At 34.8% G+C, this 72,089-nt stretch overlaps 1 protein-coding gene across 1 annotated transcript; it reads left to right on the top strand.

Moving 5' to 3' along the window:
* The first annotated feature begins 11,480 nt into the window (after positions 1-11,480).
* Positions 11,481-31,733, top strand: LOC138694626 (protein yellow-like). Its single transcript, XM_069818543.1, has 3 exons — positions 11,481-11,562; positions 17,584-17,766; positions 29,604-31,733. Exons 1-3 carry the CDS (start codon positions 11,514-11,516, stop codon positions 30,653-30,655), a joined length of 1,284 nt encoding a protein of 427 aa, XP_069674644.1. The 5' UTR covers positions 11,481-11,513; the 3' UTR covers positions 30,656-31,733.
* Positions 31,734-72,089: the final 40,356 nt, after the last annotated feature.

Genomic DNA, 72,089 nt, shown 5'->3' on the forward strand with positions numbered 1-72,089 from the left:
GGTTCAGTTTATCCATGTCTAATCTGAAATATGACGTAATAGAAATTAACTACTGAACATGTTCTTGCAATAATTAAATGCAGTTGATAATTTTATATCCACTAGTGAAGGGGGACAATGTACATAAAGGGCTTTCATTTAAAAAATTCCCAGTCTATATAACAAATTATTGAAATTGAATTCAATTTAAACAAAAAACACGGCAATTTACAAATTGAGGGAGAAGTCTGAAACCAAGCTTAATTGCATTTTAGACTTCATCCCCCACCCTCAGCCAACCCCACTTTGAAATTTCAAATGGCACCCCTATATTTTTATACTTAAATATGAAAGAGCATTCAATTGTTTGCACACTTCATTCATTTGTTTTCGCAACTTTTGTTTTCTATTGTGGCCTGGCAATCTGTATTTTTGTTATTATCAATTGATTGCAGGAAAATGTCCTAAGTTTATCAATAAGGATGATTACGTTCTCTCTTGAAGGGTATACACCATTTTAAAATAATGTAATACACAAACACAACTATTACATGAAATGCTCAATAAGTTTTTGTAGCTTTATTCTCTTCAACTCTAATCAACAATAACAACAATCCAGGTTGCCAGGCGACAATATAAATAAAAAAATGCGAAAACGAATGTGGTGTATAAACAGTTGAATACTCTTTCATATTAACGTATAAAAATATAGGGGTGCCATTTGAAATTTCTAAGTGGGGGAGGCTGGGTGTAGGAGTGAAATCTAAAATGGAATTAAGTTTGGTTTCAGGCTTCTCTCTCAATATCTAAACTGAAGTGTGTTTTGTTTAAATTGAATCAATTTAAATAATTAATTACTTAGACTGGGAAGTTTTGAAATGAAAGCCCTGTATAAGACAGAAATAGGGCAGCTTACTGCATTCTGCAACCAGTGATGTCGTTGAATTTCCCAACACTAGTTAGCTCAATATTTATTTACACTTAAAAACAAACATATTTTCTCGTTCTTTGAATTCTAGTTCTAGGTCATTCAATTGTGCTAGCTAGCTGTAGTGGCCTCAACTTTTCAAGTTCATTTCCTTCACCTTTGCTAATCCATCTTTTCCCCATTTATATTAGCTTTCTCTATTTTCTCTCTTTCTGTTTTGTTTTCTTCATTTGTTTCGCTGTTTTTTATCTCTTCCTTCTTTCTTTGTTTCACTTTCACGCAGTCCTCTCTGTAAGAAAATACCGAGTACAATCCCTGATCACGTAAATATCAGTAGAAGTACTGCTGCAAGCTATCATTTTACATGTTGGGCCGTCTAGGTTAAAGGCAAAGCTTGTTTTCAGAATACTACCTACTCGCAGTTCCCTTTCCTCACTCCACCCTCTCACAAGCATTGTAACGGTCGCCAAGCGCATAGATTGGTTCCAGTATCTGTACTTCTGATGCTTACTTCTTCTAGAGGCTGAGTAAATCCCAAATCCATAGTGCGACCAGAATATTATATCAATGGAGAAAATTCATGATCACATCGGCAATAGAACCCGCGACCTTTCGGTTTGCAGCGTTTCGCCTTAATGTCGACGCTCTCACACACTTCCCTCCTCCCTTCCAACGATGAATACATTTTGTATTTATGTTAAGGCTTGGAACCTTATTTTTACCAACGTCATACCTCTAGTCTTCTCATGAGAAGAGAAGTAATAGACTATTTTTGTTGGCTACTGTGCAAGATATCCTGGAATTAATGCTACATATTTTACGCTTATACAATATTTAATTAGCTGTTAGTGAAACTGGATGAATGAGTGTTGTGACAGTTTCGCTTAACTAATGAAACTGAAACCCGTTATTACGACGAGCAGCAAGATTTGAAAGTCAAGATTAACCAGTTTGGGTGCACGAGGAGAGACGATCGAGTTCGGAAATGCCGCCCACTTCCTACCGGTCGGTCCTTGATTTTACATACTTCCTACTTCAGAATTTATCTTTTAGCTTTATGAAGCCACACATCTTTGTAATAGTCAATATTAACTTTACCCTACTTTTCTTACGAAGACATACAGGTACAGGAAAAATAAATTGTACGTGTGTGTGTGTGCGTGTGTGAGTGCGTGTGTGTGTTTTTTTTATTTTTTGATGCATTCATGATGTTTTAGAATATTTTAACTGTGATGGCAGTGATATTCGTTATGCTAACACTGGTGTTGTTGGTTTTCATAACAATAGTAATAATAATAATAATAATAATAATAATAATAATAATAATAATAATAATAATAATGGTTTACTTAACCTGGCAGAGTTAAGGCCATACGGCCTTCTCTAACACTCAGCCAGAAGTAAAACTGCGATACAAAAACACTACAAATTTACAAAATACAGCACACACAAAGAAACTGAAATAGGTAATCATAACACAATATAAACAACAAATCAGTAGAAATGAGACATATATATATATATATATATATATATATATATATATATATAACATATAGAAAGACAGGAAAAGGCATAATCAAATGTGAGCAGTAAGTCAAAATAAATGAGACTTACAATGTATAAAAATATGAGACAATAATAATAGTAATACTAATAATAATAATAATAATAATAATAATAATAATAATAATAATAATAATAATAATAACAAAATATTAAGGTACAAAGCATATAATGAACACAATATTATTAAGTACACACAGCTAGGAAAATTATATAAGTAGCTCAAGTTATCGCATGATAGACATACCATTATCGGGTAATATGATGAAAGAAAAACAGATAAAATAAAATAAATATCACTAGAATATAAAAAATGCAGTGAATACGTCGAAACAAACAATACAACACTTGTCATAACAGTATGTTAGTTTGACAACTCGTCATAAAATAATTTTCTAACTTGGATTTAAAAGATTTCAAGGTTCTGCAGCCCTTGACTTCAGGCGGCAGAGAATTCGAGTGACGAGAAGTAGCAACAGTGAAGGATCAGGAATAAAGAGATGATGTGCGGAGTGGAATCTAAAGCGTGTTATCGCGTTGTGATCGAGTATTAATATTATGATAGCGAGAGAGGGAGAGATTATGGAAACGGGCGAATAAATAAGAGGGGGATGAGGCTTGCATAATTCGATATAGGCCTAAGAGAGGAAGCGAGTGCAGATTTTCTCCTCTAATGTAACTTAAGCCATGATAACTTCTCGAAAAGGGTGAGATATGATCATAATATAGACATTACATCGATGATGGTCGTGTTCGTATTGATTTTTGATGCCGGTACTGTTGTTGGTTATACTATAGATATTATAGTTTTGATTCTTTCGATTTTGATGTAGCTGTTGAGATTTTTATGATTGTTCTGTTATTTTTGTGTGATGGTGTTAGTTTTTTTATTGTAATTACGAAGTAGACAATGATAGACACAATAAATACTGTAATTGATGACGTTGAAGCATTTAGTATGTTGGTGTGATTTATTTTTGTTGCTAATGGCGTTAGTGTTGTTAATAATAATAATGTTGGTGACATAATCACATTCAAGTTGTATCACTACAAAATAACATCGCTATATTTTTTTATGTTTTGCATTACGACGAATGTGTAACATTTAAACCGCGAAGGAAATAATTCTCAATAAAAATCGAGACTGTGACGTAAATTCCTCCACGTATAGCCGTAAACGCTTCCCGCTGAAGCCATAATTATAGTGACGTCTGCGTGTGTAATTGGTACCTCCCAGACGAACGTCGTTGCCGAGAGCTAGAAAGTTAATAAATTACACAAAAACCAGACCCGTCAGCTGATGACAACTCTACGTAAGCGTTAGTCACGACTCTATAGCCTATCTTAGATAACGACTTATGTTTTGCAGTTTGATCGGAAGTGCTTTGTCTATTGGTTGTGTCCTCACACTACATCCTATTCTGCTATTCGTTATAATAAAATGTTCAATATCACTTCCCATATTATGAAAGTAAGAGTTTATTTCAAGTGCAGTGGAAGCTTTTAAGTTCGACAGATATCAAGTTCGACATCCTACAGTTCGACTGCTTACATAGGAGAATTAGACACGCCCCTATACGGGCACTAAGAAATGGGTTTGCCATTTGAATGGAAATTGGTTCTGTGTCTTGTAGTAATACTTTTGTTAAGGGGGCTCATACAGGAGCGCTGCTGCAGATTGTAAAACTTTCACAAAATTTTAATATCTCAGATATAATTCAGTCGATCTTTCTCATTTTTTGTACAGAAATAAGTGGTATTTTGACCTCTAATTTGGTATCAACAAATTTATAATTATCGCAATAGTTCATTATTTTTATTTACAAAATTTAAACGAAATAATTTGCTGCTATTTTTCAAACTAAAAACATGATATCTCTTGAACTAATTGTCCAAATTGTTTCAAATTTTCGGGATATCTTTAGGCATTCAAACTGTAGAGGATGAACCACTTTCATAGAAGTATAATCACAATTTCACAAATTTTAAGTAGGCGTAAATAATGTAAAATAAAAATGACCTTTCTTGTTTATGACAAAAAAAATGTAGTTCAAAAACTTTGTAACGTAGAAAGTTCACTGCGGTCCATCCTCTAACACTGCATTTCTGGAGTCAAAAATAAAAAAGAAACTTTGAATCTGACAAGTGGTTGGGAAGATACCATGTTTATCCTCTTATGTAGTAAAAAATTATTTCCTTTAAATTGTGTAAATAAAAAAACTAATTAATTTGATAATTACAAATTTGTTGATGCCAAATTAGAGGCCCAAATATCACTTACTTGTGTGCAAAAAATGAGAAAGATCCACTGAATTATCTCTGAGATATTAAAAATTTTATGAAAGATTTACAATCTGAAGCATTGCTACTGTATGAGCACTCTTATTCATTAGGACATCCATATTGATCACTGATTTTATATTAATGAACTCTTCTTTTTCTATTTGAGAATTGTGCCGTTTGTGAGACGAATTTTTCGAAACCCACTGTGGTACTAGAAGCGCATACACAAGTCTCGGGGCAGGCAGGAAATGCAAGTACAGTACTGTATTCGTTAATGGATAACCAATAAGAATTTTTATTCATTTCACCTGCCACACCCACTACCCTTATTGGACAGAACTTTCAATTCTGTTCTGTCGAACTTAGGAGAGTCCTCTGTACCTATAAGAGATTTTTATTACTGAATTTTGGAAAACATTTCATAGCTTGTTACGTATTTATTGAAAACATGAAAGATAACCAAGAATCGCCTTAGAGCAATGATCTTCTTCCTCGAGAAAGACGGCTTAAAATACAGTATATCCCATGGCGAGTTATTCCTCGGGAAATGTTATGCTCTGTAAGTAATATTGTTTTGGAATGTAGATATTTTGGTCACTGATGCACCTCTTCTATTTCTAACAGTGTTACCGATTGAAATTATTGTAGAATATTTAAAAGTAAGTTCTGCATTGCTGTAAAATTTTTCAGAATGGAGCAAATAATGTTATAGCACTAATTTTTATGTGACAAATTTATTTACGAAAATATTAGTGCAAAATTTATACAAAATAAATTACTAAAGAGTGGAAAATGGGTGCTAGTCGATAATATATTCAGTGTGCATTCCGTTTTGCCTCACCATTACCTGGATATACACCCTTGCGTTCTTGACAACTTTTCAACACAAAATTTCAGATAAGACATGACACAATGAAGGTGCATCAACACGGCTCAACTATATATGCATGTACGCATACAATTTATGGAAGATATTGAAAGTTGCAAATAGAAAACGCACGTTCAATTAAGATTTTGTGTCTATAAGGTGCGCCATGTTCAAAGTCATGTTCACACTATATACTATTACTCCACAGTGGTGGACCAATTAGGGCTTACTACATTAATCATCATCGTCAAAATCGGTACAGTATGATCTATTAATCCCTTAAATATTATGAAACTTTCTCTCTTTAATTGTATTTCTGTATCCTCGTTTGGTTTAGAATGTTATAATGCATTTTTCCGAATCTTTCTTTGTATTCTGTTATTTTTCCCTTCTGTTCCATATCTTCACCGTGAATTTTATACCACTCTATTTAATTTATTTCGTCCTATTGCATTCCAGTTTGCATTTTGTTTTATTCATTTTATTTAATTTCATTACTTACGTGTTATCCCATTCTTGCTATTTTCATTTTGTTATTTTCTGTTCTGTTATTTTCAATACACTTCCATCCAATTTTATTCAAATACAACACTGTTTCCAATTCAATTGTATGTTTCTATATTATATTCTCATACATTAATTTCTATTCATTTCTACTATATTCTCTCCTATTTATTCTACACTACCATTATAGAGGATGGTGCAAAAATAAATGTCTGTAGCGAGGATGGTAAAAACTGTAACCAAACAGTTACTGAATGAAATGAAGAATAAAGGTCTTCAGTTCTTGCGTGTATATGTTCGTTTTTTCCTAGTGGAGCTCGTGGCGTTTCCTTGATATAATGTATGCATAGAAGAGCAACAACTCATCTCCCATTCAATGCTGTAAATTAATACCGCGGATATGCTGGGACGAATCTCGACTACCACCTTGACCTATGCCGAGTCACCAATGCCGCCCACATCGAAGAGCTGTAATGTTCATGAGGAACACACTAAGTTCATGTATGTTTTCATGTTATTACCGGTATGATAAGTGAGTTCATTTGAGAATAAAATCAGGTTTAGATCTGCACCATCACGTTTTACTAAGTCCTATTTCCTCTGTTGTTATATACTTCATTCCATAATGTCTGATTGCCGACAGAGGAGGAAAGAAGTATAATTGCTATTCAACCAATGACAGAGGTCTCATTCCACGCTTATTTTGGAATTGGGCGAGAGTAGAACGCTTCAGACCGCCAAACTTCAAGTCAAGCTTAGAATGAGACCTTTGCCATTAGTTGAATAGCAATTATACTTCTATCCTCCTCTGCCGTCAGTATTTACATCTTCTGTCAGACATTATGAAGCGAAGTATAGTACACTGGCGTTCAAAGATATCTGACCTACGATTTTATTTATGATCGTGTAAGCGAACTTTCCAACCACAGAATAAGTCAGAACCAAAGATATAAAACATTAACAAACTTTGAAAGAGTTCCGCTAGTTCTCGATAGGTGGCACCATTATTGAAACTGTACATCTATTCATAGAAGTAATAACTAAGGAAGCCACACTTACACCAGCAAATTATCGATGACTATCGATTAGTGGGGTCAGATATCTTTGAATGCCATTGTAGGCCTACCATTGGACGACAGCAGAATTTAGCATCATAAGCAGCTTGGAAGTTGATACCAAATAGTTAAGTTCTGTGAGCTTGGACTATATCTCTACCGAGTGAAAGTAGCAAATCTCTCAATGTCAGTGAAACAGAACGACAAACATGTACAGCCGGGTGGTAACCAAACCTTGTGCTCCAATCGTCCACAGCCTTAGAACAGGGAAATAAACGAATATTATAAAAATACAATAATTTGTAGCTATAAACTTCATAACTCCCAATATAAAATAATTTACCCAGATATATAAAAATAACGTATAAAGTACTATTCAATGATCATCATCATCATCATCACTCCAAGGATTAGGCAATTGCCCGTTCCGACTTCATAATTCATCAGCCCAACGTTTTCTAGGTCTCCCGACGTCACGTCTTCCTCTTGCTTGATAATTTCTTGCTAACAATGGATATCTCACTATTCAATGATTCTAGCCTTATTATAAAAAATAACAATGAACATTTTCAATTTTATCGTAAGAAATGCTCCTTTTATGTTCAGAAAAAAATATTTGTACTCTGAAAATATTCGTTCTACGTCACAAGACGTTACCAGAGCAAATCTGGAATATGATACAGTATTCATTACTATCATCAGGTGAACAACTGCTTTGTTAATCTAATAGTGTCTCTCGTATTTGGTACATAATATTAAACCCATAATTGTTTTAAAGATAATTTTTCATTTCTATTGTAATGACAGCTAGGAAGTTTGTGTCGTAATTCCGATGTTGAACTTGGACTGTAGCGAAACCGAATGCATAGCAGCACGAGACGTCAACATTTAACGAAGAATAATCGGGGGAAAAAATAAACGTGTTGCACACTTCTGTTAGCATAATTATTTAATAACACATGAGTTTACTTGTTTGGAATCATTCATAATAATCATATTTCTTAAATAATACAATAATAACAGAATAGCTCACTTTATTCAGATCTTAAAACATTAATATAAATTAACATTATTCTTCAAACTATTCACGACTGTACACAGCTTCACAGAATGATACTATGCGTTGTCTGTGAATTGTAACTATATCTAACTTCAGTCATTTTCGTAATTGTGTCCTCTTTGTAATTTTCTGGCATGTAAGAAAACAAGACGCTTTGAGGGACAATTATGGAAGTGGCAGTTTTAGCGGGTCTCCTCCTAATTAAAGGTGTATTACAGGTCCACTTGTTATGCAGCCTTGTTGACTTGGCGAAGAGTAGAAAGTAGTGTCAAAATCAGGAGTTTGCCAAAGGCCATGTCCGCACGTGTCGGTTAAGAATTAAGGACCTGCTCGAGACCTCATTTAGGAAGAGAGTAGAATATTACGAACACTTGCAGGCTATCAATCAACAGCCGCGAGAGGTGAATTTTACATAATACACGCATTGCGTAATGTAAGTAAATGTTTAAATGCGATAAATGAACAGCGTTTATTACTGAAATAACGACTAAAGAACGTCTTACTCTAACGACTGAATGAATTGGAGTTGCGTCATTGAGCAGTCAAGGACGAACAAGGAATTCACGAGAAGCCTTCACCATTCACTTAGAATCTGGTTCAATCATCAAATGCAGCATTGAAAATCTTTGTGAGGAAAATATTATTAACGAATTTTAGAGCTAGTGACTTTTAAACCTGCAATATGTTATTAAAAGGTAGAAATTTATACCACAACATGAGGATATTCATATAAATAGATACGAAGATGTACATATAGAACCTCAAAGCCAGAACTAAACACATTATTACAGCAATGAGCATAAAGGGAAAGGAAAGAGGATAGGATACACCTCAGCCCATGTCCTTTCCGCTTCATCTTTTTACAAAAGAACACATAGTAAAGCACTGTGCATGAGTGGTGGATTTTAGGCGACCAGCGAGAGCCGAAAGCTGTGATGCCTGCCTTATACAATCCGTCACTCAGCAATGCTTACCTTCAGGTCTACTCGTATCGGTCCGATACATAACTGTCTCTGCCGGGGAAGGTGGAGTGGAGGGTTAAGGGGTAGACTGCAGTATCTCAATTGAGGTAATAAAGCCCAGACCTGGACCAGTGTGATACGAAATATACAGACATACAAAATAACATCCACAACATGTCCTCAACACACAATTAAATTTTAGAACGCACACTTTATTTGACACAACACTACCGACCATAAACGCACTCATCCCGAAGACACCAAAAGAAGAAGCGAGAAAAATGTAAGGACTACTAGAAGTTTGAAGATGGTCGACATTAATCCGAAACTAAACATTAAGGTAAAATACCATCATAATTTAAATTAATACAGGGAATTTGCTTATGTTACAAAATCTTTAGCATTTAAAACAATTTCATCAGCCAGGAAAGTCACAGTCTTTTGGATTTCTGAATGGTTTCATTTGAAAATAATGGCCACTGTCTCCTGAAATTGTGAACGGAAACGTTTTGCCTCGTGACCAAACAACTAAGTAATCTATGTAAAAATTTAAAGAAGAAAAAGAGTTTTCAGAAGGTTAGCCGTTATACAACTGAATATTTGTAATAAAAGTGCTTATTAATAATCACATATCTGCGTATCTGAGAGACCATTACAAAACTGTAGTGAACTGTGAATTGATTAACAAGAGAATGAGTGTTTCTATTGAAGGAGAAACGGATAAATGAGTGGTCTGATGTCAGACTTGATTATGAGAAACCAGATACTTCAGAACATAAATGATAAGAAATTGGACTTTGCGGTATACCGGTATCTAACGTATAAGTTTTAATTTTACTACAAGAAAACATACTGAAAAAATTAATCTTCTAATTTATACTGTATTCTGAGTATAAGCAAGTAATACTCTTTTTTTATGTTAAAGATAAATAACATATTTGACAGCTATGAATTGACAGGCAATAGCTGTTGCCATACATTTTTCAGCAAATAGTAAACAAAGTGAATTCACGTTTCATAACTTGATTTCAAAGGCGAAAAACCAGTCGAACCAGACAGAGAAAGCAAAACTAAAACAAAATATATTTGTTTGTATAAATTTAATTACATACTAATTTAATGAGGTGTAAACTTCGTATTCTCCTCTTAAGAATTCCATAATGAATCAATTTACAATCATATAACAGTTGGTTTCCTGTACAAAGTGCAGAATACGTTAATACTATTCATTTTCTGATACAATTTAGGTAGACCTAATTAAAAGAACTAACATCATGTTGCATATGTACACGCACACGCACACAACGGATACCCATACAAATCACAAACTTCACTTCAGTCTATTTTTAACTATTGTAGATGATGGATGAAATGAGTGAGTGGTGGTGAGTTTGGATGAATGAGAGAGGGAAACTGAAATACCCAGAGAAAAACCCTCTGAAACGTCTGCAAATTTTATAATGCCCTGACAGGGAATCAAACCGTGGCTAACGCTGAGCAACAGACTACTACTACTCCTATCAATGTCATCGCAATCATCATTTTTATTATTCAACCTTAAAAAATTGGTCCCTTTCACATATTCCGCTCTCTTATGAATATTCTGAGGAAATAATAAAAGAATGTTGCAGAACTCCTAGCAACGTATTTTTTCGAGGATCACGGTCGTCGCTAATGACAATGAAAGACAAGTACAGCTCATGCATTTTGTCAAGACACTCGCGATGTGCAGTACGGGAACAACGTTTCCGTAGAGGGGGTAGGAGTAGAAGGGAAGGACGGGCGTGTGTCTACCGAGTTCAAGGCAAAGAGTAACCCATTCCCCTATAATTCGTAAGTAGACTAATCCGATCTCTTGCGCAGCTCTGTAGGAAGAGTGGGGGAATGTCTTAACAAAATACATGAGCTGTACAATGCAAGGAGCACGCATTCAGTCTTCCATGCCGAGAAATGAATTCGGAATTCACTTGTTTTTCAACTGTTCACACTACCGCTTTTGACACAGCGAGTTAATATGTGCAGCTGTGGTAATTGTTTACGGCTCGAAGACATAGTTGACAAAATAAGATGGGAACAGGAAGAATTTGCCAGATAGATACATCCTTCATGTTTCTAAAGCAGTATGGGACCACGAAAATGAGCACAACTTTCGCCTAGCCCTTGTTAGTTCATGTCCGACACCTCACCTAGTAGCAGTGGTGGGGATTTCGTGTCTGGAGAAAGGACTCACCGTTCATGCAATACATATTAGGGTTATAAATAAAGGTTAGCGTTACATGCAGATGGTAGTGCTAGTGAGGACATCGCCATGAGGGTGTCTCTGTTGGGTCTTGTTTTGGTCTTGGGGGCAGTAGCGGGTGAGTTCTGCTACTTTCAGTTCCCGGAAAACCGCAGATTTTTGTGTTTGCGTTTTAGACATCAAAGAAATACAGTAATTCCAGTCATACGGAAATGAAGTGTTTTCATAGCGTTCGTAAATTGGAACAAGAATTCCGGATTATGTGTGTTTTCGTGGTTCTATTGGTACAGTTTGTAATAATTATACATCTTGATTACATAACTTTTAACACTATATCACTTCGGAAAACGTAGTATTTGTCTTTGTTGTGTTAAATTTTATATTACCTTGTTAACATGTTTCAGCCTGCTATTGGCCATCATCAGAATTGGTTGTTGCTGGTCTTGGCGCCTTTTGTTTTGTTTCCTGTGGGGGTGTGTTTGTGTAGTGTAACATTACAACATTACATTACATAAACACACCCCCACAGGAAACACAAACAAAAGGTGCCAAGACTAGCAACAACCAGTTCTGATGATGGCCAATAGCAGGCTGAAACATGTTAACAAGGTAATATAAAATTTAACACAAGAAAGATAATAATACGTTTTCCGAAATAATTATACATTTTTCATTTAAAGTTGATTGAATAAATAATTGAACTAATTAAATATTACAGTAATTTTTTAACAGGTGAATGTATGAATGAATGAAAGAATTAATAATGGAATGAATTAGCAAATAAATAAGAAGATTCGATATTTAATTGTAAGATGAATTGATCAATGAGCGAATGAATTATGAAATTTAATGTTTAAGTGAACAATATTGAATTGCAGAAAGAATGAGTGAATATGACTGAGATATAGAACGAAAGAGCGAGCGAATTATGAAATGAATCTCTCAGTTATTGATTAATTAAGTAAATGAAGGTTGAAATCAATTAAGGAATGAAGAGTGTATCAGTAAATAAATGATTAAATGAATGCTAGAATTATTGAATGAGTGAGCCAATGTGTTAAGAAACGAGTGAGTGAATGAAGACGAAATGAATAAGTGAATGTATGTTGAAATTAATGAGTGGGTCAATGAATGGTGAAATAAATTTGTGAATGAATTATGAAATCAATGAGTGAATGAATTATGCTGTTAATGAGTGAATTAATGTTAAAATTAATAAGTAACTAAGTGAATTATGAAAATAATGAGTGAATGAATTATGAAATCAGTGATTAATGAGTGAATTAATGCTTAAATTAATAAATAAGTGAACGAATTGCGAAGAGAATGAATGAATGAATGAATTATGAAAACAATGAGAGAACGAATGGTGAAATTAATGAGTGAATAATTTATGAAATGAATAAGAGTGAATGAGTGATGAAATGGATGACAATGAATGGTGAAAATAAATAATTAATGTTAAAATAAACTTGATGAAATGACACAGTAAATGAATAATGAAAAGTATGAGCGAAGGAATAATGAAATAATTTATTGGATTTAGGATTGAAGGCCCGAATGAGTGAATAAATGATAAAATGAATTATGGAATTAATGAGTGATTGAATAAAAAATGATTGAGTGAATGAATTGTGAAATGATTGAGTGAAAGAATGATGAAATTAATAAGTGAATTAATGATGAAATTAAAGGGAGAATGAATTATAAAATTAATGAATGAGTGCTGAAATGAATGAGAAAATTAATGAGTAAATTGAAGATTGAATGGATGTTAAAATAAAATTGTGTAATATTAATGAAATGATACAGTGAATGAATACTGAAATGAACGATGAAATGGAGTAGTCAATAAATTATGAAATTATAAAATAAAATAGCCAATACATTACGAAATAAATGTGTGACAGAATTATGAAATGAATGAGTAAAAGATTGATGAAAGAAATTATTCAGCCTATCTATGGAATGAATGAGTGGATAATAGTGCAATGAACGAGTCAATGAATAATGGAATGAAAAAGTGAATGAACGGTGAAATAAACGAGCGAATAAATGAGTGATAAATTAAATAATTGACTTATAGAACAAAAAAGTGACTGAATGATACATTGAGTCCTTAATTCATTCATCTATGCAGTAGTTACACTCATTCATTCTCATTCATTTATATCACAATTCCTTCATTCATCTACACAATTTATTTACAATGTTCATTCATCGAATCGCTGGTCAGTATTTAATCTAATTCATTACCCTTTGAATGACTGTTTGGTCAAAATTTTGAGTTTTTCAATTGTACTATTTTCTGATTTCTTGTTATTTCTACTTCACGAATATACAGTATATTGCTTATATATGATATCTTGCTTCCATTTCCCATTATTAATATTTTTCTAACCGAAAGCAGTCATTCCTTCAGCCGGAAGTTACTCTCTGCATGTGCACGCGGTCATTTTGAGTTTTTTTTCTGTGACAAATAGGGGAGAGCCGGGTAGTATCGGACATCGGGTAATATCGGACAGTGAGCTTCTTTCATCTACCACACAATGATAGTACCTGATTGACATGGTTACGTTTCTATGATGTCGCATAGAGAAACGTAACCATGTCATTCAGGTACTACCATATGGTGGTAGATGAAAGAAACGCACTGTCCGATACTACCCGATGTCCGATACTACCCGACTTTCCCCTAAGTTAAATTTGGCGCTATTTCTTTAGAAGAAATATTTTTTCCTACCATAAAATTACTATTTCTTCCACTAGATGGCAATGTTCTTTACCTATTCAAAGTGTGTTTCTCTTTCTCTTTTATTGATTTTTTGCCTTTGTTTAATTTCCAAAAATAATAACACTTATCAAACAACAGCTGAAATAACTATGTCATATATCACATTAAAGGAAATCAAATAGTCTGTGTTCTGAATCAAAGAAAATTTAGAAACCTGCATAACCAAAAATTTTGTGAAATAAATAATAAATATTGAAAAAAAAATTCATCCGCATTAAAAGAAAGAAAATTCACATTTCAAAACGTATATTACATAACTTTTTGAGATTTGAAACATTGAACACATATTTAGGAATTTTCTGAATCAAAGAAAATCAGGTTAGAATTAAAAAAAAATGTAAATTTATTATGTAAAATAATTTTTTGTGCTGCTCCCCAATTATTATTTTTTTTAATTTCCCCCACAGAATACTTAGTACCGGTATTGGTACACCAATGAATCAGTAAAAAATTGAAAATGAATGCTCAATAATTAAAGATATTTATTCAAAAGGGTCATGAATACCTTAAAACACACAGTATGACCTAATTAAATAATTTCATCTGTTGATTTATTCCTGAAATAACTACTGAAAATTTATTCAACCTATATCCGACATTAATTCAATAATCGATTCACTCTTTAGTAATGTATTGTTCATTCATTCAACGCTCCAACACTAGTTAATTCATAAAATTCTTCATTCACTCATCTATCCAACCACACATTTATAGTTCATCCACCTAACCACTTACTCATTCAGTTCCGCAGTAATTATATTTCTTCATTCATTTATGTTCATTCAACAATTCATCCCCTTCACTCAACCATTCATTTATTTATTCAACCTCTCTTTCACTCATACATTCACTCATCTGTCGCGTTATTTTTACTTCATTATTCCTTAATGACATTGTTTAAAACTAAATTAAATTGTAGGAGATAATTAAAACGTAAATAAAGCGTGAAATAAAGTAACAGCTCCAGATGAGAGTTGACTTGTGGGAGATGAAATCATGCAGTCTTTAAATGCTCAATAACTGGAGTAGTGACAGCTCATTAGTTGGCAATGAGAGGAATAAATTGGATATTCTTCGAGATGTAAGTTCAATTAAACAGTATGACTAGGCACACTAATAAGTTGCATAGTCACAAAGCAGTTCACGTCTCTCTTCATGCAGTTCAGAGCTAGGAGTTTCTAGTTCAGAATTAGATTTTTGGGTATTCCACAGTGTCCTGGAACTTGACATTTCCAACGTTTCGGAATTACAGTTTCCATCATCAGGGCAGATATTTAAGACCAGAGGGGTCAACTACTCTGTTGGACTCGTTACGCCAGGCTAATCCTGACGACTGAGCAACGGTTCGAAAATTTGAAAACAAATTTGTAAGAATACCGGAATATTTATGGGAAGGGGATGTGGGTCCTTGGCCCATTTCTTTTAGGTTCCATCCCGACATTTGTCTTAACCTTAGGAAAACTACAGAAAAACCTTACCAAGGAAATGTTTTGATACGCTATAAAATTAAAACCACGGAACATTTTTGCGATATTAGAAAAACAAAACGCTATACAAAATTTTGCGATATTGTATTTAAAAAATTGAATTAAGTTATTTAACGATATTAGGAAAAAGGAAAACGTGAAAGTGTTTTGAGATATTATACTACTTATTAAAAACTATGGAAATGTTTTGCGAGACTAAAAAAATAAAACCATGAATATATTTTGCGATAATATAAAAATAAAAACACGAATGCATTGTGAATGAGTGACATCTTGTTCAATCTGAAATCTTGTCACAAAATCTTGTGACAAAAATGTATTATGTGACTCATATAATAAAATGTAATGTGTGACGAATTAAACATATGACGAGTAACTTGTGACGATTGATTCGGATCCAATTCGCGTTATATTTAAAAAAATCTCTCACTATTTGTTCAATGAAAATCATATTTCAGAACATGATTCGCGGTTAGTTAGATTGACTAGCAGAAACTAAAACTGAACAAAATCTGACCGATGATCAAGTAGAAGTCGCTGTACACACTGTTGCCTAAAACATTTTCGATATTAGGGATATTGAAGTGTATTACTATCGTCCTGTTCTTGGATAACGTGCTGGGCTAATCCTATGAGTCTGCTTGGATGTAGGTTTAAATTTCGCTTAGGCTGATCACATGGTTGGTTTTATTCGAGGATTTACTTGGCGAATATTGGGTAATGCCATAACGAATTCTCGGACTCGTCTTGCAAAAAGTATCAACTCGCTATCATCAATTCCACCGATGATAGATAATAGCGCAGTTCATATACAGGGTGATTCACGAGGAAAGGTAAAAAATTTAGGATACGATATCTTAGGCCATTTTGAGTGAAAAAGTTCATATGAACATAGGTCCGTTTTCGAACGATGGCGGAGCTAGATGCATTTTTTTTTTTTTTGGTAAAACGTCTCGCCCCCAATGTGAATCAGACGTTATCATATGCTGCTGACGTGAGACAAGATCACCGATGAATGACGTAACATTGGAATCTGCATTGTGAGCGATGTAGATAAGAGAAGAGGCACAAACCGGACGGTGGGGCATTACAAATGTCACAACAAATACGCTATCACTTATCGGTTCATAGCAGTTCAGTCAGCTACCTGCAGTAGAGTAGTTATACAGGTACAGTTATCGGAAGAATTAAGTTGTGTTTTTCAAGATGCCTTGTAAATTTTCGACTGCAGAATACTCCGATATTGTGTATGTTTATGGTTTGTGCGATGCAAGTTCCTTGCATGCTGTCGCTGAATATGAACGACGCTTTCCGAACAGAAGGATACCATATCGAAGAGTATTTACTGTCTATGGGGTTGGATGAATGACTTAGTATAGCAAAGGAAGGGGGAAACAAAAGAGGCGCTAATCGATCGTATTTTGTATGCGGCATAAAGACAGCCACGTACAACTTTCCCGAGCGATGAGCACGATGAGCGCCCGAGCGCAACAGTGCTTTGAAGCACAAGGAGGTACCTTTGAAAATGTGCGAAAACGTCGACCCCGACTTCTAGAATATTAGATATATATGCATACGTGAATATAAACTTTAAATTTATCCGTTATCTGTCTCTGAATGCGAGTTAGTACAATGGAATCTCAGAAGTTTTATGAAATCAAAGAGCCATATCTCCGTAACCGTTCGAAAACGGACCTATATTCATATGAACTTTTTCACTCAGAATGACTTCAGAATTCACATACTAAATTTTTTACCTTTCCTCATGAATCACTCTGTATAATTTATTACGAGAAAGTAAAAAGCGAGAGAGGAAAAACAGAGATAAGATTAAGTAATGTTTTCCGTTTCCTTACAGCCAAAAGTGCTACAAAGCTCCAGGAGAAGTTCAACTGGAAGCTTCTGGACTATGCGTATCCCGACGAACAGTCCCGGCAACATGCACTCAGGACTGGAGAGTTCGTACCTGAAAATGGAATCCCTGTGGGAATAGAGATTTGGAAGGACAAGCTCTTCGTCACAGTGCCGAGATGGAGAAAAGGTAAGTTTCTATATCCTGTTGTTATTGTTTTAAGACTATAAATGATCATTCTTGTTTTTTTCTTTTATCATTACCCATGCAGGAATTACATGGTCCATTTTCATACAGTCATCGTTTCCTAGGCAGTCAGACATATTTCTTGACTTCATATGTCTGTTTCCTCATTATTCCTGCATTCATTCGTTGCAAATGGGACAAGAGCTTATTTTAGTAGATAATTATATTTTGTTTGAAGGATTTTGTAATATTTATAATTGTATAGTTTGATATCTGCTTTAGTCTTTTGTCGTGTAACCTTTACTTGCTTGAAACACCTCACTTCTACTACTTAGAAATTCCCCTTTATTCAAATTTAACGTCACAGTTTGCAAATATATCTTAGTGAAATTTTTATTTCCATTAAAACATCTACATATGACACTAATTTGATGTTATGTTTTATTTAACGACGCTCGTAACTGCCAAGGTTATATCAACGTCGCCGGTGTGCAGGAAATTTGTCCCGCAGGAATTCTTTTACATTCCAGTAAATCTACTGATATGTACCTGTCGCAGTTGAGCACACTTAAATGCCATCGACATGGCCCGGGATCGAACCCGAAACCTCGGGCATAGAAGGTCGGCCTATACCAACTGCGCCAACCAGCCTGACTTTAATTTTCAATATTTTCATTAATAGGGCTACTATATGTAATATCACAGCCCCATTAGTCGAAAACGCGAAATCACTTCTAATAATGTATCATTAACCCTTGTACTAACAGACATTTTTGCGACACTAAATACCATGGGGTCAATGCTGATTCCAGTATTTAAAAAAATCGAAAAAAAAAATACTTACATTTTCAAAACCGACATTTATGCATAAAATTAGTCTTCAGCTATTGTTTTCGCCGTAATTTATCATAAAATAATTATTTAACTACAATATTAACATTTTTATACAGTTATTGATACTGATGTGTAGAGAGATAAAACATTTTTTCAAACATATTTCATATGAGCTTCGAAGGACTTCTCCAATCAATTACTATTTCGTTTACATATCAAATTGTCTTGACGTGTAATCTTTGCACAACTTGAGCACCTGCTTCAATGTTTTCGGTCAACAGAAGTGCCCCGATAAAAGTCTTAGGGTGCTATGCATAGACATTTCGCCAGCCCGCGCTACGAGCGTGCTAAACTAGCCCCGGCTATCGACTGATTACTTGTACAGGATTCATATCATATCATATCATATCATATCATATCATATCATATCATATCATATCATATCATATCATATCATATCATATCATATCATATCATATCATATCATATCATATCATATCATATCGCTAACACTGGTTTATGAATACGAAAAACGTTAGATCGCTGATCATCCATCGGAAGCCCGCGCTAAGAATGTCTATGAATATGGCCCTTAATCTTCAGATTTTATCCATCACAACTTTCTAATCACGGGATAAGTCAGGACCAAAGATATAACAAATTGACAAACTTTGAAATAGTTCCGCTAGTTCTCAATAGGTGGCCCTATTATTAGGACGGGTAAAAATGTATTTTGGAGAATGTTGAGTAGAGTAAGTATAAATTATTTTCATAATTCGCATTATCAGCGGATTCCCGCTGAATCTAACGTTTTTTCACAATCATTAGAGGAGGACGAAATTTTGAATATTGTAATGCGGGTATATTTATGTACTATTGGCGACACTGATTGCTACCTTCGCCATCTATTCACATAAGTAATAACTAAAGAAGCGACACTTACACGAACAAGTTATCGAACACTACCGATTAGTGGGATCAGGTATCTTTGAACGTCAGTGTACATAAGCTACATCAGGGAGACGGGTTACACAGATCAGACAAATACAGAAGCCAGATCAAAAAGACAGATCACACATACAGATACATTACATTGATCAGAGACAGACCAAGTAGGCCATGTAGATCACACGGAATCATCAGATATATAATAGAAAAGAGATGCATAGAACCAGATAGATAGATCAAGAGACCAGGGAAACGATTAATGTGACATATTTATCGTATAGGAAAGATAGGCGATAATAGTACATTATGCAACGAGCCTATAATCATAGTAATTAAGAAGCGAGTATGGATGTTTATGAAACGAACGCAAGCGAGTTTCATAATTTTCATACGAGCTTCTTAATTACCATTATAGGCGAGTTTCATACGACTTTTTATGCTCGACCATATTTGTAACTTGAAATTACAGTATTCAGATGTATACATTTTATTTGTATCTGACAAGATCGGAAGTGATCTTGTTCTAGGTAGTGAATTGTGAGATGTGCGCAAACGTGAAAATATTGATTTTTTCCGAGGAACAATAATGTCATTGACCTCCTGTAATCCGTTAAACTTGGTATAACTTTGATTATTGAATTCGACATTGAAAAACGAGATGACAAATTGAATTTATTTGAATATTATTTACAATTAACGCTAATTATTATAGTAACAGAACATAACCTTCTGCGACAGTATTGGATTTCCAGCCTCCGTGACTTTTCGCTAATTCTCTTTCAATTGCATATCCGAGAATAATCGATACTTGCGGTTTTATAACGGTACAAAGCCGACTCGTTATTGGCTGAACACCTGTAAGCTGAGTTGTCATTGGCTGAAAACACCTGAACTTTAATGAGTAGGTGTACTTTAATGACATGCATTAAAGGACTGCTACCAGGTGTATAATTACTACATTTCGGCATGGTCGAGCATAAAGTCATATAAGGTACATGACTGAGATATATCAGAGACAGTGTAACGTTTGTTCTTTTAATTGCATTCTTTGGCAGAATGGGTAATTTTGTCTCTTCAAGATTTCCTATTCTCAGCACTCTCTTGCGGTAATAGTACGAGCCGGTCTACGTCGCTATGAGGCGACGATAGCTCGCTCGTATTCAGGTCAGCGCTTCCAGCGGGACAGGTTAAATAAATATCTTTCCCTTTTCTCCGCGAAGAGAACGACTTCCAGACTATGTACGGTAACGCTTCGTTAGCTAGATTAGTACACCCAAAAACTTGATTAAGTGGGCAGGTTTGGCTTGTTTTTTTTCGGTTATATAAATCCAAATGTTTTCAAAACTTCTACCAATTGTATTAGTCTTCAATATTGTTTTACTCGGGGGGCTTTTCAATATGTTGTATTCCACAATGAAACTACTTTAAGTGAAGATAAGTTATTTGACGTTGTATTCCTAATGAATTTCTTAATAATGGGGTTGTGCCTGAATATTGACATTGAGTAATTCTATTGTCACTAATGATCGATTGTCCAAGTTTTCTCAAAATTCTAGAATATTATTTGAAGTATTTACTGTCATTTTCTTGGCTGTTATTAAACATAACTCGATTTATACATTGTATATAAGTGTTCTTATTAATTGGAATTCCTGTGGTGTGGCTCAATTCTGGTTGCTTTTATAGTCCAATCTTTCTTAACTTAATTTCAGTCCAGGACATACTTCAAAACACACAGTCCAGTCCGAGGGGCAGTCCAGTCAGAGACGAACTGGATAGATCAGACCATAGAGTCCAATATTGTAACTCGTACGAAGTAACCCCTGGCGTAAGGAACCCGCAGCGCATATTCTTTAAAGTCGTTTTTCCTATTTTCTGTGGAAAATTATTGACCTTAGCAGAGCATGCTTGACGTGAAATATCTCCTGGTTCTATAGGCCTTTGAACACCTATGAACCGGATTAATACGAGGAACAGACCAAACATGACATTGAGACAGACCTACAGATCTATACTTAGCGCATTTCGAACTGGTGGATCAAGACCACGTATAAAAGTACAAATCACGCACGAATCACTGAACTGAACTGTGAACTGAAGCACTGGTAATCCCGGCTGTCCCAGCTGACTTTAGTTGAGGAGACTGTTCTAGGATTGGAGGTAAGCACACGTAGAAAATACAGTCCATTGCTTTTCCTTGATCCGTCTGTTCGAAATGCGCTGAGATAACAGCTATGATACCGTCGTTGTTCCTGCAATAACTCCTATGTAACATATTTATCGATTTTCAGATTTTTGCTCTATTAAATAACTTGAATAGTGATACAGCAATGTACATGTAATTATATTTATTTGTTTCGTAAATGTAAGAATTCACAGTTTCCTATGTACGGCTGCCACAGGATGAATGAATGTGTTTTTTGTTCCTACTGAAAATTTTAATATTTTGCACATTAGGAGTTATTGCAGGAACAACGACGATATACAAACTAAAGGGCGCGGCAGGTCAGGGACACAGTTTTGGTAGAGAACGAAGAGGCATACAAACTTGTAAGAGTGATAGACTAAATAGACAGACAGACGTTAATATTTTATGTTATTATGGTATCAGCATTTATAAATTCCTTCATAGATCCCTAACTGTAGGTTTTAGTTACAGTTATGTTTTACACCAGGGTTTCTCAAACTATGGTCCACGGACCACCTGTGGTCCTCGAGGCCTGCCCTTGTGGTCCTTAAAAAAATACAGGAAAAAATAAAATTCAAACGAATTGAAATTTATTACTCTACTCGTCTACCGAATTCCCACCCTACTCTCAGCAACAAAAGAGGGATTTAAAACACTATGAACGAGGTGTTTCTCGCCATATTTTCCCTGTACATCCCGCGTCTGTAACCCAGCAAGGGACCACTCAAATTCATAACAAAGGACCAAAGTACCGAATCTTTTCATGTATTTAGGTCTATGACTTTCTTAATAGTTTTGCCGACACCCAGTCTGTACACTGAAATGGTCATGTACTGTACGTCGTACACCAATAATAGAACGTGCCAAATTGCATATTTGTTGAAAATCGGGCATGATTCTGCATTAATTCTTTTTATTTCTATTTTTCCAGATGACGATATAAAGAAATTTTAGACTCCGTTTATTTTAAAATCCGGGCGAATCAGATCTAGAAATTCAAATTACAATACTTTCCTAATTATATTTTTTGTAGCTAATCACAAGTAACTTAAAACAAATTCTGTGCATTGTTGATTCGTCACTTGCCTTTTAGCAGTTATTTGTTTGAAATCCTTCTTGTGTGGTACATGCTAGTAGTTGTCTATGTCTCTGTTAAATAGTGCCCATTATACATAATGGAAAACTGGCTTCGATCCGAATCTTTGAAAAGAAAAGAACGTGATTATACGCTTCATTTAGGCAGTGCTAATTTAGGCAGTGTGAAGATATTAATATCATTAATTCTAGTGCCATTAAAGAAATATCTAGTCCTGTTCAAAAAAAAATACTTTCGTAAATATTACAAGAGTTATTTGGAACTTGGATTTACTTGGTGTGGCAATAGAAGTGAACCAAAACCTCGGTGCGTTGTTTGTTACGAAGTGCTTTCAAACGAGTGTATGAAACCCGCGAAATTGAAACGGCACTTAGAGACGAAACACGCAAGTATAAAAAGTAAACCTGTAGAATTATTAATGTGAGTAGGAGTACCAACATTTATTTATTTTGTTAATTAATAAGTTAAAGATTATCCAAACTCTAACAGCTTTGAATTATTAAAAAAACGAAAATAAATTTTCTTATATTAACATTAACTTAAGCTTAATTAGTTAATACTAATAAAAAATTAATTGCAATAAATTAATTTTAATTATATAATTCTATTTTAAAATATAGGTATACTGGTAATAAAATATGCTACAAAAATGATAAACTTTGCTTTCGAAGGGAACAAGAGTAAGGTGGTCCGCGGAACTGTTATGACTTAAAAAGGTGGTCCCCACTTCAAAAAAGTTTGAGAAACGCTGTTTTAGACTTAGCCTATATTTGTTAATGCCTTAAATAGGCCTATTACCTTATTTAGTATTTTACAAAAATTTTAAAATATCGAATTAATATATGCAACATTTATATTTTAGTGCTGTGTGGAAGAGCAACTACCTCGATGCGAATCCTTTCTAGAGCATGGAATATGCCCTTGTGAATTTAAAGTCCTGTATTTTAGATTGTTGCAGTTGTTTAGTCAACTGTCCGAAGACAGTAGAAACCTCATAACTGACACGAATAAGACATCATTCACGAGGAAACTAAGCCAGGAGATTATTGGGTAGCGTTGGCAGTTCCTTTCTTCCTCAAGTGCATACATCGCGGAACATATTACACCAATCAGACTGACAGTAAGAAGTATACAAACAATTATTGTCCTTCCTCTGACACATAGTCAAGTGAAATGTGTTTTAGATTCCTGACTCTTACCGTAGAATTTACACCATGTTTCTACTTACTGGAAGGGATAGAATTTAAAATATTTTAAATTTGGACTTTGGATATTTCTGTACTGTTTATCATGTATTACGATTACCTCTTTCAATTTTCTGTGTATTATATTTGGTATATTTGTAATGTTCTTTGTATCGAAGTTTTATTCTGGGTTAAGTGTTAGAGAAGATCTTATGGCCTTAACTCTGCAAGGTTAAAGCCATTATTATTATTATTATTATTATTATTATTATTTTTTTTTTTATTTTTATTTTTGTTGAGTTCATATTATTGTTGAGTCTATAAATCATACAACATATATTTTTACTTCAACTTTTCTTTTTAAAATTATTATAATTTTGATTTATAGGTCAGTAATTTTAATACTAATTTATTTTATATAGTTAGACAGATTTAATGTTTTCAGAGCAGATATTTTGTGTATTTTGAATTTTTGAAAATCATGTGACATAAGCTTTTATTACGTCGCATAGGAGAAAACATCTGAAGGACTAGGTTCTACAAAATGAGAAACATACTACAACAGATAGAATACTAAAAACCTTGAAGTTTGTCATGAATTGGACAGAAGTTTGTTTCGTGAGTAAGTTTTGTATTCTATGGCGATAACAAGACTCGAGCCTAAGAAAAGTGAAAGTATTTACCAAATTCGATGAAATTAGGCAATTTATGTAATAAAAATTTAACGAAATGTAAATAGGACCTGATTACATGATAAGGAGCCTGGAATTAGAAAGTAAGGCAATGAGACCTGCTTTGTATTTTAATGTGCGTTCACTGTAAACTTGACCGAGAAAATGAAGTTGAACAATTATGAAATATTTCTCCCGCTGACCGGTCAAACGACTCGGAAAAATGGCATGTACGTAAGTCTTATATCCTTTCTAAGCCGCGCTTGTTTGCTAGCAGAAGGACCGGTTGGGCACGCCCAATGAATCCATCCAACAAATAATACTTTCACATGTTATGTTTATATCTATTTCTTCCTCTTCAAATTGAGTGTTGAAACATAAATCTTAACGCATTATATAACTTTACTTTTTCAGTAATTCTAAATTGACGCATGACTGAACATCAGAGTTCTACTTTGCCTACTCAAATTCTAATTTCAACTAGCCTATAATCTGTGGTGAAATGAGCTAATGGTAGGAAACATTCCCTCGCGATACTCTTGTGACCTACCATCACATCTATTATTTGGAATCATCCTTATTAAAGATAGATAAACTAATGAAGAATTACTCAACAGTGTAATATTCAGTCCTGGACATCTCTATATGATTTCTAGAAAGGTGTTCTATTAAGCAAATGGACATGAAAATTCCTGAGAAGTTGGATCAGATACCTCTCATTATTAAGTAGCCTGTGCTATAATATCATCCACATTACATATATATATATATATATATATATATATATATATATATATATATACACACACACACACACACAATGCTTTTCATGTTCTCCGCAACCGCGATAAGCACAGCGTATCGAGTACACTGTACAGGCATTGACTTACGCACGAACATTGCACACATTGGGGGGATTGTTATTAGATTTATTTTAGAAGAATATAGAATTTAAACCTATTGAATAAAATAAAGAAAATTAAGAATTGAAAACCTATCTTACCAAAGATGCTAAGCGTCAAAACAACTTTGAGATATTGATTAAAAACATATTGCAAAAAAATATGTTGAAATTCCTTCGATACCATTTTCGCCTCAAGAATGAGTCACTTACAATTGAGCTACGACAGAACCCATTAAATTTAAAATGATATACTGAACTCTTATGAATGCATCTTCTTTAGATTTAATGCAATGAAATTTGTTCAAGGAATAGTATATTATGCAACGAGCCTATAATGGTAGTAATTAAGACGCGAGTATGTTTGTTTATGAAACGAGCGCAAGCGAGTTTCATAATTTTCATACGAGCGCCTTAATTACCATTATAGGCAAGTTTCATACGACTTTTTATGCTCGACCATATTTCTAACTTGAAATTATTCATAAGTATTCATGTTATGGTTATCTAAGTGAGGAGCGGAACTGGCCTTCTAAATTGTGAGATGTGCGCAGACGCGAAAGTATTGATTTTTTCCGAGAAACGAATGTCATTGACCTTGATATAATCTAGAGAATAACATGAACATTAATCTTGATATAACCTGGAAAATGATTTAGAATTGAAAAACGAGATGACAAATTGAATTTATTTGAATATTATTTACAATTAACGCTAATTATTATAGTAACAGAACATAACCTTCTGCGACAGTATTGGATTTCCAGCCTCCGTGACGTTTCGCTAGTTGTCTTTCGATTGCATATCTGCGAATAATCGATACTTGAGCTTTTATAATGCTACAATGGTGATTTCTCATTGGCTGAACAACTCAACTATAATGAGTAGGTGTACTTTAATGAGGTGCATTAAAGGGCTACTACCAGGTGTATAATTACTACATTTCGGCATGGTCGAGCATAAATATTTTTTACACCTGGATTATTTCCTTCATTATTTTACAACATTGCTTTGCACAAAATTTATGGTATCTACGGCACTTTTCTGCCTTTATTGTCATGCGATTCATCTTTAAAATGGAGCATCTATTAATGTGGCGAGTCTTGAGCCGTAGATTGAAACACTTATAGAATGTAATTATGTTTGTATTTTGAAAACAAGCACAGTTTCATTCCCGAAGTTTTATTTTCTTCTTCACAGATGTCTTTCACATATTATTGACTGTAAGACCTGAAGGCAAATACCCTCCCTTGGACATTCTTCTGTTAAGATGAATCTATCTGCACTTATATTTTTTCATAATTTTATATGTAATAAATTGTAACTGTTAACGCCTTGCCCTTGGTTTCTTTTCCTGTTCTATCTTCTTCTCGCATTTCCTTTGACAATTTCCTTATTTCATGAGACCTCTTGCCAGATAAGATAGCCTAACATTTTTAACAGAAACTTCTATGAAAGTAGCAACATACACACGCAGTATTTCACTGTTTCCTTCCTAATGCTATACTTCACTGAAGCAGCTTCTTTTAGGTTCGAAAATAGTGCCATAATCTACTGCAATATTTTCGTTCATAAGCAAGCATAACAACATATCTCGTAAGTGTCTGCTTTACACTTCTATACTTCAACATGAAAAGTAGTAATACAACTGAAAATGTGTTGCATTAAATAAGTCTCATCAATACAGAAATGATTGTAATTGAAATAAACATCAGTGTAAACTGTAATTTGATTTAATTTGTTAATGAATTAAGCTTTAAAATTAGTACTCCCAAATTTAAAAAAAGTCTGGATAAAAATCACACGATTGTGACCCAAATTTATACATTATTATGTTATCTCTTTTTAAATTATTTTTGTTCCATTTTTCATTATTTTTTTGTATTTCTAATCATCGATTACCAAAATATTTCTTAAGTTCGTCTGCATATCAAGTCTTTCGTCTTATTTTATCTTATCTTACCTTATGTGTTCTCAGTAGGTTAAACGTTTCTGATCCGAACGCGTAAGATATTGAATTAATTTTCAATTGAAGTCTCTGGCCACATCAGCAGTATTCTATTTCTTATTTCTATTATAACTTGAAATCTACCAACTATTCGAATATTTTCACATTAATTTTTTGTCTAACTTCATCATAGACTACAGGTACTTAAAATAATCTGATAGCATAATCTAAATTGTCCTTACATTTAGCAATGTAATGACATGAGACAACACTTTACCAGTAAGAGTAAGTTTGCAGGACATAGGCCTATTAATTTCGTTTCAAATGACTGATGTTCCAACAGTTCATTATTTATTTTAGAAGCAATAGGAAGTAATAATGTTATATAAAATATTGAAAAAAAAATTGTTTATTGGTTGCTTATACTGCATATAGGGAGTGCTCCAAAGTTACTTTCAATGGTAAAAACATTAAAATTGATAATTCTGTCTTTGTTATTTTATGTGTGCATATGTCTGTACTGTTTCCAGCAATTTGAAATTCTCCGTAAATATATTTCAATAAATTACGCAGTAAACCAGAGGGTAGCATAAATCTGGTTATCAAAATCCATTCTATACATTTTTCATCTCGTTATAATTCCAAAATAGCTCTAGAGTTCATTTAGCTTCCTACAGAATTGTATACTGCATTTTTATGGGAATATAAGTCTGCCAGTGCCATCCATATTGATTCGCTTCTTTTAGTACCGGGATGAATAAATACTCTTTCTTCACTGCCCTGCTTACTGCTCTCCTTGGTGGAGAGCATGGGATAGAGCTGTGCGTTTTCCCTTTCAAGCCTGCCTGCCCCGTGTCATTCTATACATTTTTTCATCTCGTTATAATTCCAAAATAGCTCTAGAGTTCATCTAGCTTCCTACAGAATTGTATACTGCATTTTTATGGGAATACAAGTCTGCCAGTGCCATCCATACTGATTCACTTATTTTAGTACCGGGATGAATAAATCCTCTTTCTTCACTTCCCTGCTTACTGTGCGCCTTGGTGGAGAGCATGGGATAGAGCTGTGCGTTTTTCCTTTCAACCCTGCCTGCCCCGTGTCATTCAGAATACGTCTGACATCCCGCTCTTGACCATGTAAACAACAGGCCGAGCGCAAGCTTGCCTGGCAGTACCCGCTCCTTCTCATTCAAGCATAGTATGACCCAAGCGAGCCCAATGGGTTGTTACGAAGTCTGTGTGTAGTTTAACTGTACGCTATGGATTCTCAACAAGTGCAAGATAAGTTAAGTTGCGGAGAATATGTTCTGGTTAATGGAAGTAGGAATGGATCTGAAGCCTGGAAAAAATTCTCTCTAAGCACTAAAACCAGAGGGTGTTGCAAAATTCAATGCGTATGGAAAGATTTTAAAAGTGAAAACAGGTACCTCAGGCATGCTGCGTCATATATTATGTAAAGTGGAAAGAAATGTTCAAGATGGGTCAAATATTTTGAAAACTGATAAAGATTGTTTAGTGGAAAGATGTGTGGAAATGTGCGCGAAAGGCTTGAGACCATTTTCTACTGTGAAAGGGGGAGGATTCTTAAAGTTAGGACTGGCCCTATTGGATATATATTTTTTTCTCCTTAAAAACAGCATTTATTTAGACCTATTTCAATAATTGAAGTTTTACGAGGAATAAACTTTGAAATTAACAATAAAATAAAAAGTTAATAGTTATCTTAGACACAACTTTTATATTTATTGAATCCAGTACTGACCGTGAAAGCTAACTACACGTAAAACAAAACAGAAGAGGCACGATAAGAGCCTGCCATCCTAGGAACAAGCTCACGTGGAATCCTACTCACAACACGACACATAAACTTGCTTCTACTGTTGGGTTAAATACGCTCTTGCCTGTTCATCAGTCCGAGCAGGTCAGGCAGGTTGAATATTGCTGTATGCACAGCTCTAGCATGCGATCAAAAACTCCATCGCATTTTGGAACATAAATTGATCATTTATATCTAGGCTGCATGTGAAATTTTGATCGTCATTTGTTCATTTATTTCGTTTCATTACAGGAATACCATCGACATTGAACTATATCCCTCTCCATTCTGATGTTTACACTAAGTCACCCGCTCTGATCCCTTACCCTGACTGGAGCACCAACAGAGAAGGTAACTGTGCTGGCGTCACCACTACCTACAGAATCAAGGCCGATGCTTGCGACCGTCTCTGGGTCTTGGACTCTGGTACGCTTGGAATTGAGAACACAACTACCCAGCTCTGCCCTTACGGCATCCTAGTGTTCGACCTCAAGACTGATCGCCTTATTCGCCGCTACGATTTCAAGCCTGAAGATACCAACGACAGAACCTTCATCGCAAACATAGCAGTGGACATCGGCAAGACTTGTGATGATACCTTCGTATATGCTTCCGATGAATTGGGTCACGGTCTCTTAGTCTACAGCTGGGAGCAAAACACTTCATGGAGAGTTGAACATGGATACTTCCATCCTGACCCGCTTAAAGGGGACTTCAATATCGCCGGTCTTAACTTTCAGTGGTTTGAAGAAGGTATTTTTGGAATAGCACTCTCTCCACTCAAGAATGACGGATACAGGACGTTGTTCTTTAACCCATTGGCTAGTAATCGTCAGTTTGCAGTGTCTACAATGGTACTTCGTCACAAAGAACTGGCCCAGAATAGCTACCACGCCTTTGTCCCACTTGCAGAACGAGGACCTAAGTCACATCTTACTGCAAACTTCATGGATGATTTCGGCATGATGTTCTTTAACCTCATTGATCAGAACGCTATTGGATGTTGGGATTCTTCACGTCACCCTTACGACCCCAAATATCTGGATGTGGTAGACAGGGACGATGTTGGTCTTGTCTTCCCAAGTGATGTCAAAGTAGACCGTAACTATAACTTATGGGTAATATCCGACAGGATGCCCGTATTCTTAGTGGCAGATGCTTTGGATAAAAATGACATTAACTTTAGGATCTATAGCGCTCCAATATTTACTGCTCTCAGAGGAACAGTATGTGATCCTAACACTCAGTTTCATTACGATGATGTAAGACATGGGGTAATTTCTCTCAAAGATTTCTATGAATAAAGCACATGATTGTTATATTCCACTAAAAGAACCTCCTGGACTTTGTGCAATATTGAAAAGCTTTTCTGAGGAAATATTCAAATTCAGTTAGAGTTCTCAGATAGGGCACATGATCTCGAAGGATCTTGATACTGCTACACAGTTATATTTATATTATATGCTGATCTCACTGCCAATTTCCGGTACTGAACTCATAGCTATCATATCATTTTCGTCATAATGTTACTTTTTGCCATTGACATATACGTAGCTTCCAAAAATGATTTGTTTTTCCTTGCTATTAGTTTATTCTCTGTTTACATGTAACCAAATAAGAATAACCAGGAAAAACTTAAATAATCCGTTCTAAAGATATATAATATGTCTACTTTCGGAATATTAGGCCTATTACAATAAGCACTTTACAATTGATTTTTACCTGTTTTGTTTATATTTTTGTTGATATGTGAACAATTCAAGTGATTTGTACTTATTAGATTCAACACAGCAGATATAATTTAGGTTAAATGTAAATATTCTCCCTACATGTTCACGTGTTTCTTTTATTGTTTTAAAAATATGCACCATCATCATTATCAATTACTATCTCATTAAGAAATTGGTTAAATATTTAAAAACTACATAAGCATATCATATCATCAACTATATTTCTTACTTATAGCATTAATCATTTTGTTAAAACTATTAAAACTTCATTGTATCCATTACATTCTCATTACGTTCATGTTCATGGCTCTTGTAGTACTAAAATATTAAGTATCTACATAAAGTATTAATAGTATCATACCCTCATACGTAAACCAATGCCAATAAAGCTAGGAGATGTGTTACGATTTTAATTGCATTATAAAAAAATATTGAATTACCATTGCTTTCAGAACACACGTGTGGTAATATTTTAGAGAATGTTCAGATTACACTTTTCTCAAATATACTTTATTACTTCGAGTTGAAATAATATAATAAATTATTTATTGATCGCAAATACAAATATCATTGTTCATAAATTTGTAATTGTTTCATTTGTTATTGCATGTAAAAGCACATATTGTATTTATTTGAAGTAATGAATAAATAATGACTCATATACTGTAAATGTTTCCTTCAATTTTCTTGTTTTGTTGTATAGATTTGTAGCATTTTTGTTATAAAAATAAAATCTTGGAGATTTTCTGCATCCTGTACCAAACATCAAACATATAATAATAATAATAATAATAATAATAATAATAATAATAATAATAATAATAATAATATATCTTCCTCTTAATAAATGGTGAACAATTATTTCTTGATTTCTCTAGCCCAGACACTGTGCATTTGAACAAACAATTGATATACACATTTTGAGCCTCTGTAATTGTGTAGTTAGCACAGCATATGGCTACCGTTGAGATGCAGAGGAGAGTATATAACAAAGGATACATCCAGTCCTATGAAGGAAAGTGAAGTGATTAGATCTACTGTATATTTCATGTGCTTAATTATCTATAAGCAAAACTGAATGGTTCGTTTTAAAAACAAACTCCTGGCGAACACAATACAAAAGACACATTGTCTTTGTGAAAGGGATAAAATTTTCCACATTCTTACAGTGAATCGAACCCGTTATGTTGAGTTTGTAGTCGGAATAGCTACCATTCGTATGCAGCCAATAACGAGTATTAACATTTCAAAGAAAAAATAAAATTAATAGGCCTACTAATTTTGACACCAATTTTCGAAGAGTCACGAACGAGTTGTCAAAGATATCAATGCGTGTCAATAGCAGGAAGATTTCATACAAAGATAAAAACATTACAAAAATTTAATACATCTTAAGATGATACTTATCTGCAGCAGACTACTATATTATGTAATCTGCAACATCTTGGCCACAGAGATCTGTTAAAAGATATCCCTTAGAAGGGGACATATGCACCGTTAAACCTGACAAGTATACCACAATAATGACAGTAATTTGTGATGCATCCATAAAAAAATTGTGCCTCAGAATTCGCTTGTTATCGCAATATAATCATATAGAATTGTTAGTTTAAGAGCTGTTCTTTATAAGCAATTACAGTATGCATGAGTTTTGAGAAGCAACGTTACACGTACTGGTAGTTATTTCTTATTTATTTTCATCATGAATGGTAGGGTGATAATGTTGATACCTCAAGTACACGTTAATCGAGTTAGGCCTACCAATCAAGTATGATCAGTTTTATAAAAATTTTCACTGTAGATTTTCGTTCGTATGAAAGTTTTTGTAGTTACGAGTACTATTTCACTTTCAAATCTCTGTCCACATAACAGATGATGTTTTTGTCTAAAAAAATTCAAACGAAAATGTTCAATAAAAAAAGCGTTGAGGTAGTTCCGGTGATTTTGGAAGTGAAAATGATCGAATTTGTAATGGATTTCTTGTAGAGATAAATTTAAAAATTAAAGATTTTATATATTTCAAGAAAAGTAAATTGTTCGGAAATGTAGTAAATTACGTGTGAAATGAGAGGTGAAACGTTGTGATTTCTAGTGAAGGAAAGGAACTTAGGGACATAATACACACGAGACGATGTAATGTGAAGAACGTAAAACTTGTATTAATTCAATAACTACTGGAATACACTGAAGCATAACAATTTAAAATGAAATAGGCAGAAAGTTTCTATATTGTAACTTCGTTTCCACGTCGGCCATTACGCTAACGAAATCACTAAACAAAAATCACCAGTTTTTGAAAATTCTGAAAAGATTCGTATATGTAAGGCATAATAAAAGCCTAAACAGGATAAAATAATAAACGTAATCTGCCCACTGTAATTCACATATTTAATGCTTCTATTATATCAGATACTTATCCGAACATATGGAAAATCGCAATAATAAAGCCTTTACCGAAAACTAGTTCTCCTTATACACTGAATGAGTACAGACCCATAAATATTCTCCCCACTTTTTCGAAAGCTCTAGAAAAAATCATACATCGAGATATGACGGACTATCTGAACGAATATAAACTTTTAGATAGACTTCAGTCTGGATTCAAATCAGGTTACAGCACTGCTACGGCCCTGCTTAATGTAACTGGAGACATTCGAAATGCTATGGACAGAGGAGATGGGACAGCTCTGTGTCTCCTCGATCTCAGAAACGCTTTTAATTCTGTGGATATCGAATTTCTCTTAGCCAAATTAAAGACCCTACATCTTTCCGACAGTACTATGAGCTGGATGGAATCATATCTGCATGGCCGCCGACGATGCGTCTCTGACGGCAATCGGTCTTCTTCTTGGCGATCCACAAAAGGGGGGATTCCACAGGGCTCAGTTCTCGCTCCATTACCCTTTTCAATATATGTAAATGACATGTCAACGAACATAGTAGGTACATTGTCGCTACCATCTATATGCTGATGATCTCCAACTCCATGTACATTTCTGATACATTAAATGATTCTATCCACAAATTAAACAGCGATCTCATTTCAGCCTCAACATGTGCTAGCAGACTCGTACTTAGACTTAATCCAGCTAAGACCTTTAAGGAAAAAAGGACATAAGAAAGCAATGCGAAATACACGAGATAGGGAAATGCATCTCAAGATGGAGGGAGGAATGGAACAGTTATATCAAGAATGAGTTGTGGGAGGGGAAAGAATCAACTATCCTATAGCAAACAGGAGCCCTGGAAAACCCCAAAAGAGATGGAGAGCTGTATTTTAATAAGACAAGTTAATAGACTAACGAAAGTAGAAGAAAAGTTTTAAGGAATTGGTTCTTACTTGTATGGATTTTGAATAAAATTGAGACTGAAATAAGTATAATGCAATTTATGTGTCATATTATTAATTTTTAATTAATTTTCTTTTATTTATTTATTTATTTATCATACATCTGTAATAATATTTTTAATGGAATTTCTGTCTTCAATCCGGATTTTTTTCGAGAGCCGTTAGAATAAGTGTCTGATAAAATAAATAAGAAATATAATTCATGCAAGAAAGTTAAGTCTATCCTGCTAGCAAACACCATGTCAATGCAAGAATTTGGTACATTTCTGACCAAGTGACGTCAGAATAATGTGGCTAACTCATTGCCGTTGCTAAGCAAATCACGTCAAATGTTGAATCTTCCGTAACGTTTTATCCATACGATCCTCGGGCATAAACGTGTTACGTTAAACCAATCAGGTAATCAGTACAAGCTGTACTCGAGCCCTCGTCTGGGTATATGGAGTATTAGTCCTGTTTATATCGTGTGTCAGAGACCCAGTATGCAAAAAATATAATAATTATCATAGACGATATATTTTAACGTTCTACTCTGGCATTCGAAGATATCCGACCCATGATTTTATGATCGTGTAAACGAACTTTCTAACCACGGGATACGTAAGAACCAAAGATATAAAAAATTGAAAAACGTTGAAACTGTTCCGCTAATTCTCAATAGGTGGCACAATATTTGGGGTGGTTAAGAAAGTGTCGGGGTAACTAATGATGTAGATTAAACAAAGTATTCTCATAATTGACAATATCAGCGGTTTCGAGCTAAATCCAATGTTGTTTTACTTAGCAGAGGTGGATGAAATATTAAATTCTATAATGCGAATATATGTACTATTGGCAGCATTGATTCATTCATTCATTCATTTATTTTATTCCATAGATCTTACATGAGCAATGAAGCTTTAAGATGTGGAACAAGTCAACATTTTACAATATTACAATTACAATTTTTACAAATTTTTTAAGTTTTACAATTTAGTAATTTTCTACAATTTTTACAATTTTGTGCAATTTTTTACATTTTTTTTTTTTTTTTTTACATTTTGGCGAGATGTAGTGAGATGAGATGAGGTCCGAGGATTCGCCAAAATATTACCCGGCACTTGCCTTTAGGTGTGGGAAACCTCGGAAAAACCCAACCAGGTAATCAAATCAAAGGAGGGTAATCAAATCAAAGGGGTTGATGCCAAGGACTCGCCATAGACCATCCGGCTTCAGTCCCACGGCTGGGGAAAACCTCGGAAGAAACCAAAGACCAAAGGGGGATCCAACCCAAGTCCGAACGCAGCTCCGGATCAGCAGCCCAGCGAGTCTGCCGACTGAGCTACATCGATGGCTCTACTAAAAGTATACAATACATAGCCAATCAGATTATTAAATTTACAAACGCAAACGATCATTCATAAGTTGAGCTATATGTATAATACAAAACAAGTTAATTAAATTTAAGGCATAAACAATTCAACCAGTTGTGATATACAGAAATTGATAATACATATCATGCAAACTACTTCAAATTACAAACACAAACAATTTATCAGTAGAGCTATATAGATTACTATTCAATTTAAAGCATATACAATTCATCGGCCAAAACTATACAAATATATACAATACAAAGTAGCATACTTTCATTAAGCTATACAAATTTGTGCAATTAATATCAAGTAGATTAATTCAATTTATAATCATAAACAATTCATCAGTTGAGCTATACATATTACCATTCAATTTACAGTAGGTCTATATACAATTCATCAGTAGAGCGACACAGACTAGTAATCATTTTAAGAACATATACAATTCATCAGCCAAACTATACAAACATATACAATCAAATTAGTTCAATTTACAAACTTATTTTCGTTAAGCTATGCAATTCATATGAAGTAGATTAATTCAATTTATAAGCTTAAACAATTCATCAGTTGACCTATACAGTATACTATTCAATTTACAGTACATACAATTCAACTAACATCCTCGCCATCTATTCGTATAACTAAGAACCCACATGTAAATCAAGAAATTATTGGTCACTATCGATTAGTACAGTCAGTGTACACTGACGTTGAAAGATATCTGACCTACGAGTTTATGATCGTGTAAGCGAACTTTCCAGCCACGGGATGTCAGAACCAAAGACATGAAAGGATTCGCACGCGAACCGTCGAGGTGATCGGGTGTATGTGCCTTGTGTTTTGATGCAGTATTGATTTTTCGAGTGATTTAACTGTGATTATTTCAACCTGAAGGTTCAATATTATTGTTAATTGTTGTTTATTTTGTTATAGTGTTGATTAATTACTTAAAATAATGGTTTAATTAGTTTTCAAATTAACATTATTATTCATTGGTGCGAGTGCGTGAAAAACTTTCATCAAGCATGGACACAGTTCAAATTAGTGGTTCTTCTGGAAATGAATCCGGTTCTTCTGGTTTAGATCCTAACATATTTGAACATGATTTTGATACTATGGTTGATCAAATGGAAACTGTGAGTAGCGATATAAATATTGATAATTGTGGAAATGACACAGGTTCTGTAAACATTTCCTTGGTGCCTAGTTACAAACAAAAGAAGATCAAAAAAACAATATTTATGCAGCTACCTAAAAAATCACTGAAACCTCTTTCTGCTAAGCATGTTAAGTTGACTCCTCTTGGAAGTAAAAATGTTACTATCTTAAATACTGCGAACAAGAATGCCTCTTCAGTACCTAATCTGAATGCAACCCCTTCTAATATGCTAATTAATAAGCGGCCGTGCACAAGTTCAAATACAGAAATAGCACAGAATATGACATGTTACACCAACATTCCAACTCAAAACAGATTTCAGCCTTTAGCTACGGAAGACAGCATGGAGGAACCTTCTGCTGCTTCTACACTTCAAAAGGAAAAAATTCCACCTATCTGCTTAAAGAACATTGAGAACTATCAGCTCTTATTACAAAGCATACAGAATTATGTACAATCAGAATTTCATACAGAGTTGAAAGGTTCAATCATAAAAGTATACGCATCAACATCCCATGATTTTCGATCACTTACTACTTACTTTGACTCAATTCGTCAGCAATACTATATTTATAAAAATCCCACTGAAAAGAAATTTTCTGCTGTTATTCGAAATGTACCCTAATCTCTCAGTGATCAAGAGATAAAAGTCGCCCTTGAAGAACTTAACTATCCAGTTCATAAAGTAACGAGACTCCTAGGAAAGAACAAACAACCCACTCCACTTTGTGCAATAGAACTAGACAACAATGACCAAGGTATATCAATACTAAATCTCAGTTGCCTATTTTACAGTGTAGTTAAAGTCGAAATCAGACGCCAATCCAAAGAGATTCCTCAGTGTACAAGGTGCCAAAATTTTGGTCATACTAAGAACTACTGCCAACTCGAACCACACTGCATACGATGTCTAGAGGCTCATCATTTCTGTCAATGCCCAAATCCCAAAACAATACCGCCTAAGTGCGTCAACTGTCAACAACGTCCAGCTAACTACAGAGGCTGTGAACACTATTTACAATTGAAGGAAAAACTCTCACGTGGTGTTCAGTTAAGACAAGAAAAACGGATTCATGTTCCAGAATCTTCGCAACCATTACTTCAACGCACAGAAGATTCTCAACATCAAGTAAATCCTTCAATGTCTCAACCATCTACGTCAAAATTTCAAGCAAATTCTCGAACTAAGACGTATGCAAATCCAGTGAAAGGATCCTTTGATCAGAGTCACCGTCGCCCTATAAGTCAACCTGCTCCAGAATCTTCCACTTCACCTCTCTTAACCTATCTACTCTCTAAGGTTATTCCGCACATTATCACTTTATTGACTCCATTCTTGTCAGAAATTAAAGATTACTTTATCTCTTCTCTGTCATCTTACTTCCAGAATGGCAGCAAATAATAAAATTTCTATTCATCAACTCACTATAATCAATTGGAATGCTGATGGTATTCGAATGAAACGATCTTCTCTGATTGCCTTTTTGTCAACACATATTATGATAGCCTGCATCACAGAAACTCACCTTCTTCCAAATGAAGTCTTCACTGTTCCAGAATATAAAATATATAGATATGATAGGAATGCTTCAACTGCATCTGGTGGTGTTGCCATTTTAATTAAGCGAAATATTACGCATCATCAAGTCCTTCTTCCTTATACGTCTGATATAGAAATAGTCGGAATCAAAATTAAGTGTCAAAATAACCATGATTTTGTTTTATTTTGTGCTTACAAGCCCCCAAAATATCTGCTAAATACTGCATACCTTCCTCTTTTATTTCCCTCAGTCGGTTCAACACTTCTTGTGGGCGATCTAAACTGTAAACACACATCATGGGGATGCAGAGTAACAAACCCAAATGGACATCGTCTTTACAACTGCATTAATAACCTTGGTCTCCATATTCTCGCACCAACTGAACCAACACACTATCCATATAATCCCGCCAATCTTCCCGATATTCTTGACATCGGAATTCAAAAGAATATGCATTTACCAACTTATATTGCATCATTAACAGCACTTGATTCTGATCATTGTCCAGTGCTGATTACTTTCCACTTGTCTCCTAATGTAACACCTAAAGTGCAACGCCTTATTAATGGTTTTGTTGATTGGGATAAATTTCAGTTGACTCTAGACTCAATGTTAGTCACAGAATATCATCCACTAACAGCAACAGATATTGACAATGATGTTCAACATTTTACGGACACAATATGCTCATGTGTAAATTATTCTACAATGTGCTCCAAGCGGCCATTAACGCGCTACTACTTACCATCTTCCATACTCCAATTAATTAAGGAAAACATCGTATTCGTAGACAATGGCAACGAGAGAGGCAACCATGGCAGCGGAAGAAGCTGAATTATCTCATACGATTAGTCAAGACAAATCTTGAACAACATCCCCTGCAGTCATATCAGTCTTACTTATCATCTCTATCTGAAGCTGATAATACTCTTTGGTACGCTACAAAGCGTATTCTACGCGAGCCAACAGTCATCCCGACACTTCAGTTAGACTCTCAAATAGCCACAGACACAGAGTCGAAATGTAACTTGCTTGCATCTCATTATCAAAATGTATTCACCCCAAACGAGAATAAAAATGAACAGACTACCTCTGAATTAGAAAAAGAACTTATAGAAAATATTAATAAACCGACTGTGCCAGAGAAAATTTCTTATACTGCTCCACAAGAATTGTCTCAAAGGCTTCCAAATAAAAAATTCCCAGGCCATGATCTTATACCCAACAGTGTATTAAAGAAGCTCACCAACAAAGCTCTCACTTACTTGACGATAATTTTCAATGCTGCCCTTTTAATTGGGTACTTTCCTCGAGCCTGGAAGCTTGCTGAAATCATTGTTTTTCATAAGCCTAACAAACCTAAGCACTTGCATCAAGTTATCGACCTATTAGCTTACTGCCCACGCTATCGAAATTGTTTGAGAAGGTTAGTCATCATCGCATTTGTAAATTTACGTTCCAAAACAAGATAATACCAGATTTTCAGTTTCGCTTTCGTCCAAAACATTCTACAACACATCAATTGCAAAGAGTCACTGAATCCATTATAAAAGGCTTCGAAGAAAAACAGTATACTGCGACTGTGTTTCTGGATATTGCCCAAGCATTTGATACTGTTTGGCATGATGGTCTAATGCTAAAATTATATAGAATTGGTTTTCCTGACTATCTCACACGCATCGTGAAAAGTTTTTTATCTGAGCGTCAGTTCTCAGTACGTATAGATGGCATTAAATCAACCCTTCGTCCAGTTTTAGCCGGAGTACCACAAGGATCTATACTGTCACCACTTCTCTTCAATATCTTCACATATGACATTCCATGTTTACAACCGTCACACATAGCTATGTATGCTGACGATACAGTTCTCTTTTATTCTCATAGTGACCTAAATACTACAATCAGCACTCTTCAGACATCCTCACAGGAGCTGTCTAAATGGTTCTCTGACTGGAGATTACTACTCAACATTACCAAGACAGAAGCTAAAATCTTCTCTTTAAGGCCTATTCATAATCCACCTCCTTTGGTTCGTCTAAATGAACAAGTTACATGGCTCTCCAGTCAAGAAGCTGTCAAATATTTGGGAATATTATTAGACACGAAACTTACATGGAATGCCCATATAACTCGCATCGTCACACTAACCTCTTCTAGAATTCGTAAATTATACCCTTTGGTTAATAGACGTTCACAAATTGGATTGGACTGTTCAATGCTACTTTACACCTCGCTTGTACGACCTCTTTTAACTTATGCAGCGCCAGTGTGGGGGACAGCAAATAAGACACACATGCACCGCCTACAAGTTCTCCAGAACAAGTTCCTGCGTACTGCAACAAATGCCCCCTGGTTTGTGAGAAATCAACAACTACATCAAGAATTGGGAATTCTTCCACTAGAACAGTACATCCATTCAATGTCAAAATCTTTCTTCAACAAACTTCCTGGTGTTCCTGGAGCTGTGACATATAACATTGGAGCAAGATCTTGTCAGCCATCTCGACTTAAAAGGAAACTCCCTCAAGACATCCTTCTTAGTGATACTGACGACTCTTCATAAATTTGACACAGAAATCATCATATTTTTGTTCACATAATTGACAAAAAAGTTTAATTAATTAATTTAAATTAATTAGAGGAGCCTTTAGAGCCAACCTCAGCATGATATTCTGCATGTGATATTCTATAATTTAACAGTGGTCTGTATAGCAAGTTTGCTGGTCGACCAATATTAAACATAAAAAAAGATATGAAAAAATTGACAAAATTTGAAAGACACTTCCGTTAGTTTTTAATAGGTGGCACCATTATTGGAGCCGTTAAAATGTATCAGGGAAAATGTTTATGTAGATTAAGCATTTTTTCTTCTAATAGACAATATCAGTGGTTTCCACTCAAACTCAATGTTGTTTTATAATCAGTAGAGTGGGATGAAAAATTGAACTCTATAACACGGGTATATTTATCTCCGAATGGCAACAGTGACTATTATCTTCGCCATCTATTCATAGATTCCCGCGCCGTGGCGTCGTGGTGATGCCTTACATCCTCATGGGGGAAGAAATTTTCTCATGAAATTTCGGCCAGTGTATGGGACCGGTGCCCACCCAGCATCGTGATGCACTTGGGGAGGTACGATAGATAGCGAAATCCGGTTGCGAATACCAGCTATAACGGCTGGGGGGGATCATAGTGCTAACCACACTATACCTCCATTCCGGTTGGATGATCGTCCACCTCTGCTTCGGCATGTGGGCGCAAGGCCAGCAGCCGGCTGGTCGGTCTAGGCCCCTCACGGGTTGTAGCGCCACGGATTATTTTCTATTCATAGAAGTAATAGGCCCTAGCTAAAGAGTCTGCATTTACACAAACAAATCATCACTATCGATTAGCAGTGTAAGCGAACTTTCCAACCACGAAGTCAGAACCAAAGATATTAAAAACTGACAAACTTTCAAAGAGTTCCGCCAGTTCTCAACAGGTGGCACCATTATTAAGGCAGTTAAAAATGTGTCAGGAAAAGTGATTTTGTGGATTAAGCATGAATTATTCTCATAATTGACAATATCAGCGGTTTCCATCTAAATCCAGTGTTGTTTTACAATCAGTAGAGGGGAATAAAAATTGAATTCTATAATGCAAATATATTTATGTACGATTGGCGACACTGGCAATTATCTTCGCCATCTATTCATAGAAGTAATAACTAATGAAGTCACACTTACACCAACAAATTATCGCCCTTGGCAAAGTATTTGAACGAATTCTTATGACCAGACTTCTACAAAGTGCACCAAACCTTATTCCACCCTATCAGGCTGCATATCAACAAGGTCTCTCTACAACACACCAACTGCTGCGTCTTGTTGAACAAGCAACTATCGGTTTCAACAACAGAGCTACTACCGTAGCAATATTTCTCGATGTCAAAAGTGCATTTGACTCTGTGTGGCATACTGGTATAATTTATAAATTAATCCAATCAGAGGTTCCTGATGCACTGATTCATATAATTGCTGATTTTCTTCGGAACAGACGTTTCTGTGTTAAGGAAGACGGCTGATTATCAAGACAAAAGAAAATTCAAGGAGGAGTTCCGCAAGGCTCAGTACTGGGCCCTTACTTATATTTTGCATATACTTCAGATCTTCCAGAAACTGACATCACCAGGTTAGCCTTATATGCAGATGATACACTAGCATACACTACACATCGTAATGCCGATCTATCCATTGGTCGACTTCAACGGCATGTCCACCTTATAGAAGAATGGTTCCAACATTGGCGCTTAACTGTAAATACAATGAAGAGTCAAGTCATAGCCTTCAGTAGAACTCGAAGTGTACCACAAACTAAACTCACACTGTATGGTACTGCCCTTGAATTTCAGGATTCTGTTAAGTATCTTGGAATCCATTTGGATAGTCGTCTGTTATGGCATACCAACATTGCAAATACACGAGCAAAAACAATAGCAAGAATGGTACAACTGTATCCCCTTTTAAAAACACGTGCATTGTCAACATCTAAAAAAGTGACAATTTATAAATTGCTGATTAGATCAGTGCTTTTGTATGGTTCTACAGTATGGGGATACGCACCTAAAACAATATTAGATCCCATTCGAGTTGTACAAAATAAAGTATTAATACGTGTAATTCATAACAGCGGGTGGTACACAAGAAACGAAGAGATACATCAAGATCTAAAAGTGGAAAGTATCCCAGTTATCATTAGGAGATTCGCTGAGACATTTTATAAACAGGCACATTCCCACCAAAATGTGTATGTATCAAAACTAGGAACTTATAACCCTCAGTACTACACAAGACATCGCACATCTTTGTTCCTCTTCTCATAGTTATCTGTCAAATTTGTTTTCACGCTGTTCATCCTGGTTATGACGGGAGTGCAGCATCATAAATGAACTACCTCTCAGCAATAAGTAGAAGTAATTAGGAACAGTCGCGAGATCACCTAAGATTTCGATACTGTATCCAAAAGTTGACGAATTAAAAAAAAATATATATATATATATCGATTAGGAGGGTCAGATAGGCCTGTCTCGTATAATACCGCATCAAATTTACTGAAATAACTGCAAGAAATCAGGTATTATATTTATGTCAAATATACCGTGCTCTTCCACAACACGAAAATACTTTGCTTGTGTTACGAAATAGATTTACAAACGCATCGTCCTACTGTCTTCAAAGTTCTCGATAATTTTATATTTTACTTCTTCTGATGTGTTCATTACAATATAAAATAATCCCGATTTGTATAAATTGTGTTGCCCTTAGATGCTAACAGTGGAGCAGAAAACGACTAAACCAAACATACCACTTGAACATATCCTAACTACGGCAAGCGTATCTGTTTTGTTTTCAGGTTGTTTTCCTTACGAATTGACCGGCTGCCATGAACGCCCATTATGAAATTTCCACCTGTTGTAACATTGGCTTTGCTAGAAATGAATAAAATTAATATTTGTCTAAGGGTACGTACACGTTGGAGCGACGATAAACGATAAAAGAAGCAGCGATGCTATATCAGAGAGAATTGAAGCATGCATTGTCATTGAGGTGTGCATATTGGAGTAACGATAAAAGCGACGAAAAAGAAAAGTACCATTTTCTTCGCTCTTGTCGTTTATATGATCTCTGATTAAGATAATATTAATCTGTATAATCACCGGTGGTTGTCAATATATCCGAATATTAATCGATTTATTGTTATTTCCGCATATTAAATTAATTATTGTAGATATTGGCAAATTGATCAGTTGTGTATTTATTGGTCATATTATGTTATATGATCACAACACAACGAATTTATACTATCTTTGGGATGAGAAACTGGTTTAATTTTGTACGTATTTAACTTATATTAACCTTGAACTTAGCAGCTGATATTTTCTATATATCTTCTTTCATTAAGTGAATGCATAGAATATCGTCTACTGCTAAATCAAAATGTTCGCTTCCCGCGTCCTCGTTGCTCCGATATGAACACTTGATTCTTTGATAATACCAAAGTAACGCTAGGTCATTTCTTTTGTCGTTTATCGTTGCTCCAAAGTGTACCTACCCTAAGAAAAATGGTTCACTTAAATTTATTTGGAAGAGAATTTTAGTTTCTCAAAGGTAATGTTGAAGTAAAATTCGGAAGACTAATTTCGATGTTAGCAACACTGACAATTAATAATACGTCATATTCTCATACAGAAAGATGGCGGGTGTTATTGTGTTTACATAGAAGTGTTTCTATTTGTGTTTTTGTTTATTCAATTATATCCGACGTCCAATGAAGGTAAGCATAGTTGTATTATGAATTACCAGTATCGAGATTGCGGCAATACAAAATATGTAAACTTGTTAATTCAATTCTAATAAGCTAACGTACAAAAATATTCCTCTCTTTCGTCACAAACAGATTCGTCAACGAAAGAATAACTGTTGCTCTTATAAGTGAAGTTATTTTATTTATTATGAAGTTTTAAAGACGAAAATAGATAAAGCATTAGTAATATCGTTCTAGATGCTTTGTGTAGTTCCTGTATTAAAACTATTTTTATTTTCCCTGTAGGGCATCACTAAAACTTTCAGAGACGAACACGCAGAATTTAAATGAAGACGAGCGGAATTCTAGACGTTTACTTATTCTTCCATCTTCATAAGAAATATCTACAGAAACCTACTTGCACTGAACAGGTAAGAATATAATTGGGCGTTTGACCTGCGACTCATTTCACCATAATTTATTCACATATCATTAAAATTACCATAGCCTGGGTCCAGTTCACAGTGCAGCGTGCTGCATTTGTACAAGAGCGTGAATGTTCGGCAGAAACCTCATCCACAGAACAGAGGTGATAAGCACAATAAGCCTCAGGCTGAGGTGCAAACATTCGGGCCCCCCCCCCCGCAAAAAAATATTACTCTTTACTAACTCTTAATCTTACATTTAACTGGTTAAACTAGCGCACAGTTCCTCGTACTCTACTTATACACCTTCCAGTGTCTAGAGCTCTCTCCTCAGTCATACCAACATAACTTTAGTGAAATTACGAAAGTTTCAAGCTACTGTATACTCACACTATGCCTTGCATAAACGAATCTGTGACAGATAATAATAATAATAATAATAATAATAATAATAATAATAATAATAATAATGCTATATTTATTCTGGTAGAGTTAAGGCTATCAGACCTTCTCTTCCACTCAACCACAGGATAAAAAGGAAATACATGATAATATAACATAACATGACAGGGTAGGTTAGGTTATTTTTGCCTCTTGTTATGCCTGGCATATACAAATTTGTAAGGCTGGTGATTTTTTGTTTTGTGATGTTGTCAGTCCCAATTTGTAATATGGTAGTGTAATGGAGGATTTTCACTCCTGAAATGACCAGAACTAACTGTGCGCTAGTTTTACCTCGATTTGTAGATCTATAGAATTTAGTATAATTATTCTCACGACAATATATTAACTTCAATTATATCTCATTGCACCTGTTGACAATATTGTGAAGAATAGCATATATCTTACAGACTCGCAGGTTACCGCACCTAGCACCTTATAAGTTTTAAAGTTCAAGGGTTGCTATAAAGTATAAAAAATTTTCGTCGATCCGTTTCGATTCGTTATTTATAAAAGTCTATTTCATATTTAATAAATAACATAAAATTATTACTTTTTCCTTTAATGCCTGTCAGTCATCAACATGCAGACAAGAGTTTCTGTATTCTATCCAATATTAATTTAAAACATTCTACATACCTTAAGTCAAAACTGGCAATAGAAATTTGACATTTATTCCTTCACATTATCGAACACACCACTTTTTTCTGTTTCACACTGAATAATTGTCTCGCATTGAATGCCTGCAGGTCAACTTCACAAAAACATAATGCTGATATAGGCCTACTGATGTTATTCTAGTTTAGATTACAGATTATGAAGGTTCAGTAAGCTTACAATAATACCTCATCAATGAAATGCATTTCCACCGGTCACCAAAATTAGTTTTGTCCCCGAGATTCGCATTTCGGACCACTGTCCATTGGCTTCAACATTCGCTTATAAATTTGAATACATTGAATTGGAGATCTTTTTATATTACTTTTCTACGGCTGACAGTGACGGATAGCGCAAGATTCTCTTGTATCCATAATATGAATACTGTATTTTTAAACCATAAAATATTCCAAAATGAAATTTGACAGATAAACCAATTATACAAATATCTCCACATAGAATAAATATTAATCGTCCCAAAATATTTTAATTTTAATTAATATTTTTTATATTTCATTGGTGATTTTCACAACTTCAGGAAACACTAATCGCATTTCGTATAGGTTAATGGTACTAATTTAAACAACATATATTTTTACTTTCAGCGGTATTGTAAGCTATTTATTTTCAAAAAACTAATTGTGACACCTTGAAAAAATTTTCGGAAACCCTTATAGGGCTACTTCCGATAAATTCTACTGCCTTGCTGTTAATGATAAGAATATCTTATAGCAAGAAGTAGCTATTTATTGTAAGTATAAACGTACCATATATTAAAATGTTTATAAACAAAAAATAGAAGAAGTCACCGTTCCAAAATCCAACATTTTGCATGGCATGACTAATATCGTTGCTACGTGTATTGTAGAAGACGTCTATCTTTCGCAAAAATATGCTAGCTTTGTCCTCTACATTTTAACGTCATTCCTGCTGTTACTCCTGGTGTTTCCTGTTTCGATTTTGGTTTTGTTTTCTTGGGCTGGCTTAATTAGTTTATGTGACTTTGTTTAGGTTAGCTTTGGTTTTCTCAGGCTAGTTTTAGTTTGTTTACGCGTAAATCCATTACCACACCCAATATGGATACTCGTTCCGGGATCAGTGATGAAGCAAAAGTGACAGAATTTCAAACGCTTACTCTAACAATGCTTTAAGCCACATTCGAGTGTTAATGTTATTAGTAATTAGACTATGAACCAATGTAACTTGTATGAACACGCCAAATGACGTCACCTATTCTCTCTATGAATATAAGGGAGCCGAATTTGCCTATAAAATTGGTCGTGTCGCGCGGTCTCGCTCAGTAATATCTCGGCATCGAGAGCAGCTACAATCCTCTGCTACCATTCGTTTGATTTGTAATCTCGACTTCTGCAGTATTAAAGTGATAACATGCACGCATTATTATACACTTTGAATGAACCATAGTGAAAAATTTGTTGTGTTCTGGGACTAATTTTGAAATCTCCTTTCATATGAAATATATATATATATATATATATATATATATATAAATTAGGTACTTCTTGCTGTCCATTTGTAAACGGAAACAAAAACAAAACAATTAAATCAACACAACTGTAATTTCGTTCCCGAAACTGAGTGATGTATTCTGTGTGTCGGTGTATCTAGAATTTTTTTTCTGGACTAATATTCTGGGTTGTAATCTCAACTACGGCATGCGTATTTGTTTTCAATTTGTTTTCCTGCATTGTTCTGACGTGGTGACCGGGTGTCGTGATCTCACATTACGTCATTCCCGCCTATTGTAACTTCAAAATTGCATGAAAACGAAGTTAATAGTTTCCATTATTTAGACTTCACAGAGAATTTTAGTTTTTCAAAGATGATGGTTGAGGTAAAATTCGGAAGAATAATTTCGATGTTAGCAACACTGACAACTAAAAATACGTCATAAAGAAAGATGGCGTACGTTTTTGTGTTTACAAAAAGTTATTCTTTTGTATTTGTGTGTTTTTTTTTCAAATACATCTTGTGCCCAAGAAAAGTAAGTTTAGTTCTATTATGAATTATCATAGATTGCAGCAATACGAAATATAAAAAACTTATTAATTTCATTGTAATATAGCAATTTACAATATTCTTCTTATTCGTGCCAACACATCGGTCAACCAAATCAAAAGTGATGAATGCTGAAATCATCTTGTTTGCTATGAAGTTTTGAAGACGAAAGCTGGTAATGTATTAGAAATTTCGGTTATTCTGAAGGACATAATTTTCGACTGTAACTTGACATAACCTATCATAACCTAAACTATACTAACCTAACCAGCCCTAACTACCCAACCAAAACTAAATTACTCCGGTCGCCACCAAGCAGTAAATATCGCCAACCAACAAACATAACATTACGCTGCCGTCCACAACTAGCCTACATGAAACTTTAAAAATTTAAAACATGTATAACTTAGTCCTCGCGCAACAATCTACGCATATAAATGTTGGGAATTTAATATAGAACTTCTAAAATCCATGGAGAGGTTTTCCTACAGAATTAACGAAATTTCGTCTTAGAATCATTCAGGAGTTAAAATACTAGAACCATTTCTTTTCTCTTCTAGGACTTCACCATAAAGTTCAGGGACGAACACGCAGGATTTAAATGAAGACCTCTAGAATCGAGATACATACTCATTCTCCGATCTTCGCAAGAAATATCTACCGAAATCAACTTTCTCTATCAGGTACGAATGCTATTTGTATGTAATTAAAGGTAAGACTGCTGAAAGTAAGTTCGGTTTCGAGTCCCGATCAGGCCTGGAACTTTTCTTTGAAAAATCTATAGTGACACTTGTGGCGGACAACGTTGGAGTTGGGGTTTTTCTCGGGGTTCTCCCGTTTTTCCATACTAGGCATCTACATATTCCGTCACTATTTCTCAATTTCGTCATCATTCCATAGCATTCCCCGATCACCGGCTGGCGACGCACGATGGGGGCTAACCTATATTCGAGGGGGGTTGCCTGCTCGAAACTTTAGAGTAGTCAGCGGTGTGGATTTGTGAATGCTCTCAGCTTGACGGTTAGCGCAACAGATCGTGAAGATCGCATTGCTGGGTCATAGAGTCCTACTCCCGAAATTCCATTCCATCCCATTCAATTCCATTCCATGCAATATGTCAGTTTTGCACTCACATTACATCTTAATATCAGCATTACAATATTAATACTGCTTTCTCTTGTTTTTGTGTTTACTTTATATATTGGTTTTGCTTCCTCAGGCTAGTTTTAATCTGTTTACGTAAGTTTTAGTTTGGGTTCAGTTTAGCTTTCTCAGGCCGGTTTGAATTAGTTTACGTTACTTTTTTTTAGGTTAGGTTTGCTTGTTGATTTTTCTTTTCAGAATAGTTTTAGATTGATTACTCGATATTTTGACATGATTTTCTCTATCTAGCATTAATTAGTCTTCATGACTTTTTCTTTAGGTTATTTGAATCAGAATAATGGAAGGAGTCCATAATTGTAGCTATATTTTAGGAAGGGGGACAAGACTAATTGTAGTAACTTTCGAGGAATGTCACTTTTGTTGACGTTGTACAAAATTTTGTCCAATATTGTTTGAGAAGATTAACTCCGTATGTAGATGAAATTATTGGGGATGATCAGTGTGGTTTTAGGCGTAATAGATCGATTATTGATAAGATTTTTTGTATTCGACAGATATTGGAGAAAAAATGGAAATATAAGGGTACAGTACATCAATTATTCATAGATTTCAAAAAGGCATATGACTCGGTTAGGAGAGAGGTATTATATAACATTCTTATTGAATTTGATATTCCCAAGAAACTAGTTCGATTATTTAAAATGTATCTCAATGAAACTTACAGCAGAGTCCGTATAGGCCAGCTTCTGTCTGATGATTTTCCAGTTCACTGCGGGCTAAAGCAAGTAGATGCACCATTACGTTTACTTTTTAACTTCGCTCTAGAATATGCCACTAGGGAAGTTCAGGATAACAGGCAGGGTTTGGAATTGAACGGGTTACATCAGCTTCTTGTCTATGCGGATGACGTGAATATGTTAGGAGAAAATCCTCAAACGATTAGGGAAAAAACGGAAATTTTACTTCAACCAAGTAAAGCGATAGGTTTGAAAGTAAACCTCGAAAAGACTAAGTATATGATTATGTCTCGTGACCATAATATTGTACGAAATGGGAATATAAAAATTGGAGATTTATGCTTCGAAGAGGTGGAAAAATTCAAATATCTTGGATGAAAAGTAACAAATATAATTGATACTCGGGAGGAAATTAAACACAGAATAAATATGGGAAATGCGTGTTATTATTCGGTTGAGAAGCTTTTGTCATCTAGCCTGCTGTCAAAAAATCTGAAAGTTAGAATTTATAAAACAGTTATATTACCGGTTGTTCTGTATGGTTGTGAAACTTGGACTCTCATTTTGAGAGAGGAACAGAGATTAATGGTGTTTGATAATAAGGTTCTTAGGAAAATATTTGGGACTAAAAGGGATGAAGTTACAGGAGAAGGGAGAAAGTTACACAACTCAGAACTGCATGCATTGTACTCTTCACCTGACATTATTAGAAACATAAAATCCAGACGTTTGAGATGGGCAGGGCATGTAGCACGTATGTGCGATTCCAGAAATGCATATGGAGTGTTAGTTGGGAGGCCGGAGCGAAAAAGACCTCTGGGGAAGCCGAGACGTAGATGGGAGGATAACATTAAAATGGATTTGAGGGAGGTGGGATATGATGATAGAGACTGGATTAATCTTGCACAGGACAGGGGCCGATGGCGGGCTTATGTGAGAGCGGCAGTGAACCTCTGGGTCCCATAAAAGCTATTTGTAAGGAAGTATGTTTGATTTTCTTAGGACATTTTTAATTTGCTTACTCGAATATTTTGTTTAATTTTGCCAGTCAATTTTCAGTTTGTTTTTAATGAGTCATTGTTTATGTTAGGTTTGATTTTCTTAAGCTAGTTATGTGATTTTTTATGTGCTACCTCAGGCCGACTTTAATTAGTTTACGTGAATTAGTATTTAGGTTAGTTTTTATTTTGTCATGCTAATTCTAGTTTGTATACGTGATTTTTGTTGAGACGAGAGTTGATATTTCAATACATTTTGAATTTATTTGCTCAATTTTTTGTTTTGATTTTCTGAGGCTACTTTTAGTTTGTATACGTGACTTTTTGCTTAGTTTAACTTCGGTTTTGTCAGACTAGTTTTAGTTTGTTTACGTGATATTCTGTTGTGACTAGGTTCGATTTTTCAATACAGATTTAGTTTATTTGCTCAGTTTTCCGTTTTGATTTTCTGAGACCACTTTTAGTTTGTTTACTTGACTTTCTTGTTTAGTTTGACTTCGGTTTTGTCAGACTGGTTTTAGTTTGTTTACGTGATATTCTGTTGAGACTAGGTTTGATTTTTCAATACAGATTTAGTTTATTTGCTCAGTTTTTCGTTTTGATTTAGTTTGTTTACATGACTTTTTGTTTAGTTTAACTTCGGTTTTGTCAGACTAGTTTTAGTTTGTTTACGTGATATTCTGTTGAGACTAGAGTTGATTTTTCAATACAGATTTAGTTTATTTGCTCAGTTTTTCGTTTTGATTTAGTTTGTTTACATGACTTTTTGTTTAGTTTAACTTCGGTTTTGTCAGACTAGTTTTAGTTTGTTTACGTGATATTCTGTTGAGACTAGATTTGATTTTTCAATAAAGATTTAGTTTATTTGCTCAGTTTTCCGTTTTGATTTTCTGAGACCACTTTTAGTTTGTTTACATGACTTTCTTGTTTAGTTTAACTTCGGTTTTGTCAGACTAGTTTTAGTTTGTTTACGTGATATTCTGTTGAGACTAGATTTGATTTTTCAATACAGATTTAGTTTATTTGCTCAGTTTTCCGTTTTGATTTAGTTTGTTTACATGACTTTTTGTTTAGTTTAACTTCGGTTTTGTCAGACTAGTTTTAGTTTGTTTACTTGATATTCTGTTGAGACTAGATTTGATTTTTCAATACAGATTTAGTTTATTTGCTCAGTTTTCCGTTTTGATTTTCTGAGACCACTTTTAGTTTGTTTACATGACTTTCTTGTTTAGTTTAACTTCGGTTTTGTCAGACTAGTTTTAGTTTGTTTACGTGATATTCTGTTGAGACTAGGTTTGATTTTTCAATACAGATTTAGTTTATTTGCTCAGTTTTCCGTTTTGATTTAGTTTGTTTACATGACTTTTTGTTTAGTTTAACTTTGGTTTTGTCAGACTAGTTTTAGTTTGTTTACGCGATATTCTGTTGAGACTAGATTTGATTTTTCAATACAGATTTAGTTTATTTCCTCAGTTTTCCGTTTTGATTTTCTGAGACCACTTTTAGTTTGTTTACATGACTTTCTGTTTAGTTTAACTTCAGTTTTGTCAGACTAGTTTTAGTTTGTTTACATGACATTCTGTTGAGATTACGTTTGATTTCTCAATGCAATGTAGTTTGTTTGTTATATGTAGTTCACATGTTTATTTTCTCGTGTTCCTTTTTTCACAAAATGTGGTCGTGCAGCAACTGATGGTGCGCGGCGTGGAACGAGTCTTCAGCACACACCAGTAGCAGCAGCAGCAGCCGCCAGATACCATCGGTTGCCTCGCAGATCTTCGAGCGACTGTAGGAGGAATCTGGCCGTAAGTGCAGCCAGCGGTACAACCCTACAGCAGCATACGAGGTTCGACTCCTTGTGGCAGTAGCTGTTCCTCCGCGGGATTGAACATGGAGTCCAGGTGCGGCCGGGAGGCCCGGTGTGAAGAACAAGGATCAGACGGTGTGCCAACCCACCGGTGTTCCGCTAGTCTGTCCACCTAACGGTGCCAACTGGGAGACTAGTCGGGATAGCAGCTACCACTCACTGACCGAGTGGTAGTGGCTGAGCTGCACAGGGGCCTGGAGTTGTCAAGTAAGTTCAAAACAACTTTTACTGTAGAGTTGTAAGTGTAACTGAAGCGGACCTTTTAAGCGCTAAGTGCCGCCTCTCTCTTCGTTTCCACCCACTTGCCCTCTCATCTTAAACCCAGAGGCTATTGTTACCGGTAGAGATGTGTACGGGCAGACCGCGGACTTGAAGCCTTGTACATGCATAAATATATAATAGGATACGAAACTGCGGTCAGCACCAACTGGCCATGGGGGGTTGAAATAAGATGAACAGCGCCCAACGTCGTAGGTGGTAAACGTTAGAACTACGTGTTGGGTACATTCCCAGAGTTCTCTATTTATCCGTTCGAGATATTGGTGGAGAGTCGAGGAGACGAGATGGCAGACAGAAACTTGCTAATAAGTGAACATAAAGTGATACTACGTGTGTATAAGCAGTGTATATTAAACAGTGATGTTTATGGACGTTGTAAAAATAGTGTTGTTGAATGTATTGTAAAGTAATACTAATATAATAAATTGAACTATCTAAGTAGTTCTTGCAGACTTTTCCATTGCGCTGTACAATAAATACCCAAAGAATACAATCCCAATTATCTAACCTTTTGCTTTATTTTTTTGTCTCTGTCTGGTTATATTTTAATGGAGTAGTGTAAAATAGATCGTCTCTTTTATCGTCCTGTTGGTTCCGGTAAGAATTTTCAGTAGAAGATGCTGTGAGGAATAAAAATGTAATGTTTTATTTTAAATTGGGTTAGTTTTGAATATCGATGAGGGTAGGAGGGAATACTTTCTGCACATTTTAACATTTTCGTCACCAGGTGCGCTGCTAAATGCATGGAGTAATTAGTTACTCTTTTCACTACTTGGTGCGCTGCTAGGTGTAATAACGCCCCTCCTTCCAACAGGTGGCAGCAAGATCAATTTCTACAACAGCGCCTCTAGTATGTGTTACGGGAAACTCAGTAAGTTTCGCATCCTATTATATATTCATCCATGCCGCGGACTTGAAGCCTTGTACCTGTAAACAGTAAGCTCAGAAAGCCTGCCTGCAATTCTTACGGTCTCTTTCTTCATAGTTCGAGGTGTAGTTAAGGCCATCAGGTCTTCTCTTCCACAACACCAGGAATACAAATACAATAATAGAAATAAACAGAAAACAATACACCATAATATACAAAGTAAAGCTACACAAGAAATAAAGAGAGAGAAAAAACACTATAAACAAAGTAAAGCCACACAAAAATATACAGGTTGCAGTCACACAAACTTTAAATGAGTGATTAAGTATCATAATTAATTCCATCCTAACTAATTAACTAACATAAACAAGAAACTTGCAATTTTAATCTAGGTTAAAAAAGAAAAAGAAAAAAACACAAATCAATACTTCTAGCAATACCTAAAAAACATTAACTAAGACAAAATTTTCCAATTTAATTTTGAATTGTAATAAAGTCCGGTAGTCCCTGACATCATTAGGTAACGAATTCCAGAGGCGAGGTATTTCTATAGTATAGGAAGATGAGTATAAAGACGTTCTATGATGAGGGATAGAAAGAAGTGCTTGATGTCGGTTTCGAAGAGTTGTAAGAAATTGAAAGCGCGATAACAGATATTTCGGAGTAGAAGTATGCACGATCTAAACAGAAGAGACGGTAAATGTATTGTTCTTCGTTCCTTCAGACGCACCCATGCAAAGTATTGCAAGTTCCAGTTTAGCATAATGCGCATGCTGAATATTTTAATTTCAAGTTTTAACATATTGTGCATCCTCAGTAATCCGAGTTACAGTTTTAACACACAGCACATGCTCAGTATTACGAGTTACAGTTTTAGCACAATGCGCATGCTCAGCAATCCATGTTTCTGTTATGACACACTGCGCATGCTCGGTGTTTCCTGTTTGCGAATCTCTCTCTCTTTGTTATGCACTCAAAATACATATTTTATACTCCCACACAGAAAAGAGAGACATTTAAATCGAAACACTCCAGATAACAGGGATAAATTGTAACACGAAAGGATGTGGTAACTAAATGAACAGCAGTGGATTATATTTCACTTTCACTCAGATTTGGATTACATATGCAATCAAAACATATTTGGATTACATATGTAATCCACCAATAATTGGATTATATATGTAATCCAACAATAAATGTATTCTATATGTAATCCAACCATAAATGGATTACATATGTAAGCCACTCTAAAAACATATATGCACCTATAGAAATAAAAGTTACTGTTACATCGAAACACTCCGATAACAGGTAAAAATTTAAACGAAAGGACGTGGTAACTCATTATTCAGTACTGGATTACATTCGTTTTCAACTGACAGTTGGATGAAGTTTATGATCCATACACTCTCTCTCTCTCTCGATTTCTCTCTGTGTTCCCGTTACAACACAGTGCGCATGATCAATATTCCAAGTTCCAGTTATGATACACAGGCCATGTTCAGTAGTTCAAGTTCCAGGTTTAAGAAACTGTTCCTGCTCAGTATTCCAAGTTCTATTTATAACACTCTTCGCATGCTCAGTATACTAATTTCCAGGGTCAACACTCTGCGCATGCTCGGTAGTCCAAAATCTAGTTGTAACACTCCGGGCATGGTCAGTACTCCATATTCCAGTTTAAACACAATTGCGCATGCTCGATATTCCAAGTTCCAATTTTAACATTCTGCGCATGCATGCTATTCCAAAATCGAGATTGAACCCTTACCGCATTCGCAGAATTGCGAGTTCCAGCCATGTTAGACTGCGCATGCTCCGTATTCAAAATGCGAATTATGACATAATGCGCATGCGCAATAATACAAGTTCTAATTTAGCACATTGCGCATGCTGAAATTTGAAGTTTCAGTTTTAACACTTTGCGCATGCTCTGTTTTCCGAGTACCAGTTTCAATACACATCGCATGCTCAGTTTTACGAGTTTCAGTTTTAAGATACTGCTCATACTCAGCATTCGAAGTTCCAGTTTCAACACTCTGCGCATGTTCAGTACTCCAAATTCTGTTATAACACACTGCTCATGCTCAGTATTCCTTGTTCCATTTTAAACGCATTGCTCATGCTCAGCATTCCAAGTTTCTTTTATGACACACTGCGCAAGCTCAGTGTTCCCAGTTCGAGTATCCCTGCCTCTCTCTCTCTCTCTCTCTCTCTCTCTCTCTCTCTGTAATACACTGTAAAAATATATTTACTCCTGCATAGAAAAAGTCACATTTAAATCTAAAAACACTCCAGATAACAGGGCTAAACTGTAACACGAAAGTTGTGGTGACTTAATAAACGGCAATGATTACACTTGTCTTCCACTGAGATTTGGATTACATATGTAATCCACACAGAATTGGATTACATATGTAATCCACTCTAAAAACCTATATACTCATACAGAGGAAAAAGTACACAGTTACATCCAAACACTCCAGATAACAGGGATAAACTGTAACACGAAAGGATGTGGGAACTTATTCTTCACCAGTGGATTACATTTGTCTTTCACTGACAGTTTGATTAAGGATATGATCCATGTACTCTCTCTTTCTCTCTCTGTTTCTCTTATAACACAGTGGGGATATCGGTATTCCAAATTTCAGTTATGACACACAGCCCATGCTCACTAGTCCAAGTTCCAGTTTCAAGAAACTGCTTGTGCTTAGTATTTCATGTTCTAGTTATAACAGCCTGTGCATGATCAGTAAGCTAAGTCCTTATTTTAACATACTGCGCCTGCTCAGTGTTCCAATTTCACGTTAAAATACACTACGCATACTCAGTATTCCAAGTTTCAGTTTCATCACACTGCGCATGCTCAGTAGTCCAAACTCAAGTTATAAGTTACTGGAAATGCTCAGTATTCCTTGTGCCAGTTTAAACACATTGCGAAAGCTCAATATTCCAACTTCCTTCTTTAACAGACTGCGCATGCTCAGTGTTCCAAGTTCCACTTATAATACATTACGTATGCTCCATGTTCTAAGTTCCACTTTAAACATACTGCGCAAATACGCAATTCCAAAATCCAGATTGAAACCCTTCCGCATGCAAATTATTGCGAGTTCCAGCTATATCACACTGCGCATGCACATATTCCAAATACGAGTTATGACTTACTGCGCATACACAGTATTATAAGGTCCAGTTTAACACACTGCGCATGGTGAATATTTCAAGTTCATGAATGAGCACAATGCGCATGCACAGTAGTATGGGTTTTAGTCTTAACACGCAGCGCATGCTCAGTATTACGAGATCCAGCTTCAGCACAATGCATATACTCAGGATTAGAAGTTTCTGTTATGACACTCTACGAATGCTTAGCGGTCCCAGTTCAAGATTCTCTCACATTTTAATCCAAGGACTCCAGATAACTGGGCTAAACTATAACACGAAACGATGTGGTAACTTAATTTACAGCATTGGATTATATTGGTGTTCGACTGAGATTTGGATTTTATATTTAATCCACACAGAATTAGATTACATACGTAATCCACTCTAAAAACATATATACTCCTAAGGAGAAAAAAGGCCACAAATGAATCCAAAAACTCGAGATAACGGGATAAACTGCAACACGGAAGGATGTGGGAACTAATTCTTCAGCAGTGGACTACATTTGTCTTCCAGTGATAGTTGGATCACGTATATGATCCATATACTCTTTCTCCCTCTGTTTCTGTTATAACACAGTGTACATGATCAGTATTCCAAGTTCCAGTTATGACACTCAGCCTATGGTCAGTAGTCCAAGTTCCAGTTTTAGGAAAATGCGCGAGCTCAGTATTCCAAGTTTAGTTATAACACCCTGCGCATCTCAGTATGCCTCGTTGCTGTTTTAACAGACTGCGCATGATCAGTGTTCCAAATTCAAATTATAACACACTTCACATGCTCAGAATTCCGAGTTCCAGTTTCTACACACAGCGCATGCTCAGCAATCTGAAATCTAGTTATAAGGAACTGGCATGCTCAATATTCGTTGTTCCAGTTTAAGCATATAGCACATGCCAGATATTCCAAGTTCAAGTTATAACATATCGCGCATGCACGCTATTCCAAAATCCAGATTGAACCCATCCCGCATGCACAGTATTGCGAGATCCAGCTATATCACACTCCGCATGCACCGTATTCCAAATAATACTTATGACTTACTGCGCATGCACAGTATTACAAGTTCCAGTTGAGCAAACTGCGCATGCTGAATATTTAAAGTTCAAGTTTTAACATATTGCGCATGCTTAGTATTCCAAGTTCCAATTTTTAACACTAAGAGCATGCTCAGTATTACAAACTGCATTTTTAACACAATGCGCATGCTCAGCTATCCAAGTTTCTGTTATGACACAGTGCTCATTCTCAGTGATTCCAATTAGACAGTCTCTCTCTCTCTCTGTCCTCTCTTTATCACTCTCTCTCTCTATCCCTATAATCCACTCAAAAACATATATACCTCTAGACAGAAAAAAGTCACATTTAAATCCCAACACTCCAGATAACAGGGCTGAAATGTAACGCGAAAAGATGTGCTAACTTAATAAACAGCAGTGGATTAAATTTCTCTTCTACAATAATGCACAATAAATACATATATAATCCATTCACGCTATCATCATGCTCAGTATTACGAGCTCCAGTTTTAACACAATACGCATGTTCAGTATTACGAGTTCCAGTTTTAACACACAGCGCATGCTCAGTATTACGAGTTCCAGTTTTAACACAATACGCATGCTCAGTATTACGAGTTCCAGTTTTAACAAAATGCGCATGTTCAGTATTACGAGTTCCAGTTTTAACACACAGCGCATGCTCAGTATTACGAGCTCCAGTTTTAACACAATACGCATGTTCAGTATTACGAGTTCCAGTTTTAGCACACAGCGCATGCTCAGTATTACGAGTTCCAGTTTTAACACACAGCTCATGCTCAGTATTACGAGTTCCAGTTTTAACACACAGCGCATGTTCAATATTACGAGTTCCAGTTTTAGCACACAGCGCATGCTCAGTATTACGAGTTCCAGTTTTAACACACTGCACATGCTCAGCAATACAAGTTTCTGTTATGACACACTGCGCATGCTCAATATTTCGAGTTTGACAGACTCTCTCTCTGTCTCACTCTCTCTTTGTTATCCACTCAAAAAACATTATCTGCTCCCACACAGAAAAGAGTCACATTTAAATCCAAACACTCCAGATAGCAGGACTAAGTTTTAACACGAAAGGATGTGGTAACTAAATGAACAGCAGTGGATTATATTTCACTTTCACTCATATTTGAATTACATATATAATCCAAACATATTTGAATTACATATGTAAATCACCTATAATTGGATTATATATGTAATCCAACCATAAATGGATTACATAATAGATAAGCCACTCTGAAAACATATATACACCTATAGAATAAAGTCACAGTGACATCGAAACACTCCAGATAACAGGGAAAAATTTAAACGAAAGGACGTGGTAAATCATTATTTAGTACTGAATTGCATTCGTTTTCAACTGACAGTTGGATGACGTATATGATTCATATACTCTCTTTCTAAAATTCTCTCTCGGTGTTTCTGTTACAACACAGTGCGCATGATCAATATCCAAGTTCCAGTTATAATACACAAGACATGCTCAGTAGTCCAAGTTCCATGTTTAAGAAACTGTTCCTGCTCAGTACTCAAAGTTCTATTTATAACACTCTTGGCATGCTCAGTAAGCCAAGTTCGTGTTTTAACTGACTGCGCATGCTCAGGGTTCCATGTTCCTTTATGGCACACTGCGCATGCTCAGTATTCTAAGTTCAAGGTTCAACACACTGCGCATGCTCGGTGGTCCGAAATATAGTTATAACACTCTGGGCATGCTCAGTATTCCTTGTTCCATTTTAAACATATTGCGCATGTTCAGCATTCCAAGTTTCTGTTATGACACACTGCGCAAGCTCAGTGTTCCTAGTTCGAAAATCCCTCTCTCTCTCTCTCTCTCTCTCTCTCTCTCTCTCTCTCTCTCTCTCTCTCTCTCCCTCTCTCTGTTTCTCAGTCTGTAATACACTCTAAAAATATATATACTCCTGCACAGAAAAAAGCCACATTTAAATCCAAACACTCCAGATAACATGGCTATACTGTAACGCGAAAGTTGTTGTAACTTAATAAACAGTAATGATTACATTTGTCTTCCACTGAGATTTGGGTTACATATGTAATCCACACATAATTGGATTACATATATAATCCGCCAATAATTGGATTACATATGTAATCCGCCAATAATTGGATTACATATGTAATCCACTCTAAAAGCCTATATATTCCTACAGAGAAAAAGTTCACAGTTACATCCAAACTCTCCAGATAACAGGGATAAACTGTAACACGAAAGGATGTGGGAACTTATTCACCAGTGGATTACATTTGTCTTCCACTGACAGTTTGATTAAGTATAATGATCCATGTACTCTCTCTCTCTCTCTTTCTCTTTCTCTCTCCGTTTTTTTATAACACAGTGCGCATGATCAGTATTCCAAGTTTCAGTTATGGCACACAGTCCTTGCTCAGTAGTCCAAGTTCCATTTTTAAGAAACTGCGTGTGCTCAGTATTCTAAATTCTAGTTATAACAGCCTGCGCATGCTCAGTATGCCAAGTTCTTATTTTAACAGACTGCGCCTGCTCAGTGTTCCAATTTCAAGTTATAATACACTACCCATGCTCAGTATTTCAAGTTTCAGTTTCAACACACTACGCTTGCTCAGTACTTCAAAACATACTGCGCATGCTCAGTATTAATTGTTCCAGTTGAAACATAATGTGCATGCTCGATTTTCCTAATTCTAGTTTTAACATACGGCGCATACACGTTATTCCAAAATCCAGATTGAATCCATTCCGCATGCACAGTATTGCGAGTTTCCGCTTTATCACACTGCGCATGCACTGTATTCCAAATATGAGTTATGACATACTGCGAATGTACAGTATTATAAGTTCCAGTTACATATGTAATCCATGCTGAATATTTCAAGTTTAAGTTTTAACACTTTTCCCATTCTCAATATTCCGTGTTCCAGTTTTAGCACACAGCGAATGCTCAGTGTTACGAGTTTCAGTTTTAGCATAATGTGCATTTCAAGTTTGTGTTATCACACACTCCGCATGTTAAGTGTTCCCAGTTCGAGAGTCCCTCTCTCTTTCTCTCTCAATGTAATCCACTCTACAAATATATACTCCTACACAGAAAGAAGTGATATTTACATCCAAACACTCCAGATAAGAGGGCTAAAGTGTCACAGGGAAAGATGTGTGATAATAAACAGCAGTTGATTACATTTGTCTTCCACTCAGATTTGTATTACATATGTAATCCACCCAGATTTGGATTACATATGTAATCCACCCATAATTGGATTACATATGTAATCTGTCCATATTTGGATTACATATGTAATCCACTCTAAAACATACATATTCCTGTATAGAAAATAATTCACAGTTACATCGAAACAGACCAGATAACAGGAATAAAGTGTAACACGAAAGAATGTGGCGATTTATGATTCAGCAGTGGGTTACATTTGTCTTCCACTGACAGTTGGATTATGTATATGATCCATATACTTTCTCTCTCTCTTTCTTTCTCTGTTTCTGCTATAACACAGTGGGCATGATGAGTATTCCAAGTTCCAGTTATGACTCACAGCCCATAGTCAGTAGTCCAAGTTCAGTTTCAAGAAACTACACGTGCTCAATATTCCAAATTCCATTTATAACACCCTGCGCATGCGCAGTTTCCCAAGTTACTGTTTTAATAGACTGCGCATGCTCAGTGTTCCAAGTTACAGTTTCAACATACTGTGCATGCTCAGTATATGTCAACTCTGCTCACCCTGCAAAAATTTTCACCACACGCCAGTGTACTTCACTAATCAGACTTGATATGTACGCAACAATAATTATTATTCTCTGTTAAATTTTCAAGTGATATAATAGATGTATCAGCCAGAATCTCAGAACCTCAAACACAGGCATTTCCACTTCATCGTTCTAGATATGTTCCTTTTGATTTTCTTCCACCTTTCTCACCTTCGCCTTTGTCTTCTTTTGTATCTCTTCCATCTTCTATTTCTTCCAATCATGTGCACTTTTGCACTTTACTAGCTGTAACATTGATATTGTTTGCAGGCCGTCTCCTCGGCAAGGTGCTAGCACGTCCTTAGACTGCCTTAAATTATGTCTCCTGCAGCTTGCAGATTGGCATCAACATGCTGCACCGATGCAGTTTTAGAAGCGACTGTGCCCTGCTGACAACATTCAGCCCGAGTCCTCAGCCTCACGCCAACAGTGACAGTGCGAGGAGAATAATCATAAGTGTGAACCAATAACTAATTTTGTTATAATACACCAGTGTACCTGAATTTAACTGATTTATTTAGTTTGTAACTTTTTTAATGTTAGAGAATCAGCCATTACGTTAGTATTTTTTATACAGAGACATCATTTTATTAATACTTCAATTTTTATTGTACCTGAGTTTCTGAATGTACTTCCCTCCCACTCCTTCTACTAGTAAACTTCCAACCGTCCTCACACAGAACCAAGGTCGCATATGCAGTCAGAGACGTTCAGTCATAGTCGGCCTAAACAGTTTGTCCCATAAATATGGTCGCATTTTCCAGTGAAGGAAGAGCATTCATTATTGAATCATAGGTATTTTCGCACAGGTACTGTTACGTCGTTTGGTTACGTCGCATCCCGGTTTCCCTCACACATTTCTACTGGCCTCTCTGTAACGGCTAGTGACTACGTAATATTATACAAAAATATTCAAAATAATTTAAATAAAAGGGCCTCGTTAAGCAACTGTCACGTGATTTTCCCCCTTTCTACATCCTGCGACATAACCACTTGGACGGACAATAGCATATCTGAATAAATTTATCTGTGCTGACAGAAGTGAAGATTGAATTTACTGTACGTAAGGTACTCTGTTATAGAGTACGCAGAGAACTATTTCAAAATGAGCAGGATTATGTCTCCCCATTTCGCCTTATTTGAGTGCTTTGCATTATTTCTTTTCGGGTTACTGTAAAACAGTTATATTGCTAAACATCCTACAACAACAGAAAAATTAAAGAATTACATTCAAGAAACAATGCATTCAATTTCCAAAAATATGCTTAAAAACGTCTTCGATAATAAGCACAAAAGAATTGAAGCCTGTATCGAAATGAAGAGTCACCATTTTCAACAGTTTGTTTAAATATCCAGATTTTGATTATTTTTCAATTTAAATGCACTCTCCATATTGTATGTTAATGTGCTGCACACAGTATAGGCCTACTATACATTGCGTAATGAACACATCCGCCTGGATGTTTCAGTTAGTGAATAAAAAACACTTATTCTTAATACTTATAGTTAATAGAAACCGAACGAAAATTATAAAAATCAAAATCGTAATATTTACTAGTTTACGTAAATAGATGTACTACTTTTCTTCCCTCCTATACGTAGTAAAGTGATTTGTTTTCATTTTACGCTATTGTCATCAAACTCCGATCATGGAAGGAGTAACAAACAGTGTTTTAGATCCTCAACCGTTAATTCAACGATATAATATTATAAATATTAGTAAAAATAAAATGATGTCCCTGTACATATACTAAGTGTATTAAATGTGTGTACTTATTTTGTATTTCTTTAAAGTAAGCGAACCAGTGTCTACTTTTCTTATACAGAAAGTGTATTTATGTATTTTTATCTTTTTATGTCGGTGAACTAATGACTAGTTTTGTTATGCATAAAAGTGTATTGTTTTAATTTAATTTATGTATTTAATTTTTTTATGCTCGACCATGCCGAAATGTAGTAATTATACACCTGGTAGCAGTCCTTTAATGCATGTCATTAAAGCACACCTATTCATTAAAGTTCAGGTTTTCGATTATTCTCGGATATGCAATCGAAAGACAACGAGGGAAACGTCACGGAGGCTGGAAATCCAATACTGTCGCAGAAGGTTATGTTCTGTTACTATAATAATTAGCGTTAATTGTAAATAATATTCAAATAAATTCAATTTGTCATCTCTTTTTTCAATTCTAAATCAATTTCCAGCTTATATCAAAATTGGTTCATGTTATTCTCTAGATTACATCAAGGTCAATGACATTATTGTTCCTCGGAAAAAATCAATACTTTCGCGTCTACGCACATCTCACATTTTACGAGCTATGCACAAAGTCACTTCCGATCTTCAGTCAGATACGAATAAAATGAATACTTCTGAATAATTTCAAGTTAAAAATATGGTCGAGCATAAAAAGTCGTATGAAACTTACCTATAATGGTAATTAAGACGCTCGTATGAAAATTATGAAACTTGCTTGCGCTCGTTTCATAAACAAACATACTCGCGTCTTGATTACTATCATTATAGGTTCGTTGCTTAATGTACTATTTAAGTAGTCTATTAAGATTTCTTTCTTAAGTCAACAATCTACCACTGTAAATTAACTATACTTAAATTGTTTACGTTTCATATGTCGATTACAATAATTGCATAGACATTGTCCTATACAGGAAATAAAACGTAAACATTGCATTACGTAAAATAATATTAAACATTTACTATTTTAATTAAAAGTACTGATTTATATCATAGAATGGTTAAGCAATTATTCAATTATATAACTTATGTTGAAAAACAAACATAATTTTTTCTCACTATAATATAATGTATGCTTAAACATTAAACGAATACTGGTATGTACTTATATTTATTGTCTGAAATAATTGAGGGCTTTGCCGGAAGAAAGGCGGATAGACCTATACGCCCTTCTTCGGGAAAACGGTTTAAAAATATGTAGTGAATAATTCACTAATTATAGTAGCGAAATTTTGTTTTGATTGTACTGTACATACCTGCAGGACAGGTCTGCGTGCGTGCATGCATAACATTTTATTCAGGTGCGTTTTAAAATCTTAGATTGCATGTATCTCAATTCGCCATATTGACGTATAGGCCTAAGCCCTTTTTTCGGGAAACCCCTCAATTGAACATATCAATTGTGTGTTAAGGTATTTCGTTAATCACAAGCAGTTTAATTTATTTGTTTCATTGAATCAATAAATGTTTTTCTTCCTTTTTTGTAGTAACATTAAAACTATTTTGAGATTTATTTAACCTATAAAGTATAGTACCGTTATATCATACAATGATTGTCTTCTGGTGTTATATTTACATACATTTCATTTCTAACCATATGGTTACTGTCATGCTTTTGTACATTTAATAGATATTGGAAAATATATAGATTAATATATTACTGTAAGTGTTTTAAATTTAATGAGAATGGTTTGCAGCACTGTGCCCTGAAATTTAATTTGGATTTTTGCAACAGCAAAATATCACTTCGGAATATATACTGCATTTCTTTTACATGTTAAAATTAGGTGCGGTACCTTTTTCTTGACTAGTTTCAACCTGTTGTAGGTTTTAACACATGAAAGAAATACAACGTTTATATTCCGAAGTGATATAGTGCTAAAAGTTGTGTAATCAAGATGTATAAGCAAAATATCATTAATACTACTACTGTTGCCCCACAACACAAGGTCATAATTTATAACTAATTTAAAAAATACATAATAAGCAGATAGGCCTACAGGTTTTAAGCTCTTCAAAATGTATACCTCTAGACCCGTGGTCGGCATATAAAATGCAACCTGCAATACAAAGTACGAGGGAGAGAATACAAAACTGCTTAACGTTGAATGAACAAGTGATGGCTAAGGAGAGGAAGATCATGCCTTACAATCTCCGCCCTCCCTGTGTATTAAGACTCGCGAGTCACGAAATGTCGACCACTGCTCTAGACAGATGCACACATCTATTATATGTCGATCCAGGGAGGTTAATTTTTGATCATTAGTTGATTTTTTTGGATCTGATTGAAGGGATCGAAACAAAGATTTACTTAATAGTGACGGAAGCATTAAAACAAACGTTTTCCAGGTGGAATTTTAGATGGAATCTCAAACTTTATACATAAGAGTTTGATTTCATTAGCATTTTTAATTTTATTTCTACATGATCAAACCCATATTCAAACTTACAAGTAATGTTGGGTTTTATCCTTATTAATTAATTAATTAATTAATCAATGATATTTCTCTTACCATTGACACAAACCAATTGAGATTAAATAAATTAATTCTTTTGTATATACTTGCACTGTATATGGTATATATTCAATAAAGGAACAGAGCAAAAATGTTCCATGCAATTACAAGGATCCTACGAATCCGCTGTTCTTTTTAAACAGTTTAGGCCCAGTATTCAATGAAGAGAAGCTCGAGCTGGTGAAGAACGAAGCACATCATGAAACTGTAGCATGTCATTTACGAATAACTTTCAGTATTGCGAGTTTCTGTGATGTGTTAGACGATCAACTAAAATCCGATTGATCCATAATCGCACAGTTCCTTGCAAGATGAGAATACTCTTAAAAACTAAATAAGAATATATTATGGACCCAAATATATTGTTGTGCTTATGTTTTTGTGTATGAGCAATACTCACTGACCCATAACTCATAACAGAGAATGCTGAATTTTGAAAGTGTGGTACCTTTATTACATCGATACTCACAATTCATGTAGGAACAGTGTATGTAGGGCCTACTGCCGTATCGAACATTTCGGAATTGCTGTCACGCGCAAGAATAACACAGCGTATTCCGATCTCACCGGTCCGGTGGCATCAATGATGTCACGTTGCAGCGAAATAAGGAACAAAACTGCTGGAAGGATCGATGGCTGTCATGGCGACTGTACAAGTTGTTGTCTGTGCTACGCTAGCAAAATTTTGCGAAATTTTCGTACTCCCATCTCTTTCAAAGAATATATAGCATAAACAATTTATTTCTTGAACCGGTAGTAATAACGGGTCCGTTGACATGTTCGCTCGTAACCCATTAACATATTGTTTTTACGTTGTGCTCATTACAAAAATACAGCAGAACTAAAGCAGAACACACCGCCATGACACAACAGTGTACGATGTTATTCGTCTGCTAATTCCCGCCCTATACAAGAGCCAATCAGATTCACTGATGACGGCTGATGGAGACTGCCACCACCTCTGCAAGTTGATGGCACCGGTGCGACACCGGTAGAGCATCAATGACGTCATCGGTGGAATTCGGAACACCGTGATGCCATCGGATTGCTCACCGGTGAGATTCGGAATACGCTCACAGCTAAAGTAACCTTCAGAGACCACTCAGCTGTGGGGGAGGATGTTATATAGTATATAGGGACACATTTTTCATTCTTTCGATTTTTGCAGAATTTTGTATGATTTCCTAGTAATTATATAGGCCTAACTATGAATTTTCAAAATCTAAAAAATTTAGGAATTAGAATTCTCCTCTATGTTCTCCCTCTATTTTCTAATTTCTTTTCACTCAAATTTTCCTCTATATTCCCTCACTTTCTCTTTATTTTCTCCTATATTTTTCTCTATTTCTTCTTTATTTTCTCCCCTATTTTCCCTCTATTCTTAACTATCCTTCTATATGTTTTCTCCTCAACTTTCGACTAATTTTTCTTCCATTTTCTCCTCAATTTCTCTCTACATCCTCCTCTACTTTACCTCTATTTTCCCTATTTTATCTCTAAAATTTTCTCCTACTTCTTCCTCTAATTTCTCTTCTATCGTCTCTTTGTTTTTTCCTCTGGTTTCCTTCTTGCTTCTTCTCTACTTTCTGTGTATATTCTCCTCTATTTTCTTATGTATTTTCACTCTATTTTATTCTCTATTTTCACTCTCTTTTCCCGTTCTTTTCCTTCTAGTTTACTTATATTTTCAATCGATTCTCTCCTCTATATTATCCTCTATATTTCCTCAACTTGATCCTATATTTTGCCGTTATTTTCTCCTCTAATTTCTTTTTTTTTTATTTTACCTTATATTTTCCATCAACTGTCTCCTATATTTTCATTTTACTTTTCCTTTTTTCCTTCTATTTGCTCATAAAATTTCCCTCTATTTTTTCACCTGTTTCTATTTCATTTTCCCTCTATTTTTCGTCTATTTTCTGTTCTATTTTCTTCTATTTTCTCTTCTATTTATCTTACATTTTCTCCACTACTTTCCCTCTGCTTTATTCTGCGTTTTCCTTCCATATTCCCTCTTTTTCTCCTCTTAATATCCCCCCTATTTGCTTCTTTTTCTCTCTAATTTATAATTCACTTACTATTTTCCCTGTAATTTTTTCCCAATTTTCTCCTATATTTCGCTTCATTTAGTCCTCCAGTTTATCCCCTTTATACCTGTATTTTCTCCTCTTTTTTCCTCAAGTTTCGTTCCATTTCCTCCTCAGTCCATTTTCTCCTCTGTTTCTCCTCTATATTCCCTATATTTCCTTTTCTATGTTTTGGCCGGTGCTGCCGGTCACTCTTATGTTGTGTTTACGTTCTAACACTAAGTTTTTGTGGCTCTACTTATTAAAAGAACACACTATTTAAATCAGGATAATCAGGAAGGTAATGGTTGAGTTACTTATTATCTTAGATCGGTACTGCGTTTACAAGAACAGGTTCACAGGTCAGGTCAGGCGTGAAAAGTATTAACTGAAGAAAATCAAATAATTCACTTTATTGGTTATATTAACTTACAATATATTGTAAAACGTTCTCCAATACATGTATTACACATTTCGATATACCATGAAATTATGACACACAAAGATAAAGTAATTTGCCAATCTCCAAAAGGTCTAGTTAGCTATACTGTATTCAGTTACACTACATGACCAATGAAAGAGGATCTTGGGTATACTCAGATACATGATTTTAAATGAAAACAAAATGATATGTAAAAGCTTCATTGCGTTCACTAGGTTATATTCGGATACGGTTAATTAAACAATGATATAATATGGAAACTTCAGTGCGTTAGCTTGGTTATATTCAGAGCCTGTTAATTAAACTTCGGAAGTAATGTAAAATCGTGTATAGAATCCATCTACAAAGGCGTTTGTTTACTTAGTTGCCATTCGGCTTGCATTGCCGAGTACTGGTAATAGTACTGTCCGTCGAAATGTCTCCTGAGGTAGTACCAGTCACAAACCTGGAAAAATCCATTTTATCTAAGTTATCATGTTCGAAATAGAACATTGAAATATACATAGTTCACTGAGCTCTAAGCACTGATATTTCCCTATTATAATCTAAGTGGTGAATCACTCTGGCACTTAGTAGAATTTGGTATAAACAATGCATTGTGACTATAACTATTTTGTAAATAATATAAATTGATAAAATTAATGCATATGACTTCGTGTTCGTGGCAATAATAACACTTGGTAAATACATCTATTCTATAAATTCTATTCTACCTATTCTATTCTATCTAATCTATTACATGTATGCTATTCCATTTATTCTATTCTTTCCTATCTACACTATTCTATCTCTTCTATTCAATTCTCTCTATTCTGTTCTAATCTATTCTAATCTATTCTGTCTATTCCATTCTATTCTGTCTATTCTATTGTATCTATTATATTGTATGTATTCTATTCTATTCTTTCCTACATAATCTAACTACTCTATCTATTCTATCCTAACTATTCTATTCTATTATATTCTAGTCTATTTCATTCCATTTTATTCTATTATATTCTATTCTATCCATCTATCTGTCTGTCTGCCTGCCCGTCTCTGTGTCTGTATGTCTCTCTTTCTGTCTATCTAATCTATTTATCAATTCTATCTGCCTATCTATTATATCTATCTATTCTATACCATCTGCATAATGTATCTATCTACCTGTCTGTTTAATTGTCTGTCTGTATGTACAGTATGCTGTCTGGCTGTCTCTCTAATTATCTATTCTATTTTCTATTTTATTCTATCTATTCTATTCTATCATATTCTATTCTATCTATTCTATTCTATTCTAACTATTGTATTCAATCTATTTTATTCTATTCTGTTCTATCTATTCTATACCATTTATTCTATTCTATTATAACTATTCTATTCTATTTTATCTATTATATTCTATTCTATCTATCTAATTGTATCCATTTTATTTTGTCTACTCTATTCTATTCTCTCTATTCTGTTCTATTCTATATATTCTGTCTGTTCTCATGTATTCTGTCAATTCTATTCCATTCTCTCTATTCTATTCTATTATATTCTATGAATTCTATTCTAACTATTCTATTCTTTCCTATCTATTCTAACTACTCTATTCTAATCTATTTTACCCTATCCTTTTGTATTCTATACTACTCTATACATACAATTCTATTCTATTTATTCTATTCTATCCTATATATACTATTCTATTCTATCTATCGGTCTGTCTGTATGTCTCCCTGTCTTATGTCTATATAATCTATATTTTATCTATTCTACCTATTTATTCTTATCCATCTATTCAATTAAATCTATCTATTCTTTCTATCTACCTATCTAACTATGTGTCTGTCTTTCGATATATCTGTATGTATGGCTGTCTGCTTGTCTGTCTATCTATTCTATTGTATCATATTCAATTCTATTCCATATATTTTATTTTATTCTATGTATTCTATTCTATTACATCTATTTTATTCTGTTCTTTTCTATCTATTTACTTTTATCTATATTATTCTATTTATTTTATTCTATTCTATTTATCCTATTCTATCTGTTCTATTATATTATATCTATTCTATTCAATTATACTATTCTATTTATTCCATTCTATTTTATCTATTCCATTCTATCTTAATTCTATCTATTCTAATTTATAAACCCTATTCTATTGAATTCTATTCTATTCTTCTGTCTATTCTATCGTGTTATATATATTCTATTCTACCAAATATATTTTATTCTATTAAAGTCCTTTATTCTAATTAATTCTATTCGAGCCTCTTCTCTTCTATTTATTCCATTATATTCTATCAATTCTATTCTAAGCTATATATTCTATTTTCTATTTTATCTATTCTCTTCTATCTAGTCTACTCTATTCTATTCTATCTATTCAATTATATTCTCTCTAGGAAAATCTATCTATTCTATTCTACTCTATTTTTTATTCTGTTCTATTTATTCTATATAGTCTATTCTATCCATACTATATTTTATTCTATTTTACTCTATCTATTCTATTGCTATCTACTTTATTCTGTCTATGACATCTATTTTATCTTATTCTACCTATTCAATTCCATATATTCTATTTATTCTATTCTATCTATTCTATTACCTGTATTCTATTGTACCTATTCTATTCTTTTCTATCTATACTATTCTCTCCATTCTATTCTATTTATTTTATGCTACACTTTCTATTATATTCGATTGTACTCTATTATATCTATTCTATTCTATTTTATTCTATTCTACCTATTACACCTATTCTCTCTATTATATTCTATTCTGTCTATTCTAATCTATCTATTATATTCTATGAATTCTATTCTATCTATTCTATTCTTTCCTACCTATTGTAACTACCATATCCATTCTATTCTACTCTCTATTCTATTCTATCTATTCTATTCTACTCTCTATTCTATTCTATATATTCTATTCTACTCTCTATTCTATTCTATTCCATTTATTCTATACTATTCTAAATATTCTATATATTCCATTCTATTCTATCTATCTATCTATCTATCTATCTATCTATCTATCTATCTATCTATCTATCTATCTATCTGTCTGTCTGTCTGTCTGTCTGTCTGTCTGTCTGTCTGTCTGTCTGTCTGTCTGTCTGTTGTCTGTCTGTCTGTCTGTCTGTCTGTCTGTCTGCCTGCCTGCCTGCCTGCCTGTCTGTC

This window comes from Periplaneta americana, chromosome 2 (genome assembly GCF_040183065.1).
Source record: "Periplaneta americana isolate PAMFEO1 chromosome 2, P.americana_PAMFEO1_priV1, whole genome shotgun sequence".
NCBI classification, from domain to species: domain Eukaryota; kingdom Metazoa; phylum Arthropoda; class Insecta; order Blattodea; family Blattidae; genus Periplaneta; species Periplaneta americana.

What these genes read in the sequence shown, in the direction of transcription:
- LOC138694626 (XM_069818543.1), top strand. Translation starts at nt 11,514, where the DNA reads ATGAGGGTGTCTCTGTTGGGTCTTGTTTTGGTCTTGGGGGCAGTAGCG. An exon ending in GGTCTTGGGGGCAGTAGCGG is followed by an intron (nt 11,563 to 17,583) that starts GTGAGTTCTGCT and finishes GTTTCCTTACAG; the next exon opens with CCAAAAGTGCTACAAAGCTC. An exon ending in AGTGCCGAGATGGAGAAAAG is followed by an intron (nt 17,767 to 29,603) that starts GTAAGTTTCTAT and finishes GTTTCATTACAG; the next exon opens with GAATACCATCGACATTGAAC.